Source organism: Aythya fuligula, chromosome 1, assembly GCF_009819795.1.
Source record: "Aythya fuligula isolate bAytFul2 chromosome 1, bAytFul2.pri, whole genome shotgun sequence".
NCBI classification, from domain to species: domain Eukaryota; kingdom Metazoa; phylum Chordata; class Aves; order Anseriformes; family Anatidae; genus Aythya; species Aythya fuligula.
In genome coordinates, this window is record NC_045559.1 from 196281997 (window position 1) to 196354085 (window position 72089).

General features: G+C 38.8%; 1 protein-coding gene across 1 annotated transcript; it reads right to left on the reverse strand.

The window, feature by feature from the left end:
• Window positions 1-25509: 25509 nt before the first annotated feature.
• MTNR1B (melatonin receptor 1B) lies at window positions 25510-48826 on the reverse strand. Its single transcript, XM_032207905.1, has 2 exons — window positions 48567-48826; window positions 25510-26961 (listed from the first exon to the last, which is right to left on the reverse strand). Exons 1-2 carry the CDS (start codon window positions 48781-48783, stop codon window positions 26093-26095), a joined length of 1086 nt encoding a protein of 361 aa, XP_032063796.1. The 5' UTR covers window positions 48784-48826; the 3' UTR covers window positions 25510-26092.
• Between the last annotated feature and the right edge of the window lie 23263 nt (window positions 48827-72089).

A 72089-nucleotide genomic window follows, 5' to 3' on the forward strand; every position in this document is an offset into this window, starting at 1 on the left:
GAGTAAGAAGCCAACAGATTCTGCCAGTTTGACCTTCTTCTTTTTGTGAGTACAGTGATGGCTGTATTTAGGGCTGGCAAAAGCTGAGTTGCAGGATGTCTGAACATCTCAGCTGCATTGTAGGAGGAAGGGCACAACTTTGTTGTCTGCTTTGAAAACACATCATGTGCAAGGTGATAGCTTCACTTATCTACACAGTCAAGCATGGTAAGAGAAAAATACATGAAGTGAAATTTGGGGTTTGAAGGAGCTATGCTACATCCCCAAAGTCAAATATCCTCCAGAGAAAGAATAATGGGATGACCCCAAATGTCTTTTCAGGTCTCCAACTCCCAGAGTTGAATTAGACCCAGAGATCCTGTGATTTGACAGCTGAAGCACAGGTCTTCCTTAATACTGTTACACAAAGTACTTTGAAGGTCCATGGGAGTTATAAAGCTTTATGTTGTTGTTGTTTGTACAATATCTGAGGGCTATTGAATGTTTCCCCTGCCCCATCCCAACTGGCAGAAGAGACATTTTTTGTTTCTGTGATAAACTTTAGTGTGTAAATCCTGAAGATTAGAAGGCAGAAGGCTCCTAGGAAAACCAAGCAGGACTTCCAATTGTTATCTTATAAATCTTATGATTTTAGTCTCCATTTTGCAGGGATCTGACCTGTGACTGTTTTCACATGAGATTTGGCCAGATAGTTCAGGCTGTTGACTGTTAGCTGGAACCTGGACTAGAAGCAAAGAGTTGGATTTTGAAGTGAGCAGAGGAAATCATATGTGTCAGCATATGTCTGATTAGAAAAGTATTTTGCTCATAAGCTCTACCTGCCAGGACAAAGGATACTTTGCATGTGCTGGCAGAGCAGCTAAATTACCCTTTTCTACACAGGCAGTATCTATCCTTCTCTCTTAGATATGCAAGCTTTTATTCATTTAAAGAAATTGTTGTTGTAAAATGATGAACTCTATCTTGGTCTGTGTCAAATTACACTGTCTTATCCCTGAGCATAGGAGAAGAAATACTCTGTAAAAGATGCTGCTGCTCTCTGAAGCTTTTCTCTTTTCTGAGCTGGACTCCTGACACGTGCGATTTCTCTCCTCAGTAGGTTCCCATTACAGGCTCCTTTTTGTCTTCCTAAACAAAATTAGCTACTTTTCTGGCTACTAAAAATGATAAAATATGCTTATGAATGTGAGTCATATCAGCCATGCCATATATTTTGACATTAAAGTAGGTGGTCAGAATTTAGCCATGCTTTGGATCTAATCTCAATGTGACATTTAAATGAAAGCTGAGGTCAGTGAGGCTATATTAGCTGAAATAACAGGAAGAAAAAATCATCAAGATCTCTGTGATGTGATGTTGACAAATTTTAATGGCCCTTCAGTGAGCTCAAGCATCTTTTAGAGGGACTTAACATCTCAAAATAAGTGCTTCCTTATGAAATAATAATTATAGTGGCTGGATTTGCAGGTACATGATGACAATTAATTTTCATCTCATGCTGTAGAAGAAAATGAACCTTTCCAAAGTTCATTCTGTCAGTCATCACAGTCAGACAGCTTAGACTAACATCCTATTTCATTAGCAATTGTTGTATTTTCAGGTTTTCATAGTGGGTTGCTTTTAATATGGATCAGGGAGGAAGGAAGGAAGGAGGGAAGGAGGGAAGGAGGGAAGGAGGGAAGGAAGGAAGGAAGGAAGGACGGACTTTTTGTGCATGATGTTAAACATTTCCAGGCTTGAAGCCTATAATCTTTTAATCCTGATACCCCTCCCTGCTTTTGACAAAGCCCACACAGGTGCAGAGCCTTATGGTGTTGGGTGCTCTACAAATGCAAAACCCAAACAGGTTCAATTCCAGACACTGAACTTGTGAGGTTTTACAGTCATGCTAGGGAAGAAGGCAGCTGACTTAGGAGTATCCTGTCTAGTTTTGGGGTCCCTAGCACAGAACAAATATTAACAAATAGGAGAGAGTCCAGTGTAGGCCTGCTGGCATGGAAATGAGTATGACTTATGAGGAAAGGCTATGAGAACTGGCTATGATTAGCCTGAAGTAAAGGAAGCTAAGGAGTGATTTGATTGCAGTTGTCCACTCACTTAAGTAGAGCTGCTGAGAAGATGCTGCCAGCATTTCCTCTGTGGTGTGCAATGAAAAGACAACAAAGGAAAATGATTCAGCATAAGGAAACAGAAATCCTCACCTGAGGATTGTGCAGCTCTGGCATAGGGAAGTGTAGAGACCTCCATCTCTGTGAATGTTTATAACTCAGCTTGACAAGGCTTTGACAACTTTAACTTTGAGGCTAGTCCTTCTCCGAGCTGGGAGTGAGTCCAGGTGACCTTCAAAGATCCTTCACCTTTCTGTGATTCCATGACAAGTTTCATCTTTTGAAGGAATTCCTGGAAGTATTGCTACTACTGGAATTGCTGGTAGTGTCACCACTGGAAGTAACACTGAAAGTGTCACTAACAGCATGGTACCTTAAAGTGTTGTCGGGGGTGCAATATAAGGATTGCACCGCAGTGAAAAGTGGGGAATACTCATTGCTGAAGGGGAACCAGAAGATGTTACTCCATTAATGAATTTGGAAAAATTACTGAAAGGAATTATTTGCTTGAGGGATATTGAAGGAAAACACTTTACTGACGGAAATAAATGGGAGATTGCTGTATATATTAAAGGCCTTCAAAATCTTAGTTTTCATGGATATCTGTGCATACTACCAAAATGCTACAAGGAATTGGCAGGTAAGCATCTGATGTGTCTGCTACACAAATTAATTGAATTTGTTCTGTTGTGTATAATAGGTTATGGCCTTCTGTTTTTCCCCTTGCTAATGGAAAGATCCTGGAAAAATCAACTACACCTAGTGTAGTTGTGAGTGGCCACTGTTAATTTGTCATTCTGTTGTCGGTACTTAAATTAACTCTTCTTGGGCAAGAACTTTGTGTAGCCAGGACTTGCCTGCTGGCTAGATTGCAGGTGGGCTTCTACCAACTCCTGTTGGGAACAAAGACTATTACCTAAAAATAAGAAATTTACTAACAGCAATAAAAAAATTACTTTTAAATTCAGCCTGTAGTTCTGATTAATTGCATAGAGATTAAAATTTCCCAATAACAGAAAACATATCATTTAGCCTTGTATTGAAGGCAGTCTGGTGCTCTCAGCATGTGTTTGTTACTTTAACTGTACAAAGATATTTTTTAGACTAACAGAAATGCAGACAGAAAAGAAGCAGACCTTGAAAAATCCCTTTCATTAAGACTCTGGCTTCTTGATATAACTGAATTCTGGGCACAATCCACTGAATTTGGCATGTTACCCACAGAAGTACAGCAGTTTCCTGTGGCAGAGACTTAACTGCAACAAAAAAAATAAACTGGAATTGTTAGTTGGAATTGCTTTTGGCTAAGTACAAAACAGAAGGCAAATGTAAGGTAGTAATAAAGTAATGGTCTTAACACAATATGGTGATAAGGGTTTGGCTGACAAAATATAAATTAATTATTTGGCTTTTCTGCTAGAATTTAGTACTAAAGCATCATTAAATGTATTGTTCAACAAATACATTCTGGAAAATGATTGGAATTCAAAATATGGACTATATAAAATAAGTTATAAAAAGCATTTCAAAAGGGATTTCATTTGGAAATTTCTTTGGGGTGAAGTACATCATTATCACCACATCAGCATGCCTGTAGCTTAGAAAGGTTATGCAAGGCTGTAAGCATGAATGTAAAGTGGAGCTTGTTTTGTTTTGTCCCCTTTGGTACTGGGATGAGACACAAGAGCTTTAGATTCTAGATTCAAGATTCTAGAAATACAAAAAATATTAACTTGTGTCTCATTTCCTATTTAGTAGACCTAAGATCCTGTTATAATTTAGAGGAACTATTGGCTAAATAACAAAACTTAAAAAACACTTTATTGTCCTTTAAAATCACATACAGGAAAAATAGAAGATACCTGAAATCAAAAAAGCACAGCTTTGTCCTTATTGCAGGTTCTCTGAAGCTATTCAATATTATTGTCTGGCAGGGACAATGGGTTATCTGGCTTTTGTTCAATCTCATTAGGAGAGAAGAGAAATTCACAACATTGAGAAGATATAACAAGTGCCTTCACTTGATTACTTGGGCTTTATAACCTACAAGCTACGTGCCTTTCAGATCTTGCCTGGTAATCCTATTTAACAGTGAACCAGTGTCCAGTTGTGACACTGAAACTCTTAATGTTATCATGCCCAGTTCCTGGTCTGAAACATCTTCAAATTCTGTGTAAAAAGATAGATATAAGATCTCTTTCAAAAAAAGTAAAGACTGAAGGCTGCGTTAAATGATATTGGAGTTGTATCAGATAAAAGCAGGAAGCCAATTCTACTATTTTTAGAGGAAGAAATGGTAGCAACTCATTGAGACCTTCAACTGATCACCTACAGAGAATGTTTTATTTATTTATTTATTTATTTATTTTTACTGAGGAGCTTTGGCTTTTTGGAAATACAAATTAGGGAAAATCAGGATTAGGAAAATTACTTTGTGTGAGGGAGTTGCATGGCAGATATGCCAATTTACAGTAGTAATCTTACAGCTTAGGGGATTTTCAGGGACCTTATCTGCAGGCTAATAACCAATTAATAATGTATATTTTTGTTAACATTTTTAAAATTCTTTACTAGACTCAGTTTTGGTTAGTAATGAAATGAAAATTAAGGGTTCTCATGGTATGATTTAGAAATATAGTAATAAATGCTGATAAAAATATTAATGTAGCTGGTAAAAAGTGAGGCCTAACCTTTAGATTAAGAAACACATAGAAAATGAAAATGCAATAAAAAGCATGCAAAAGCCGTGTTTAAAGGAAGTTTTCTCAAATCATTCTCCAAGTTCTGAAAGTTTTGTATACTACATAATCTGCCAGATCCTTATCTCTACCTCTTGATCAATAGCCGTTCCCTTTTTATAATAGTTTTGTTGTTCAGCTGGGTAACCTGTGCTGCCAAAGGGGCGCAGACCCAAGTGGGTGAGTTTACAGCTGGGGAATCTGGGATCAAAATTGTCTTCTAGGACAAGAGGGAATGGCCTCAAGTTGCGCCAGGGGAGGTTCAGGTTGGAAATGAGGAGACATTTCTTCTCAGAAGACCAGTCAGGCATTGGGACAAGTTGCCCAGGGAGGTGGTGGAGTCACTGTTCCTGAGGGTATTTAAGGAAAGGTTGGGCCTGGTGCTTAGAGACGTGGTTTAGTGGGTGACACTGGTTATAAGGTGATGGTTGGACCAGATGCTTTTGGAAGTCTTTTCCAACCTTAATGATTCTATGATTCTAAGAAAAACTGAGTGCCAGCAGCCAGGAAACAAAGAAGAGAGTCTGTCATTTAAAGATAGGAATTCAGGGGAAATCCACAATATTTTGAATAGACTGCATTAAAAAAAGTGAATTCAACATCCCCCTTGTGTGCAGCTGTGACCACGTCACACAACATAAATTCTGGATCTTCAAGGACAAAGAAGTGTACAGCTGCAAGGTCTGCAGCATGGCAAGCAGCAGAGGAAGAATTAACTGCTGAGGGAAAGGCCATTTGCTCCAGGTACCCACTGAGAGTGTGCAGGAGCACAGCTCTGAAGTGTGTATCCATCTCCACTAGAGTAGAAGCTGCACACCACAAAGGGTGAGAGATTCACAGCTGTCTCCATTTCCAGGCAAAAGCAACAGCTGTGATGTATGGAAAATCCCATGCAAAGACGGTAGGCACAGCCTGTGCTCAGAGGCCTGGAAACTCCTTGAGATATGCCAGAGAGTACCTGCGAGGTGAAATATTACAGCAAGCAGCTGGGGCCTGAACTTCCAGAGTGCAGGCCAAGACATGGTTCTGCTCAGTCATGTGAACCCTGCTAATGATCCTGCACAGATCCAAAGTGGCTGTGAGATGCTGGAAGGAGAAGGAATTGACTGGGGTCTCCCATCTGTCCCTTCAGTGAAGGGACAAAGCACATCCACACAAAGATGCATCCAGTAGTATAATCCAGAATGTATAGCTGAGCAGCTGGTGCTGTCAGGAGGGCTTTCTCTGCTTCATCCAAGAATATGTCGCGAGTCATTCATTAACTGATGACACAGTCCAAAATACTAAAGGGGAAGGAGAAACTCTGAAGATTGCTTTGCAAAACTGTTGAGGAAAAAATTATTCCAGGACCAAGACTAGTGTAGGACAATGGACTACAAATGAGTATAAACAGTGCTGACTTGCTGACTTGGACAAAAGCCTAGAAACTAGAGGAGATGATTAGTTACTATAGGGCTGTAGGAGCAACAAACAGGATCAACGATAGGCTGCCAAATTTTGTGAGTTTCTGTATATAACATAAGAAACATGAGGATTATATTTGTGAACCTGAAATTAACTAATGTAGGTAATCAAAATGGGATTTAATTTATAGAATAGACTTGGTAAGAAAATTCACATAATTGGTATGTAAATATAAAATGGTATAGCGTGTGGACAAAAGGAAGTAGTTGTTTCTTGCATATCAAAAACATGTTAGATCTGAGGTCTTGAACGTTGTAGGAGGGGTGTTATGCTGAAAATCTCTGGGCAGTGATGAAGAGGAAAACAGAGATGACACAAGACTGGACCAGCAAATGAACAATGTGGATGACACCTTGTGAGAAATAAGCATAATCATCCAAAGCACAAATCTTTTGAGATATGAGGAATCTCTGCCAGCTGTGAAAGGAACATGGGAACATGGAGGCAATATCTGCTCTGCTAAACGGTGGTAGACAAGGACTGATCTTCGTGTCTGAGGACAAGCAGACACACTAGTTTGCTTCTTTGCTGTTGAGGATAAACCTTGTTTAGAGCAGATGGGCCCTGCATGCACTCCACAGCGCTTGGCCTTGAGTCTGCTCTGCCCCCTCAAGGCCCAAGGCATAACCATGATTTTGTATGTCATCTTCCTTTGCAGCTGAATATGTCTGAAATCACGCAAGGTATATCTTGCCAGGCTGCTGTTTTCATAGTGTGCAACTGAGAGCACATGCTGCTTACCCTGTGGGTAACATATGAATGTAGAGGCCATTGAAAACAGATTAATTGTCATATGCATTCATTTGTCAGATGTGGTTTAGCTTACTTTTTTTCTCCTTTGGAAGAAGAGTAAAATTCAGCAGGCTTTTTAGGCACAGTTTTCCTGAAATTCCATGATTTATTGGCAAGAAATGAAGAGGGTGTGGAGAGATAAGGCAGAGAGGAAAATTTAGAAAATAAATAAAATAAAAACATCAATCTCGAAGAGAAAAAAAAATCTAAAAAGATATTTTAGTATTGCCCAGTGACATGTTTTAAAAGGAAAAAAAAAAAAAATTTCAGAAAATACATAAATATTTTGGTAAACAATTTTCTGAAATGTGTTGGTCAGAAAGCCTCAAGCAGTTTGAAAATATGAATGTCCCTAAAACACGAATGTCTCCTACTTTCCAACTTCAAAGTTTCCCTTTTGTGCTTTTTATATAGTTAATATTCTACATGTTCATTCTGGGTTTTGTACACTTGAATTTTCTGTAAGAGGTCTAAAAACTTACCAACCACTTCAACTCCTTATTTGAAATGGGACATATGAAAAACCTATATTGTTTGCTGTTTTTTTTTTTTTTTTTTTTTTTTTTTTTTTTGAGAGAGAGAGAAAAGAATGATTACCAGGATCTGGAAGCTCAGTCTATTTTTTGAGGTTATTGTATCTGCTTGTTGCATTCATTTATTCTATTTTTATTATTTGTTTATTATTTATTTATTTAATTAATGTATTTAATTAATTTATTATGGTGTCTATAACACCATCAAGGGATCTTTACTGTTTTTTCTGCAAATCTGGAAAAATAAACAAGCTGACTATATAAAGGAACCAAGAAAACCAGAGATGATTCAGGATTTAGCTAGTGAGGAACACGAATGTATGAGCAAATCCCTAGAGGCCTGGCTATATTTTCTTCTGTAATTATACTGAACAATACTGTTACAAACCTATGGATTTTCCTCCTAATTCCAAAGTAAACTATCAATCACCTTCATTTCAAATAAATGGAAATTGGCCTGGCTCCTATTGATCACCTTAATCCTCCTTTCAGAGGGAGAAACTCCCATCTCTTTCAGCACAGGAAATACTGATTTCTGTAAGAGCATGACTCTTACTGACCCTCCTATTTGAAGGCTCTGTTGTTACTCCAGGGCGATCCCTTGGCCTCTGTCATCTGTTGTGTGCTAGAAGAGGACTGGAACCACAGCATCAGTCATCATGCTCCTCTTATAGCCTTTGGGTTTTGCTCACCCCACAAAGTAGCCAACGGGCACCCCCAGACCCTGAAGTTTTCATCACTGGAGGGTCTGGAGTCTGCCTTCCCCAAAATACCTAAGGATGTTTTCTTGTAGTTCAGACAGCCCTGGGAGGTACCTTAAAAAACTGCAGTGTGTTTATCTGCCATCAGAAGAAGAGCTTCAAAGGTAGCTGTGTGGATGTGACCCCTTTGTGCCTGTTTAAACACATACTAAGTTTATGAGAGATTCGACATAGTCTTTGGGTGAAAGGGCAACTCTGTTTTACCTAATTGTTTTCCAGGTAAGAAATCTCCAGTATTTTCAAATTATCTCATATAAATTGCATAGCAGGAGTCTATTTCCTTAATAGTTTGGTCCTCTTCAAGAAAAACTGCACTATCTGCCACAGGGAACATCACTCTTAAGGCTCTGCAGGAAAGAGTTTCTCTTTTAGGATTATACAGCCTTGCACTTGTTCGATTCCAGAGAATTTTTGAAGCCTTTATTTTGGAAAATATATATAACTCAGACCATGGCACCACACACTTATCCTTGGTTTTGAAACTGGGTGAGTGAAACTAATACACGTCACAGTGAAGCTAATAGAAATTCACTCCCTTCCTCTCTTGGCAAGAGATTGATTTAAAATAGTTGCCCATATTATACTGCAAGCAAACTCCTATGTGGACAGAATCTTTGTGCTATAATCTGAACAGATTATAATAGTAGTCTGAATAAAAGATTATTTAACATTTTCTACAATTAAAATTAATTTATTGCTATTAAAATAATGTTATTTCACCACTTAGGAGAGTAAAGATCTCTATGTTTTGTCAGGAGGCTTCACATTTGACAAAAAACTTGCTGAAGGTTGCTAGCTGAACAATTTCTTTCCAGCATAAAGGCTGTGACACTCCTGTCTGCTATCAAGGAAAATGCCTCTTGCAGAGCAAAGCACATACCTGACTTGTGTGTGTTTGAAGCAATATAGTTAGAAAAAAGCATGCATCTTCCCCTTGGAGATTATATAACTCTTTATGCTTTGCTGATACATGCTGCCAAGTGTGGTGCCTCTGCTTCATGACACAGTTTTAGAATCAACACACACAAACTAGGCAGTCTAAATGAAAAGAGTGGGGTGGTATGAACAAGGTAATTTACCATTTCACGTCTCTTGAAACTGTGTGTTATTGCTGTTTATGTCTGGTCATTTGAAATAAAATTTCCAATTGTTAATCTCTTGCTTTAACAAAGATTTTATTTATGGGGCCATACTTACACAATACTTGAAAGTAAAGTAAAACAAACAAAAAAACAAGCCCACAACAGTTGTGTTTACATGAAGAAAAAGGATTCTTGATCTTAAGTTTAACCTATATGATATCCATATAACAATTATTGCTCCTACTTTTCTGCATAAAACACAAAGTCATTACTGTATGAAACTTGCCACCTACAAAGGCAAAAAAAATGTTTGGAAAGAAAAAAAGATGCAAGAAGGAAACATAGCAAAGTCTCCATATCACATTTCCACATTATTAAACAACTTTGTGTAGATATACGTTTAGGAAAGAAGGCTTGGGACAAATAGTCAATGGTAGGTTCCTTACTTTAGCTTTTTGCATTTGTAAAGTAATATATTGAATGGGAAATCAAAAGAATTACCAAACATCCAGCCAAATCTTTACACTGGTAAATGTACTGAAAAGCAAATATCAAGCACGGGTTACAAAATTATTTCAGAATGTGAATTTTTAGGTTTAAGACAAATAGCCAAGACAGTCCTAAATTTATCCCTGCATATCTGAGGGTCCTTCAGTTATCATACTGGATTTTCCTCTCTTACTTGGCTAGTATGTGGAACACTTTTTTCATGCCCTGATTAATCCTTCTTCTTTACACCATTTATAAGTATTAGTGGCTTATCTGTCCCAAATAATGAACCCAGAAAGAAAGGTTAAATGATTCTGGTGATACCTTTCCAGCTGCCAAGCAAAAGAATGCAATAATTGAGATTTGACCTAATTTTATAGATCTCACAAACTGAAATTAAATTATATTGAAAATATAGGATACAGGAAAGAAAATGGCAATTCACTAATTTTTTGAATTCTCAGTTTTCTGATGTTTAAAAATACCATGAAGGAATGACTTTTTATCACTTTTTTGGTTAAATGAAACACATATTCTTATTAGTTTATTAAGCAAAGTTATAGTGATGAAAGGTCAAGGTAATCAAGTACTATTTTTACTCATAGTGTAAGTTACCCATCCTTTCAAAAAGAGTTGGCTCTGCCAGCCCTCCTCCCACACTGTCAGTGATAAGGAATTGTTTTTGAACAGAAGAGCAAGTGACGTATTACAGCTAATCAAGATATTGATTTAACACTTGCCCACAGGGAGAACTGAGCAGAATGCATAACAAAAAAATCTTTTATTGTAAAACTTTAAGATCTATTCACAGTGAGTAGGCACTGGCCTTGCAAGTTGCCTCAGGCAGCCGGTGCTTCTCACTGAGCTGGGCTATCCTCTGTCCCTCAGGGACTGTCCCTCAAAGGGTCCATGCTGGGACAACTACTATTTAATATAGAATCATAGAATCACAGAATGATTTGGGCTGGAAGGGACCTTAAAGACCATTCAGTTCAAAACCCCCTGCCATGGGCAAGGACACCTCCCACCAGCCCAGGTTGCCCAAAGCCCCATCCAGCCTGGCCTTGAGCACCTCCAGGGATGGGGCATCCACAGCTTCTCTGGGCAGCCTGTGCGAGGGCATCACCACCCGCTGAGTGAAGAATTTATTCCTAACATTGAATCTAAACCTCCCCTCTTTTAGTTTAAAGCCATTCCTCCTTGTCCTATCCCTACACCCCCGACAAAGAGTCCCTCTCCAGCTTTCCTGTAGGCTCCTTTAGGTACTGGCAGGCTGCTGTAAGGTCTCCCCGGAGCCTTCTCTTCTCCAGGCTGAACAACCAGGATCCAGCTTTCAGGTAGTATCCTACAGCTTAGGAAATCCATGTACAATTCCTAGTATTACAACAATTTTGTACAACTTTAGGTAAAACCCTTGTACCTTCCCAAACCCTGGTTCCCATTTATGAAAGGGGGTTTATAATCTTGTTTACCTTCCACCTGCTGTCAGCCTTTAGATGCTTGTTTTGCAGGTCAGACAGAGCTGTGTGTGGATAGCATCTGAGCACAACAGGGCTCCAAACTCCCTTGCAGTCACTAGCCTCCAGTAACACAAGCTGTGAGTGAATTAAAAATGAAAAGCTCTGTATCTCTGTAAATGCACAACACTCACAATGTGGCCTTGGCTAATCTGAAAGCACTGGGGATGCTTTCCCCTGTACAGAAGAATAAAAATTCTCCTGTTTCAATCTTTTTTCCTGTCTGACTTTCATAAAGTACTTACCTCTCAATGCCTTGGTTTTCAGAAGTGGATGTAGTATTTTCTGGCAGAACTGTTCAAAAGGGTTAACGTCTCTCTCCTTCTCCACCTCCCCTTCCCCCCCAAGCACTTTATGATTTCATGAATTGAAATACTGGTTGCTGAAAGATCTTGGTTGCATTTTATTCTGAACCCAAGATTCTAGTGTTTAATTAATATCTGCAAGTTCTTTTCTTCTGCACTGGTTTAAGGGATAGGTTCATGGTTTATTCTTCACAGAGCCCCCACCCAGAAGGGTGCACACTTAGAATCATAGAGTCATTAAGATTGGAAAAAACCTCCAAGATCATCTGGTCCAACCATCCCCTTACCACCAGTATCACTCCCTAAACCATGTCCCTAAGCACCATGTCCAACCTCTCCTTGAACACCCCCAGGGACGGTGACGCCACCACCTCCTTGGTCAACCTGTCCCAGTGCCTGACTGCTCTTTCTGAGCAGAAATGTCTCCTCATTTCCAACCTGAACCTCCCCTGGCGCAACTTGAGACCATTCCCTCTTGTCCTATCACTGGTTACCTGTGAGAAGAGGCCAACCCCCAGCTCCCCACACCTTCCTTTCAGCTAATTGTAGAGAGCAATGAGGTCTCCCCTGATCCTCCTCTTCCCCAGACCAAACACCCCCAGTTCCCTCAGCCACTCCTCACAGGACTTGTGTTCCAGTACAGTTCCACTTACAACATGTGATGTGGTTGTGTGGCTGTCCCTGTCTCCTCAGGTAGGTCAAGACAACAGTGGTAGCTGATTTAAAAAGGCTTTAGCTTCTCCTTTCTATCTCAAACCTTGTTGGCATAACCAGTATATCTAAATACAATATTCACACCTTCTGAAATTTTGGTCTTTTAGTAACATTAATTTCTGGGGGAGGATAAACTACTACTTCACATTTTCCCTTTGAATCTGCATTTTGTCCCTCTAAAGCCTTTTCTACAACAACAGCAAATTCTTATCTTCTTCTGAACATCTCCTTCGTATAGTTAAGTCTCTCTTGTTCCCTTGGAGAGCAATTCCAACTCCATTTGGTTTGTGGGAAGGGGAGCTGGTGTCAATGGCTTGCAGGAGTTATTTCAAGAAATGTAGGTCCCAGACTGAGAAATATTTAGTGTATGTAAAATGGAGGATCAGAGACCCAGGCATAAGGTCCTCCTCCAAATTGGCTCGTAAATCTCTTACTCTGCATAAGTCAGAATTTCCCCCCTATGCTCAATTTGTACTGCTCAGTCTTTTGCCAATGTCAAGAGGACCCAAGAAAGCAGATGGTCCTTCTGTCATGACTAAAAAAATCAAGTCACAAATCTTTTCAAATTCAGGGAAAAAGAATGAAAGAGGAGTAGAGGGGAGAGAAAATGAGAAGAAGAATTAAATTCATATATAAAAAAAAGAAGTCTATTAAAAAGATACTGCTGTTTATTCCATTACATATTTTTTCTGTTTTGTTTTGAAAAAAAAAAAAAAAAAGAGAAAAAGAAAAAAACAAATAAACAAACAGAAAAAGAGAAGAAACAAAGTCCATATGGATTTTAACTTTTCAGTACAATACTATTACTGAGGAATAAATGTGCAAGGTAGAACAGAACAACTCCTGCTCCATAACTAATAGGCAAGGAACAATTACAGTGTGAAATTGAGCATAAACAGCCAGGAAACATCCGTAACAGATGTACCTAAGGAAATGAAGGTTATTAAGTTTTCCTAATAGTTTGCCAGATTATTTTACCACTTTGGTGTAGTCAGACTATCATAAACTTGCAGACAGATTTTTAAAGTTGGAGACTGGGATTTTCAAAAAGACTTCCTTAACCCACTGGCTTCAGCTGGAGTTAAGAGGAATTTTCCATTGGCTTCATCCAAATCAGAAATAGACTAAGACATCTGAGAATTTTCAAAAAACATAATGATCTGAAAACATTTTTTCTGGATCTGCTGCTGATGCCACCAAACAAAAATTTGGAAATCCTGAGTGTCATGAGGTCATGTATGGAAGGGCTTCCCACCACCAGTGAAGCCAAGTTCTACAAGAACCTTCAAATATGAGTCACAGGGAAAAAATTCCAAATTTTAAGACCACATATGTCTTTTTGAAATGTGTGTGAGGAAGCGTGTGGGATAATGAGACCAGGTTCAATGGTCCAGGTGTCTTTTAGACATATATTCCCTAAGTCCTTTGAAAGATTACTGAATTAAGCCCGCAAGAATCTGATGTACACATTAGACAGTTTAGTCTGGTTATTTAAATTGTACTTCCATATTTAGGCTCCTAAATAAATGTTTTGGTTATGAGACACAATGAACAACATTTACTCACTTTTTGATTAAATATCGAGATGCCTAAATTGCAGAGTCTGAAAAAAATATCCCTTTTTCTTGACACCTGGACAGTCATTCAGATTGGGACAGGAAATACTGTTTTTAGCAGTACAGGTGCAGGCAAAATACTTTAAGAGAGGAAGATGTTCTTATGCTAATTCACCCTGATTTCTGCAGCTGAAAATTTCATGAAAAGAATTATTCTCCAAATTTCAATCATTTATCTAATTTTTTTAATAGTTAAAAGTGAAAAGAGCATTCTTTGGATGTTCGAAAGTATTTTTATAGACATAAATGCAAGATAAAGGAACTGCTCTGAAATCAGATCTGTAAACAAGTACTGGAGTTGCAATATGAGAACAGTGAGCAATTTATAATACTACTTACCCTCAGTACATCATTTCTGTTGCTTACCAAGTGATAATAGAAGAGAAACTTATGTTTCTAAAATTGAACGGGCACTTTATTGGACAGTGAGATGTTTATCAAGATAATGTGACAGTTTCTTGTGTTCCCAGCTGTTCTTTTCATGTCTCTGGGTTCTATTCTAATTGTTACTTTCTTTTCCAGTATGGGTTCTGTTGCTTTGTGGAAGGGTTTTTTACCCAATATCATAGACTTTTAGGTTAATTTCAAATTAATGCATTTTTCTGATAAATAGCTAATAAGAATAAAGCCACTGCCCCATTTTAATGACTTAAAAGTTCAAAGAGTAAAAAATATAAACATAATAAGAGGTTATTTATTCCCTTTCTCAAAACTTATGTTGATAGGGAGCTCTGTAGGACAAGATTCTCTTTTACTCTGTATTTGTACTACAGCCTCTCACTCTCTTCTAGGTGTGACTAGACCTCTTGACTGCTGCAGCTGAAGAAGAAATCCTTGTGAAGGCCAAGCCGTCACAAAAATAAGACAAGCTTCAAAGCTTGTCAGGATGGTCATAACAGAAGGATGCAAATGCTGGACTAGAAATGCCATTTATTTTTTGCCTTTCTTTTTTTTTTTTTTTTTTTTTTTTTTTTCCCTCTGTAAAAACTCACAGATTCTTCAATGTTGCTTCTATTTGAGATTCACTTATGAAACAATGATTTAGCAAGACCTTCCCCAAGAATCCTGTGTGCATTTAATCATCATTTAATATACAGCCACCACTAATATCTTAAAAGAGGGACAGGCAAATAGCAAGACTCTCCCTCTGTTCTGGCATTTGAGCGGACAGGCTGAACTCTAAGAGTGCACATTTCAGTTGTCATATTTTGATGTAGTATCATCACCTTTTAAGTTATGAGATTGTGGCTGGGCTCTAGCAACTGTTACTATTAGATTTCTGAAGTTAAACTACTTAAAATGTTCAAAGATTTTGGTTTAATCTGTCAAAAAATATATGGCACTTACTGCGTACTAACAGCAGAGCTAGTTATTGATTAGACCTCTCAGAAGTGAAGAAGAACAGTACATGTTCTGGTTCCTCCTGATTTTTCTAAGTAAACAGCAAATTCTGAAGAAGAATAAGTTATATCAGAGCTGTGGGCTGCACCCTAAGCTGAGTTTTTCTAAACTTGCATTAACCATTTTATTCAGCAACACTTAGTGATATATTTTGTTCACTTGCCTCTGCACTGCCTACCCTTGGGCAGAGGTGCCTGTTTGGAAGACCTGTTGCCACCAAACCCAAGCACTGTAACCTGCCTGGAAGGCACCAGGAAGGATATCAGTTCTTTCAGCTGCAATTTCAAACTCCAGTTCTTTCTTTTCAGGTTCCTACTCTTGAAGTAGGAGACTGAAACAGACTGTCCCAAGTAATGTCACACCACATCAGTTACCTGCATACAAAGAAAGATGAGAAAGATTCTCCCACGTTGTCTGCCATCTGAGGTCAGATGTCTCCAGAGCTTAGAAGAGCTTCACTTGCATCATTTTTCAGTGAGCTACTAATGCTGACTTTGAACTTGAGTAAACACTCCTTAATAATTTCCAGTCTCAGTTTATGAATAAGGCATCCTCTGTATATGCTGGAAACAATATTTAGCTCATCCAGCCTTCATCAGTGCTGACTTTTAATACATTTCTGAAAATCTTCTGCATGAGCTCATCAGAGTAAAATACTTTCTTCACCTCTTATGGTTTCTTAGATTCACTCATCCATGTGTGGCCACTGCTGAGCTAAATAGAAGTTTTAACACCCTATAGCCTGCATTTATCTGCCCTTCACTATTCTCCGTCTAAAATGATCATGTCTCAGATATACCACCATAAAGTATTTGTGAAATTTCTGTCTAATCCAATTCATTAGACATGATTTAGCTTCTCTTGTACTGTTTAAAGTAGATCTCTTGTAATTCTAGTTGTAGTGACTAAATTCTCTTAGGAAGAGATTATACAGACAGTTATCCCAATGGATGGGAAGAGCTGTTGGACACAGGCCAGAGACAGAAAATCTTTCATCAAGGTCAGCCACAGCCAAAGACAGGATTTGTGACATCAATCTCAGGATATTTTGCATACAGGTAATATATGTGGGCCATCAAGGAACAGATCCTGCTATTGAATACACACCAAGGTGTCAAATTGACATTGAGATACAAATTACTGAGATTAGCGTTGAGTGGATTTGGGGATTAAATCTAGCCTAACAGGTAGTTTAAATGAAGAGCATAAACAATTGAAACCTCAGGCCCAACCTTAAGATAGTTCCCTTCCTAAAAAAGAGTGGAAGTATTTCACCTGGTTATTTTAGGAACCATTCTTTCTTCCTCCTCAGAGAGCTGACAGTTTGCAGAATGATGTGTCAAGTCCTCCACAGATCAGCTCTATCCCCCACTGACAGATGAGTTTAAATTTATTATGCTTTCAGCATATGTTGTGTTTCTTAACCCTGGGAATTGCTTTTGTTTTAGATGTGATTTTTCAGCCTGAGGTCTCTGCACCACTGGGGACTATAGATCTATGATCTGTAAAAGCAAGCCAGTTCTCAGTTAGCTTATTTAATTTTTAGGGGTTCATGGAAAACATCCTAGAGGTTTGGGGTTCTTTCATAAGAAAATGATTGAAAGAGGAATGCTTTGCTCTGCTTTTTTACATTAGACATAATTATTACTGTCAATTAGTTTTGATTGACTTTCATACATTTATTTAATTTGTTTAATCATTTTAAGTCAAACTCTTGTTAAAAGGAGTTTCTGTACTGCTAGGTGTTTGTATTAAAGATGTTTGCATGAAATGAAGCTGACAAATTACTCATTATCTGAGCTGTATTCTCCAGGAAAATTGGTGATTTAGGAATATGAAGAAATTTGAAAACATCATGTGTTACCTGAGTCAGACCTGGTTGTGGTGGATGTGTAGGCTGTGCTCAGAATTGGTGTGGTGTTCATGGTTATCCATCACTTTCCAAATCTCCCAAGCCCTACAAGACAGAAGTGTAAATCGAAGTGCTTTTTGGTATTAGTTGTTCATTATTGATGTTGTAAAGCTTTAAAATCTGAAACATTTCCTTTTGTTTGTTTCTTTGTTACATCAATTGCCTGCCTTATACCTTGCAAGATTCCCTGCTAAAACCTTCCTTTCTCTGGGGGTGAGAAGCCCCCTGAGGCAGCCAGGGAGAGGCAGCAGGGAGAACTGCCCACCTCCCTGCCTACACTGTGACTCAGACCCGTGTAGGAGAGTCTCTAAATGCTGTATGGAAGGCTCTTGCCTCCACCCTGCTGTCGTAACATGGGGTTTTAACTCACCTACTGTGGATGTGCTGTATTTGTTTCCAAATGAATAATGAACAAACTGCAGGTACTATAAATATTCTGTGTAGTTGTTTAATGAAACACAAATGGCTGTCAATAAAAAGGACCTTTCTGAATTAGTGAACTACTTGCCCCTCAATTACAACCACACAGGATGTCAAAAACCAGTTAATTACCTTCTTTAGGGCTCTGTAATTCTGTTTTTAATGACTACTCCTCCCTATTAGTCCAGTGCAAAAAAAATGCCCCTCTGATGAGTTTCTGTTTTTGATTAAAGGAAAGAAACAGCTCAAGGAGGAGTCTTGCTGCCTGTCCATCAGTCCCTCTTGCTCACCAGAAAATTTGCTGTTGCTTGTTGCTTGTTTTCAGGGCTCGGTATGGTGATGAGCTGTGGTGGGATCAGATCTGACAGCAACTGAAGTCACTACCAGTGAGACTCAATTCTAAACTAACACATCAAAATGAAAATTGTTATGTGTGAGACAAGTGTCTAAGCTCACATCTGAAGCCAGTGGAGACTCTCTCATAAAATGTGTGGAGCACTGAAAGCAAACAGCTAACCAACTCTTAGGGGCTCAATTCACCTACATATGAAGAGACATCTTAGGTGATTTGGAATGCCCTAGGGTTTCTCCAGAATGGTTCCTGAGTCCCATAGGTCTTTTACCATACATGCCTTAAGTGTAGCCTCATATATCACAGCTTACTGGAAACAACATTAAATAACTTTTTTTTGATTTAGGCAACCACAGAGTAATAACATATCCTGAGTTGGAAGCAACCATCAAGAATCAAGTTTAGTGGCAGCACGGGAGATTGCAATGGTCTTTTCCAAATGCTTTTTATAAATGCTAAATGCAATCTGAGAGCTACTGACCTCTGTTAAAGTGTAGCTTCTCAGTTAATAACTTGGCTGCAACCACAAGTACATTTTCTTCTGCTGAAGGGTATCTGAAAAATATCTATGGTTTAGTTTACTCATTCTTTCAGAATAAGCTAGTTTAATACATGGGTGACCAAAGGATCCTTAATCGAATCTGCAGCACTCATCTCTGAATGAGGAGTGAGAGAGCCATTATCCTTCTCACAGCTAATATCTCTGAAAAAAACCATAGGAAATGATTCAGCCCTTATTACTGTCACATCTCATACAGTAGAGAAGTAATATGAATTTTACAAACAAAAATTGATCCTGTTTTCCTAAAGATAACTTGGGGATCTGTTTCTTCTTTCCTGGTGCTTCGCACTGCAGATGAAGAAGTCTATCAGCAGATCTAGCACAGGCAAAAGGAACCACACAGTAGCTGTGAGGTAATAAAAAAACTTGCTTCCCAAGCATTTTCTTTTAAGAGGTTTTCAAAAATAATTTTCCTTCATTCTTAAGTGCTCTGTTACAATTTATCCAATTATCACTCTGAAGAAACAGCCTAAATGCAACAGCCATGTAAGCTGTCAACCACTAGGAAAAAAAGACCTCATTGACTATTTATGGCCTAATGAGTAAGGATTATTCTTACCTTCCAGGAACATACATCTCTTGTATAAAACAGAATTTCTAAAGAAATAACTGATTTCTTAATATGTAAAGCTTTGTAAAATTTAAGGTCTGCATTGTTAAAACCTATACTTTTTTTTTTTTTTTTTTTTTTTTTTTTTTTTTTTTTTAATTCTGGTATTCAGTGATGTATGAGGAGAAGAATGAAAGAAATTTTTACTGTTATAACTACAAAAGTACTTTGGTGTCTTGGTGTTTCCAGGGGGAAAAAATATTTCTGCATGCTTCTGTTGAAAAGTGTCATTTGCGTTGCAGAACTCTTTATCCCATTATTACCAGTTCAAGTGGTCACTTTACCATAAAATGGAGAAAACAGGGTAACAAGATGGAGCATGAAATTTTAAGTGAGATTTTCACACACTGTGGGATGAGTGGAAGACGTAAAATCAGACCTTTTAACAGCTAGCATGTCTTTATTTCCTAATTGCATCCCCCCTGTTACCTCCAAAGGCCTATGGTGGCTTTGTAGATGGAAAAATAAGAGTCTTTTATGGCATAACAGCTCTAGGGATCTTTTATATATTTTTTTTTATGGTATTATATGTTGACGTATATCTGTAGTTGATAATTGTAAACTATCAAGTGTTTGCTGCCAGCACACCAAACTCTCAGAGCAGCTCTGCACACCAAATCTTTCTTAAAGCACAGGCAGCACAGGGCTGGTAGGGAGCACATCTCCCAGAAAGATTTAAGTGCCTTTGAGGATTGAGGAACTGCACATTGTAGAGCCAAGGTCCTCTCTTCAGCCACATCAGTGCTGTCCAAAAGTGCCTGAGGTTGTGGAGTGCCCCTAGGGTTTGTGTGGGAACAGAGCCCAGGACCTCAATGGAGCAAATCTGGGAAGCCAGAACTGAAAGCTGGTGGAAGTGCCGGCTCTTTACCTTACCACAGTCACAAGGAGGCCTTGTCTAAGCTGGGAAAATAATACTTGTAAGACACTGAACCAATACCCCTGCTTCAAGTTTTCCATGGCATCAAGGAAAATACAGAATGATTTAGCCTTGCGTCATTAACCTTTAAAGCATTCCATTCAAACTAATAAGAAATATCATCTGGGAAAACAAAACAAAACAAAACAAAATAAAACACAAACACAAACACAAACAAACAAAACTCCCCAAATCACTTTTTTTTTTTTTTTTTTTTTTTTTAATTCTGTTTGTTTCTAACACTTCTGGTTGGTTTTATCTCTACAGTAATAACAGTTGTTTTCTTTACCATTTAGCCTCATGATACAAATGTTAGTGGCAGCACTGAGGCAGCAGGACAGTAAATTTTGCTTCCATAGTCATTGAGGTCCCATGGGCCTCTGTGACCATTTCCTGAGCAATCTGCCATGGTCTGTAAAATGTTTTTTTGCGAGCATTTACTTGTCTCCCATGGGAAAGTATGAGAAGTTCAGCAGAGTGAGAGGTGCTGTTATTTGTAAATATCATGAGAACAGAGGCATTTTCCAGAATGAGAGTCTCGTCACTCTGAGAACCAGAAATATGCTGTTTGCTTGATCATTTATCTTACAGCAGCTCACAATAAATTTGTCCTCATAAGCAGTACAATTTGACCTCTTACTCAGCATTTTGCTCTCTACAGCAGTATGATTTGTAGTGTCAGCAGATTTATAGAGAGCAGTGAAAAGAGAAAAAAAAAAAAAGGCAGAAAATCGGCTTACCTGGGTTTCATTTTCAGCCTGCCATGTAGGGATAGTTTCAGTAATAGAGATTCCTGCTGCTCTAGAGAGCATTCAATATGTACAAGTAATAGCCTGCGTGTGGTGTATAAGGTCTAGGAGGTTCCCATGCCATGGAGATGGCTTTATGATTTTTCAGGAAGCCATGAATAAAAATTTTGAGACATTTCTTTTCATTAAAGACTGCCTTCCCAGGAGTAGCAGAAATTTAACAGGAACAAAATGATAAATTCCCTGTCTTTTGTATATTGTCCTGTTTGCTGCGTACTGACTAAAGACAGACAGAATGGATTGGATCACAGGAGTGATTCCTGTACAACTATGAGAATTCTGATGGTATTATTGAGGTTGAGAGGGGAAATTTACAGCTACTCATATACTGATTACCACACAGATGTGAATGTTTAAGGCCAGAGGTAGTCTTTATTTTAAAGTTCCTTAAAATTATTTTTTTCCTTTTAGTAAATTGTCCAAAAACATAGAAAAAGTGCTAACACTAAAAGCAAGAGGCTGCGAGAGAGGTTGTCCTTCCTAGATAGCTGTTTGCATCAGGTGTAGGGACAGATTTTAAGGCCCCTCAGCCATGTAAGCAACGTGTCCCCCTCAAGGCTGAGGAAGCAAGGCTGGACCAAGCTATTCCTGACATGAAGAATGTAGCAGCATGAGGAAAAGGTATAAGTGCAGGGAAGAGCCACAGATAAAGTCCTGGAAAATTGCTGCCAGTAGAGGATTCTCATCCTCACCTTCTATATTCACAGTAATCAGGCAACATCTGTTTTGTGGAGAAAACAAAAAGCAGTGAAATTCTCCATGTCTGGAGACTGCTGTGCATCCTTGTGCAATCTTTCACATTTTGCTATCATGTTAATTCCATGTATGTCTTCAGTGTTTCATGGGGACTTCTGAAGGTTAGAAATTCTGAAGTGTGGGTGTCTATGGTAGAGTACCTTCTGTCTTGGACAAGGATTATATTATTTTATTGTCTGGACTTTTGGCAAAACCTTTTGGATTTCTTTTTTTTTTTCCATGATGAAATGGTTACATTTACACTAAACACATACAAGCAGGTGGTTTGCCACAGGGTTTCAGTGTAACGCAATTTAAAATTATGGTCACATGGCTTGTTTTCACAGGCTTGGCTTTTGTTTTGGTTTGTTCTGTATTTTTTTTTTTCTAGGGAAAAAACACCAATGTTTATTAGTTTTTAATTAAAAAGCACAGTTGACATCAATGAAACTCACTTGTCACTACCTATAATTTCAGTTGACATACATTTAGTGAATTTTATCACAACTGTAGGTAGAAGGGAACTTCAGCAAGTTTACAGAAGAGTAAAATTAGTTGGTATATATTGCAGACATAAAATACAATTTTAAAAATGTTGTTTCTGTAGCCAGACCTTTATTCTTGCAAAGAATAATTATTTATGCAACAATTTCAGGGTTTTATTCTGCAGCCAATGAACAATTTGGAGTTTTGCCTACACAAGAACATGAAATTGTTCTGTGAGTGGACACCAAAAATATCCCGTGGGATGGTCCCAAATGTCATCAAGGACTGAAGTCCTTGGGGCTGAACACAAATCTCTGCAGTTAGAGTGTGGCAGTCCCACCTCTGTGACCAGGGCCAGAGAGACACAGAGACAAAATTGGTTGTGTTCTTTGTAGTTTCAACCTCCAAATCTAGCTGTTACTTTCCAAGTATTTTTTTTTTTTTTGACAAAGCAGTTAATGTGGTTCTTACCCCAAAATAAATTATTTACAAAATTATGTACAAAAAGGTAGATTTAAAAAATATATGTTTAGCTATTTTTCTTACTATGACTGGAGGCATTACTAACGAGAGAATGAACAGGAATCAGTTATACCTCTTAAAACTGATATCCACAGCAGTCTCTATACATGCTCATTATAACTTGATGCAAAATTTTAATTTATTATTATAGACCATGTGCAAGATACACATAAAATAGTAACATATCAACAGATGACTGAAAATAAATTGTCTTCCATAATTTCCATTAAGTCTACAAATGTCCTTAAATGACAGAAATTGTTCAGATGAAGAAAGTTTTGTTATATACATATAAAGAAATACATACAATCTTCCATAGATATTCATTCATAGTGAGATTCCCAGACCTGTGCAGTTCTTTAAACGTATGAGCAGAAAATAAAAGTAAACATTTTAAATCCAAATATGTGCTTAAAAGAAGTAATGGAGAGACTGGAGTGCATTTCTACCCCTGAGAATGAGCCAGATAGATTTGTTCTATTTAGCCAATAGTTTGGTATGAAAACCTGATCTCACTGAAGTCAACATCAATATGATTGCATCCTTAGCCTTAGTTTTAATTCTTCCTTGAGCATGACATTTTCACTTGCACAGAGAGACAGCATAAGGCTATTGCATCTCTTCAATCTCATTTGGACTTTACCACATTTCCATTTCCCTCCTTACTGAAATAGGATTTAGGAGTGGTCTTCACCCACGTACGTAAGGATAAGTTTTCTTCTAATAGAGCTCTATTGTAAGAAAAAAATCTTGAATACAATATTTATTTTAATAAACACAAAACACAGTGCTTTTTAATAAAGATAAAATTCAATATTTGAAAACACAACACGTTTTCTACAAACAGACTTTGTCCCTAAGGCCCTGGTATTGCCTTCACTAGTTAGCTGTGCAGAACATTGGGTCTATGACTTTCTTCCTTCTTTTGCTTAATGTATCTATGTCTGCTGATAGAAATACTTCTGAGTCTTTATAACTGAAATAACAACTTCCTCAAAGATGCGTAGATCTGTTGATATATTCTTCCTGAGTATACTTTCAAACCATTCTTCCTGAGTATACTTTCAAACCATGTTATAAGCATATCACCTATATTGATGGTTAGTTATATTTTAAATTGCATTTCAATTTTTTCTTCATATAGGGAAAATGGATTTTAAATTGTAATAAGTGAAGGGAGAAAAATAATTTAAGGCATTTTATGGAGGTAAATTGATACATTACTATATGAAAAAACACTGTTACATAAAGAGGTTTCAGCATGGAAGAGCTGTATTTAGTCATCTAAATTAATTTAAATTTTATAAATTTATTTGATTTCCAGGTCAAATCAAATACAATTATTTGGAGTAATGTCTAGTATAAAAGCTTACTTTAAGAGACATGAGTTATTGTCCACATGTCAGGACTTAGTATCTGTCACATTACATCTACATTTATTTTGTGGCTACAAGGCAGAGCAGGATCCCATTCAGGAAATGTCGTGGTGTAGAATCCATATGTAATAATTTAGAATTGTTTCAACAATATCCTATCATTTGTGAAAAAGGATCAAATTTCAAGCATTTCTTTCTCTGAACAACTATTTGTTCATTGCATCCACAGCTTCTCTGAGCAACTTGTTCCAGGGCTTCACCACCCTCTGAGTGAAGAATTTCCTCCTAACCACAAATTTAAATCACCGTTCTTTTAGTTTAAAACCATTCCCCCATGTCCTACCATTATCTGCCTAAGAAAAAGTTGCTCTCCATATTTTATAAGTTCCCTTTAAGTATTGAAAAGCTGCTATGAGTTTGCCCTGGAGTCTTCTCTTCTTAAAGCTGAAGTTACCTGACAAATTTTCATAGGTCTTAATTAACTACTTCTTGTAGTGGATTCTAAATCTCTAGACCTTTAATCTAGAGAAAATAGTTAAATTTCTTTATATATCTATTCACAGAGTTTGCATTGCTCATCAGTCTACATTAGGTTACATTGGTTTAGACACCAAGGGTGGATTTTGTGCAAGATTACATCTACATATGAGGCAAGTATCTCAGCTGCAGTTATAATCAAAAGGGCTTCCTCATTTGGCCACACACTGGAGTCTAGTGTCATCTAGGGTATACTGCTTGGTGTCCTGTTGCCATTCCAGATTATAATTTCCATCATGTTGCAAATGTGTCATGTATGTCAAAGTGCATCAGATGATATTAGTTGTATATTTTTTGGGGAAAAAAAATGGGACAAAATGAAAATTAATTCTTCTCTAAGGGAAGAATTTTGCCTAAAGTACGTGTGCAAGAAATCAAACACTTGTATTATATTCTCTCCTATAAACTAAACTACAGAAGATAAACAATAAATACACTGAGATGGGGAATACAGTGTATGTAATTAAAACAAATAAACAAACAAACAAAAAACTGTCAGGAAAGATACTAATGTTAATATCTGTGATCATACCAACATTCTTCTCTCCAATTCACAAGGTTGATTCAAAGATACAACTACTGCCACCAGTACATGCACAGAAATCTGATGTTTGGCTTACGAATGGAAAATAGAGTATCTATTTCACCCTTTCACAGAATCACAGAATGGTTGGGGTTGGAAGGGACCTCTGGGTCCATCTGGTCCAACCCTGGCTCAAGCAGGGACAGCCAGAGCAGGCTGCCCAGCACCACATCCAGGCAGCTTTTGAAGTTCTTCACGAGGGAGATTCCACAACCTTTCTGGGGAACATGTGTCTGTGCTCTGTCACCTGCACAGTAGAGAAGTGCTTCCTGGTCAGAAGGAATCTCCTGTGTATCAGTTTGTGCCCATTGCCTCTTGTCCTGGCAATCAGCACCACTGAAAAGAGCCTGGCTCTGTTCAGTTCCAATAGTAAGGAGAATACTAATTTGCACAAGCTGGTGTCTTCATAGACAAGTACCTTCACTGTACCTTGTAAGACCTGAATCCCGACCTTTGGTAAAGCACACAAAGCTCCTCCTGGAGAGAAAAATGCCTCATGTCTTGGAGCAGAATTCAGCTCTCAGAACTAAAACAGCTTGCACTCACTTGTTACTTTAATTTTGAAATGTATTTTCAATTGATATCTTGTATAAATTACGAGCTGAGAGCAATGTGCTTTATCAAGAAGACAACATTACAGTCACAAAGTGCTATCCAAATGAAAAGCCCCCAAGCAAGCAAGAATGATGAGAACATTATAACTATATTATTGGAGCTCTCGATGACAGACTCTTGCATTGACTATCACACACTTACAAAGTATCAGTTTTCATTTGGTCATTGTTATTTAAAGCAGGAGAAGGCTTGCTCTTCTGGCCATCAGTTCCTCCTTTGGATGTCTCCTGGAAGAAAAGCCTTGGCATCCACAGTGACATTAAAATTCGTTTGTATTCATTTCTAAAATTCTGGTTAAGAAGTCCATATATTATTGCATTAAGGCAGCTGTTGAAATAGGCCATGAAGTAGCTTATAATGAATAACCATTCAGGAACTTTTGGTGCCATTTCCAAAGGATCGATGGCTACTGCCAGTCCTATGAAGTTCAGAGGTGCCCAGCAAAAGGCAAAAATCACGAAAACCACAAACATGGTAAGAAAGTTTCTGAAGTCACTTGGCTTCAGTCTCGGCTTTGTTTCTGACTTGACTCGTCTTCTAACTTGAAGCACTAAAACCCAAATTCGAAGGTAGCAGAAACTCACAACAGTGATAGGGACGATGAAATGAATTACCACAACAGCTATTGTATAGTAGGAGCTTGCAGTCTGAACAAATGTGCATGAATAGATGCGTGGATCGTACTTTAAAGAGCCAACAAAAAAATTTGGTACAGTTGCAATTACTGTTAATACCCAGACTAAGGAGACGTAGAGCATTGTGTTCCAGCAGCTATACACTTTATCATAGGCAAAGCTATGACATATATAGCAATATCGGTTTATTGCAATTGCAGTGATGTTGAAAATGGAGCCTATTACACTTAGTCCCATCACAAAGCCACTCACTTTACAGTGCATTTCACCCAAAGTCCATCCATTGTGGAAAATAGCTAAGAGCACCAGTGGGTATGGATACAAGGCCACGACCAGGTCAGCCAAAGCCAAGCTCACCACAAATGCGTTACCTAGGGAAAAAAGAAAAATACATAGACATAAGTCTGTAAGCAAGTGTAGTTGTGAACAAGAAAAAAATGTGTTACTTTATTTTGGATATCTGCAATATTAAATTATTGATGATGTCAGCAAACAGCAGCTGTATAGCACCAATAGGTCTGTAGGGGAAATAATTTTGTCATTCAACTTAGACCACCACAGAAATAGCTACGGCAACGGGATGTTTCAGATCTTTTGGTGACTGGACTATACTCTCCTTTCTATTTTGATCTTTAATAAACATAACCATCAATGAGCCATTACATAAGCACGTGCTGAGGTGTTTCGGTATTGCTACCTTTGCAGCTGGATAGAAAAGGAGAAAAAGAAAAAAGTCTAAATTGCTCCAGGTGGGCAGGTTACTATGTCATTCTAACCTATAACTGGAAAACTAACAGGCTTGACAGTTATCAAGGGGAAGAATACATAAAGGCTAAATCTACAGGGATTAGAAGAATGCATTGTTTTAAGTATATCCTGAACTGCTACACAATAAACTGTAATATAGAAATTTTCTGCATGAATGGCCTACCCTGCAGTTATTTTGCCAGTGGATTGACTAAGGAAAAGTGAATTGTCTTCATTATCTCATGTAGAAAGGCATGTTTAATTATATGCACATGGTAAAAATGTGCAATTACAAGAGAAAGAAAGTATTCGAATGCATAGAAGGAGCCTTCAGATCATTTTCTGCTGATTATATTCAAAGAGATTTTAGTGATATGGTTGAAATTTACTGTCTGTCTTTAAATGGTGAGCTGTTAATCAGTTTGAAACTTCTGGATGCTGTACTTAAAGTAACTTTAATAAAACAGTGAGATATTCAACAATGTTCCTGAAAAATCGGGTTCTTACCATGGCAAGTAGTGTCCCCCTTGCTTTCTTGGAAAAATAGGAAATAACTCTCTACGAATTTCCCAGGAGACAGAAAGGAGTGGTATGAACTTTAGATTCTTGGTAGCATTAAACATATTTCTGGCTCCCAAACTCAATTTTTGCTTCAAATCCTTCACAGCATGAACTGAAGTGCAAAAGACACAACACCTTTTGAAACTGTGTGGGCAACACTATTTTTTGAAAAGAGTAATTAGGTGATTAATCCTACAAATTCTGAGCTTTCTAGTCCTCATCAAACCAGATATTCTCCATACATTTAACTTGAAGCACAGAAATACTGCTGTGGATAAGGAGGCCATTAGCTGGGAGATGGAAAATGCAGAACCCTGTAGGATTACTGTTTTAAAAATGGCAGAATTTCACTTGTATACTGTTTTTTTCCACTCACTTCTGCATCTGTACGTTGTTTAATCAAAATGAAAGAATGGGGAACCCTCTTTCTATCATACAGTTTAGGAAAGGGGTGAGCATCAGAATTTCCACACAAGATAGGGAACTTAATGGAAAACAGGATTATTAATGCATAGCCACAGAAACTCAGCTCATCTCAAGACAGGTGTACAGTTTTAGAAGTTTCCTTGTTATACATTTGGCAGCCTGTCTCTCACTCTCTTTATACTTTCAAGGCCACATAAGTGTTTTCACAGCTACAATTCACTGACATGGTAAACCCTAGCTAGAGCTAATTTAGAGCAAAGCAAATATCTATTAGTTTTTTGATCTGTGAGGAAAGATTGAAAAAAATACAGAAAAAAAAAATGAGGGGTAGATGATAACAAACTTCAAGTAAGTGAAAAAGGAAGGATGTAATATATTCCCATGTCTGCAGTGAGCACAATCTTCATTTACAACAAAGATGCCTGTCTACACTTGGACAAAGATATTTTAATGGCATGAAGAAGGTGGTGCTGGAACATCTTGCTTTATGCCTGCTGTTGGAAGTTGTAAGAAAAAGTTAAATAAACAGTTCTCAGCACTGGCCTACTGGCCCAGCTGACCCCTGTTTTGAGCACAGGAAGGATGAAACATGACTTTGAAGGTCTTTTCTAGCCATATGGAAACTATGGTAAAATATAACGCTAACAAAGGAGCAGGGGCATCTTTACCAGCATATACTTACATCACAGCAACAAGGATTACTCTTGCCCTTTTTTCTTACTGTATCTGACAGTAGAAAATAAAGAAGTCAGGAGAAACAAACTTTTTTTTTTTCTTTTTTTTTTTTTTTTTCTGTTTTTTATAAGAATGCATGCTAAAATTAATCTATTAAATCCCTCAGGCCTCCTAGCATCACCTAATAGTTAAAATGTAAGTATTCAGTTAAAATCAACTGAGCAAGCCGCTCTTTCAACCATATTTGAAAGGCAAGTGAATTTCTAAATCATGTATGTAGTTTAGAACTTCTTGAAAATTCCATCTACCATGAATAGGGGCAGTTAGCAATGAACTTGTCAAAAATATACCACTTTGCAACATAGAAGAAAGATATTGTAATATGTATAAAGACCTCAAGCAATCTGTCATTTTTACAGCTGTTCACAAGTTTGTGTGTTTTCACTGTGCACCACAAAGTAAGATCAAAAGTGTTTTATTTTTTTATTATTTTTTATTTTTTTCTATCTTTCTACATGTTTTACTGCAGAATGAAGTTTAATATTATATTACTGAAATGAATAATCTGAAAAACTAAACAAAACAAACAAACAAACAAAAAAACTAATTCATCAGAAATGTCATCAACATTTTGGGAAACCAAAGGTCTTAGAGGCCTTTTAAGTGCTTGGAGAAAGTAAATGTTCCTTGGTATACCTAAGAAGCAGCATTTGGAATGACTTTAATGATATTGATAAGTTAATCAGAGGAAACTTTTGGCTATCTTTAACAAAATAGAAACCACAGAGTGCTCATCTAGTTGGAATGATTATTATTGTTTGTTAATTTACCCAACAGATTAAACTCCTAGATTTCATTTTCATCAGATAGAAGATTATATTTATTTATAAGAAACACATTTGCTCAATGGAATGGAAAGGCCACTTAATTGCAAGAAATAGCCAGTAAGATCTTGACTTTAATGATGCAAATAGGAGTTTCGTCATTTTAAAAAATCACTCCTTGATCATTCCTTGGAAAAGTTCACACTAATAGATATTCTCAAGAAAATGTTAGACTGACAGACTGTCCAGGCATATCTCTAGTGCTAGCTCACTCTTCAACCCCCTTTTTTTATTAATTTGCTGGACTCTCATAACCTGTCCTCAAAATAATCTGAAAAAGAGAGTTCTGGAAGTCTTCTGATAGCTTTCTAGTTGTGATTGGTGTATAAAGACAGCATCAGGGCACAGTTTGTAGACAGCCTTCTAGTCAAAGGCACAAGGTGTCACTTCATGGACGTGTTGTTTAATCCACCTGTAAGTTACTTATATATAAACACTAAGTGTATACAATATTTTTTTTTCTGCTGTTTTTTGAAATGGTCACAAAATACACAAGGTGTGTCTAATCCTTTATTTCATTCCTGTAATTCATTAAAGGGGAAAAATATCTTTTACAGTCTCAATCGGAATTCCAAAGTTTTGCAAGTTATATTCCACTTGCATAAAAAATCCCTCCTCAGTTGTGATATCACCTCTTTCTAATGAAGATCCTGACATGAGGTATGGTATGAAAGTTGCTGGTTGCTTACAATTTTTGTTTCTGACTACCAGAAATGGAAACAAAATGTTATTTCTATAATGTTGAACTCAATGTTATTTCCTTTACTGTTGGTATAAATTATCTGCCTTTTAAGTCTCCTTAATGACTGCTGAAGTTAATGGGAAAATTGCCATAGACTTGAAGGAGTCATTAATCAGACCATTAAAGATAAAATAAATAAAGACCTCTTATTAACAAGAACATGAATCGTTGAAAACATTTGGTCCATATAACAAGAGCAATAGCAATAAAAAAACAATTCCTAGATTTATGCTTGGATGTAAAAGAAAAAAAATATAAATCAAAGTCTAAGCCCCTTTCACAGCTCCCAGAAGTTTTAAAAGAGCAAATTTTATCATCAAACAAGGAGAAATGAGTGTGTTACCCCCGAGGCATGTTAGCCAGGATTCATTACAACAAGTGGCTGATTTGATCTATTGTTTGAGTCTAAACCAACATGGATGGAGATCAAGGAGGCATATGCAAAAATCTGAAGAAAGCAAGCAGTCCTTCAGCCAAAATGACTGTCCCTCCTTAATCTCCCCTTGTCTGTAATTAATAACAGAAACTATGTAGCTCTGTTACATGGAATTTCTCTTGTGCATGGTCATCTTTTTAGGTCCAAGCCTAAATACCTTTTCCAGACCCCAATGTGGAAAGCAAAACATGACTCTGGAGGGACTGAAGAACGGGCACCAGGTAGGTAGTCATTTTTGTTTCTGTTTCTAAGATGCTCCCAGTAAATTTGGATCAAACAGCATGCCAGGAGATGTTAGCTGCTCCTGGAGACAGGCTGATGCTGATGCTTCTTACGTCCCAGATGAAGGAAAAGGGAACAGGGACTGAGTGTTAAACCTACACCATGATTTCATTCTCTGTTGTTCATGGGATACTGCAGATACTAACAGCCTTGGATTGGCAAGTGCTGTTCTGGGACATAACCAACCACAGAAGAGAGAGCATTACATGGTTAATATCAAGCAAATTAAACTGGAACTTATAAACAGAACGTGGATGTCTCATCTTCCTCACTGTTTTTTTTTTTTTTTCTTTTTCTTTTTCTTTTTCTTTTTTCTCTCTACTTTTGGCTTATTTGATTGGTATTTTTAAATATATTTAAGATCTTGCAGTATATTTTTTAAAGTATTTAAGCACCAGCCTCTTAATCTGTTTAAAATCACCTGTTGTTTTTTTTTTTTTTTTTTTTTTTTTTTCTCACCATGTATTAGGAAGAATAAATCGTAGAATCATAGAAACATTTAGGTTGAAAAAGATCTTCAAGATCACCACGTCCAACCATCAACCCAACCTAACAAGTCCCACCACTAAACCGTGTCCCTTAGTGTCACATCTGCATATCTCTTAAACACCTACAGGGATGGAGATTCTACCACTTCCCTTGGCAGCCTGTTCCAATATCTAAACACTTTTTCCATGAAGAAATTCTTCCTAATATCCAGTACAACCCTCTTGTGATGCAACTTGAGGCCACTGTCTTGTGTCCTATCACTAGTCAGCTAAGAAAAGAGACCAACACCCTACTCACTGCAGCCTCCCTTCAGGTAGTTGTAGGGAGTGATAAGATCTTCCTTCAGCCTCCTTTTCTACAGGTTAAACAAACCCAATTCCATCAATCACTCCTCATAACTAAATTTTTAGTCCTTTATTTTTTTTTTTTTTTCCTCTGCACACACTCAAGCAACTTAACATCTTTCTTGCAGTGAGGGGTCCAAATCTGAACACAGTACTCAAGATGCAGTCTCAATAGTAACATATACAAGGGGACAATGACCTCTACAGTCCTGCTGGCCGCACTAGTTCTCATGCAGGCCAGAAAACTTGGTCTTCTTACCCACCTGGGTACACTGCTGGGTCATGTTCAGGTGGCTGTCAACCAGCACCAGGCAGCTTTCCAGCCTCTCTTCCCCATGCCCATTCCACTGCATGGGGTTGTGTTAGAGGAAGCACGGCCGAAAGCACGACAGACACCAGTAGAGTCAGATCATGCTTCATTTTATTGCCCGAATAGCCTAACTTTTATAGTGAACTTAACAGGGGCGGACAGTGTTTCACACAAGATTAGTGGTCAAAAGCACTCAGACAAACAACTAGAAGAAAACATCTCCACCTGCAAGAAAACAACCCCCCTTGTGATTAGCAGTCACGTAGACCTTGTCCTTGAAGCCAGCTGCTGGTAACAATATTTTTCTGAATTCCTCAATTGGGCAATGTGGCAATCATTGTCGTGGGAGCTTCTCATAATTACTCTGGTAGCTTGGTTTGCTCAGCTACAGCAGGCCATGAGATTTTCTAAGGCCTACTCCTGGTTGCTTAAGGCAAGCTCAGATTGAACAATTGTTCCACGGACTCATGTCCAGGCCCTGTATGCCAATTCCCAACAGGGTTGTTGTGCCTCAGAAGCAGCACCCAACACTTACCCTTGTTGGATGTCACACAGCTGGACTCGGACCATTGATTTAGCATATTCAGATCCTTCTGCAGAGCCTCCCTACACTCAAGCAAATCAACAGTGCTGGCTAACTAGGTATCATCCACAAACTTTTGGAGGGTGCACTCAATTCCCTCATCCAGATCACTAATAAAAATATTAAACAAAACTGTTCCCAATACTGAGCCCTTGGGAGCAACACCAGAGACCAGCTGCCAAGTGTACTGAACTGCATTCACAATGACACTTTGAACCTGGCCATTCTGCCAGATCTTAACCCAGTGAACTGTATAATCCTGACTGCCCAATGCAGATGAAACTCCACTCATATCAGTAGGAATGAAGCCAGCAGAAGTGGACACTAGCAGCAGGTGAAATAGTAGATTAAGTTTTTCACAGACTGACATTTGAATTCCCTGTGACAATACAAGTCAATATGGTAATCTTTGATTTACTGAGAAGTGTTAATGTAGTGTAACGTTCAACAATGTGTTACTAACAGAAGATTTACCATAATGTTTCGAGAAAGTGTCGGACAGGTTTTTATTTTCTTTGAATATGACTTTTTGAAAGCAGTGATGCACTCCTTTGTAGTTTTGTTTCGTGATATCACATTTGTGGGACATACTGCAGATCTAAATGTAATGGGAAGGGACAGGTGATAAGTTTTCACTAGAACTGCAGTATTTTGGAGATTCTGGCAAAACAAACAAATAAAAAAAAAAAACATAAACAGTGAATTGTGGCTGGACTTTTGACCAATGGAACATTCAGCTTATTTCTTTTTAGGAAATGTATGTTCTCTGAAATTGTTTAAAATATTTGGTGACTTTAGTGTATTTGAATTATTTTATGCTATGTGTAAGGGAATTTCTTTAATATTTCTAGGAGTATTATATGCAGAACAGAAGGAGAATATTTACTGTAGGAGTTATCTTTTTCATGTGAAGCTCCCTATGGGCTTTAAGAGAGCTTTCTGTTCAGAAGAAATTCAGGCTTAGATACCTTGAAAGTCAGAAGTTTGTGTTCCCCAGTAGTTTTCACACAAAAGTCTAGAATCTAGACCAAATCGGGTTTAAACCCTAGCCATCCACATTCTCGACAATGCTTTTTCCAATCTGATTTCATGCTGTCATGCAGAATATGAGAAAGGCACTCCTCATTTTCAGATAAAACAATATGAACACCTGACTTTATTTTATTTTAGTGGAGAATGCTCTGTACACTTCTTTTCAAGATGTGTTCCTATGTAAAGAATACAGGATTCACAGGATTAGAAGCTCAGAATGTAAAACGTAGCTTGAGATTGTAGTTTAGAGACCAGCAGACTGCTGGACTGGGACAGACTGGTCTTCTTGGCTCCACATTTGCAACTGTGAATTGAAGCTGGAAGCTACATTTGAAGGAGTTGAATTTTAGGCCAGTAAGCTATAGGTCTCAATTGCCAACATGGTCATGATGAAAAGAGGCACCTAACTTGAACTGCTGATTAGTATTTCTTGGAGATCATGACTTTGGCATGCTGGGCAGCTAGGTATTAATATAATTCAAGTGAGCAAAGCTTCAGTTTTTTCTGCATGCCCAGACTTCTCCCTGTGGTTAAACTAGTACCTGATCTGAGTAGTTTCTGAGTAGTTTACTAGTGACCTAGATCACTAGTACCTGTTCTGAGTTTGCCATCTGCAGGTTCAAAAAAATATTTATAATGCTGTGCTGTTAAAAATTTAGTAAATGCTTGAGTTTTGTAACCCATAGGTTTGTAATTTTACTAGTCTGTGGTTTCTCTGGTGCAATTATTCAGAACAGGTAGGGACGCTGGTGACTCTCTGTTGCCACCTACTGCACCAGAGCTAGCCAAACCAGAGACAAGAAATTGTACTGCATTAACACTAAAAAAAAAAAAAAAAAAAAAAAAAAAAAAGTTTGTTCTTCCAGAGCAAAAATCTGATCACTACTCAGATAGTACATTTATGGGGTGATAAATATTTTTCTGAGTTTCTGATACTTCCTAAGACTGAATAAACTTTCCTAGTACTGTGTGTTTTTTCTGAGAGAAAAGGGAAAGCCAAAGATGCAAGACAGTCTCTTCTAGAGAATCCGCTATTGCCTTAGTGGTTAGAACACTTCAATGGTAGAAGACCCTTTCTTTGTAAAAGGACTTGAGACTATGTCTCCCATAATCCCAAAACAGTGCGTTACTCACCAGCACTGCTGCTCTTCTGGGGTTAGCCTGCATGTCTCTCTCTAGATTATAATCAAGAATTCCACCCTGGAACCACAACACACAGGATATCATTTATACTGTAGAGTGCTCTTCATCACTCTGTGTGAAAGCAAAAAAAAAAATAAAAAAATCTTATGACTTAACAGGTGGGAAACTGAGATGACAGATGCAGGTACTCTCCCAAAACAGAACTTTGGAAGAACACTCATGGTTCATGAGCCTTTTTCTTCACTAATGGATAATTCCAACTCTATTAGGCACAGCCTGCAAAAAAATGTGTGCCTGTCCAGCATACTGCTCCAAAATGACACCACAGTGGGTTACTGGTACAGAGGAATGGGGCGACAGAAGAATCAGAGCTATTAAGTAAAGTTAGTAGGGTTCAAAGCAGACAGAAGAAGTGGTTGCTGCAATAGGTAGTAAGCTTGTGGAACTCCTTAACAGAGGAACTTGCAAATGCAGAAAGTTTACTTATATTCAAGGGAAGGTTGGAAAAGTACTTGAAAGAGATATAAATCGAAGGTCACTGAACAGATAGAACATACTAGGTTCAGTAAATCCTTTGAGCTGCAAGGAAGCACAAACTGAGAGCATAGAGGGGAAATATTATTATGGTTGTTCTGTTCTTATTTTTTCCCTGAGTATTTGATTACATCTACAATTAAAGAAAATGTATAAGGCTAGGTATGACCCTGGTCTGTATCAATATCCCTACTTTTATGAAGAGGACACTAGGTTTCAGTGACACTCTTTGCTGCTGACAAAGAGTCCAATATGGAAAGCTGTAAAACACTATGGGTGCAATCTAGTCAGACCCTATAAATTGCTAGATAACCTATTTTTGTTAATAATGTACATTTTTTTTTAGTCTTCCAACGCTATGTTGTATTTCATATACAAAAAGTGAAATGCATAGCACTTTTAGTGTGTTCTTTTGTTAAAAATAATAATAATAATAAAACAAACCAAAACCCTGAAGCCTAAAACTTGATTCAGATCAAGACTTTTAGTGGTAATTTCCACGAAGATTTAGTCAACTACTCTGCGGGACTCCTAATAAAGGTCAGGTTTTATGGGACTTTGAGAAACCTGCTCTAGTGGAAAGTGTACATGCCCATGGCAGGGGGGTGAAATTAGATGATCTTTAAGGTCCCTTCCAAACCAAACCATTCTATGATTCTATAACTTGCAGTGTGTGACAGATGCACAACCAGTAACAAGCACATGCAAGCTAGTTACAGCTGCAAAAAAAGAAATCAAATCTAAAGTAGTTATTGCTGCTACATATTTTTAGGGGTTCCTGAGTTCAGACATGGTGGGGGATTCTAAGGCAGTCTTGGAATTATTAAAAATGGTATCTGATACACTTCAGTAAACATGATGTCTAGAAACATCTAATATTGGGATCATGCAGGTTGAAAAGTTGCCAATGCTTCTAACATTCTCTGGAGTCCCTTCAGTATGACCTTGTCTTCCTTCCTTCCTTCCTTCCTTCCTTCCTTCCTTCCTTCCTTCCTTCCTTCCTTCCTTCCTTCCTTCCTTCCTTCCTTCCTTCCTTCCTTCCTTCCTTCCTTCCTTTGTCTCTTTCTTTCTTTTTAAATCCCTATTTTTTTCTCTCCTGTTTCCTATTTTGACAAAGAAGAAAATCACAGAATCACAGAATCATTCAGGTTGGAAAAGACCTCTGAGATCATCTAGTACTACCTTGAATAGATGACACTTGATTAAAAGAGCCATTATAAACCTTTCAGTAAGGAAAACTCTTACCCTTCTTGTTCTTGTATTTTAGAAGGCCCCATCACTGCACATGCATATGGAGTTGAATATCTTCAGAAGATGTTGTCAGTCTGTGCCATCTGCTTCTTTGGAAACAAGGTCTTAAAGTAAAGTACGCTGACATGATTCATCTTATAATGATACTCATAGGTTTGTAAACAACATTTAAACTGATGAGTAAATAAAATGCTTTTATAAAAAGTGATCATATATTCTCTTCTAAAGCATTGGCTGGTTTGTGCTTCAACTCAATTTAAACAAAGTGTATAATGATCACTTCCTGAATTAAGGTCTTTCCTCTGAGATGCTAAAAGTGTTGCAAAAAGACTGGAAATACACTCAGTTTGTTCTGAGCCCATGAGTCATGATATTGGTGAGCTAGTTAAGTGAAGGTAGTAGACATAAGCTTATAACCAGAGAATCATTGAAGTTGGAAGAGATCTCTGGAGATCATCTAGTCCAAGCCACCTTCTCAAAGAAAGGTTCCTACAGCAGGTTGTTCAGGGCTCTGTCCAGCCAGGTTTTCACTGTCCCCAGTCATAGATACTCAACAGGCTCTCTGGGTAACCTGCTCCAGTAAGGTACCTGATCCAGGTAGGAGCAGGTATACAGCACATTTACTGTTCTTACTAGGGAATGGGGGGAAGACAAAAAGTATTGATCTACTAAATAGCAGAGGTCACCTAAGAATCTACCATTTATTATATAGGTAGGAAAAAAGATATACTAACAAAGAGATGGAGTTCCTTGGTCAGAATAACAGGTCCTAGTGCAGATTAGAGCAGGTTTTTGAGCATTGTTTTGACTGTGCTTCTTTCCTCGCATTCCTTATGACAGTAAAATCTGAACAGTCTCTGTTTGGATATAAAGGTCTGAGACCAACAGAGAATCTGTACCAGCAAAAATTTACAGACCTGGGAGGCTGGGGGTGGAGTGTGGTGAGGGCTGCACAGAAAACGGGAAGAAGCACCAGATCTGAGCAAAAAGACTTTTGAAAACCAATTCCCACTGGCTTGGGCAGGGCCAGAATTTCTCACCTCATCTAGATATTCAAATGCTAGGTTCAGCATACCCAGTTTGCAGAACCCCTTCACATATGCTACTTTGATCATCTTTGTGCACCATGAATTTGCTGAGGGTACACTCTGCCTCATTTTCTAGGTCATTAATAAAGATATTAGGGTATTTATCTCAGTGAACCACTGGGCACACCAGTAGTGACTTGTCTCCAACTGGATTTTTTGCCACTGATCACAACCCTCTGGGTTCAGTCATTCATTTCAATCCACCTCACTGCCCACTTATCTAACCCCAGCTAGTCTTAAGAATATGTTATCAAAGAATGTCCAAATCCTTACTAAAGTCAAGATAGACAAAGTCTAGTGCTCTCTTTTCATTCACCAAGCTAAACATGTATTTGTAGAAGGCTATGAGGATTGGATAAGCATAATTAGGCACTTGTAAATCCAAGCTGGTTACTACCAATCATCTTCTTGTCCATCATATGTATGGAAATGTTTTCCACGATCAGTTAATTTACTATTCATTACCTTAATGCTGAATCAAAAGTGTTACCTTCTTATAGCATCCTGTATTTTTATTGACTGCTTGTCTTCCAAGCATTAATTAAGTCAAACTTTGCTTAGGATACGATATAATTAACCTAAAAAATAACACCCAAGAACAGGAAAATAATTAGAAATGTCACGTGTTCTCATAGGCTGATGCTACCCACAGATCTGTCTTGTACATTATTATTACAAATAAAATTTCTGGAAGTGACGCAGAAACAATTTCAACTCTTCGAATAAGTTCTGTTGGCCTCAGTGGTACTGGCAGTGTTTGAGGGTAAAAGAGAATACACAGTCACATTTCTTAGAGTTTCTGAAGTATTTCTCTCTCAGTCTTTGGCAGACTATTTTTATTTACATTTCATGTATGAAGCACAGAGAATTCAAGAGCATTTACTGAAAATAGAAAATATGAAAAACTTTGGTGGAGCTACTACATATTGGATAGTGTAATTATCTGGTGTCTGTAGGAAGGCTTTGGAAAAAGTAATCTGTTTGCTTCAGAATGTATAGAAGTATTAATTGTGTAAGGAGATTGACATCTGGGTTTTGTAAATTTGAAGTCTGTACATAATGGAATTAAGCAATCTTGCACATAGCTGTGATGTGGGGCTACAGATTTTGAACAGCTTGACATCCAACACTGGGAAATCTATTACCTTCATTTCATACTTATCCAGAAGTTGTTGGGTACTGCTGACTCCTTGTGCAAATCTCTACATCCAATATGGTGGGTGACACCTGCCTTTCTTAGCTCTTGGCTATGTGAGATGGGGTCCTCAAGCCAGAACCCAGAACTGATACCAATCTCAATGAATTAGGCTAAAAATGCCTGCAGTGATGAGTGGCTTTATCTCAGAGCAGTGTAGTAGCAATTACTGTACATTTTACTACATCAGAATGGATTTGCTGAGATTCTTTTGAGAAAATATAGGAATTAACTATACCTGAGAATCTAAAAAAGATGGCTGTTTATTTTTAAAGGACAACATGGAAGAATGTACAAAGGTGTGTTAAAGTTCCAGGCTGCACTGCATTTGCAGATTCAGTCACAGATGGTTTGTCTAAGTGGAGATAGAAATTCCAGTTAAGGTGCTGTGTGAAACTTTTCCTCTCTAACAATCTACAGTTTGCACTCTGTGCATTCCAGTGGGTAACACCCGACTTCAAATGAGTTTGCTGGAACACTCGATCTTCAACTTAGGTGCACAAGAGTGTTTCAGAACCACAAGTTGTAGTTCACATAAATAACTCCCAGTCGGCACGTAGTGACTACACCACCTACGTATCTTGCCTGATCTTGAAGTGAAGCATCATGTCCTAATAGAACATTCTCTTATTTGTCAGTAGAAAAGCTGAATAGAGTTGACTACTTGTAAGAACATCCTAAAAAAGAGCCCTAAAGACTACATTGCTGATGAACCTCACCACAGGCAGGATCACAGTGTGACTAGATTAAATAACTACATTCTTTCTAAACTATGCAGATAACATTCAGTAGATTATTTTTACTTTAATGAAAAGGACTGTCCAAGCTATGAGACAGAAGGAAATAAAAATGCCTAGATTGATCAGATAACAATATTCGTATGTGATGACCATAAGGTCCTTTTCACTATTTGAACTCAAATTAAATATTGTGTATACTGATATAATTGGAAAAAAAAAATAATTGTTTTTAGTATGAGAGGACACTGAGAATTTCAGGCAGGCTTTAAGCAACCTTGGAGATATGAGGATGTCCTTTATAGGTCCCTGTCTTTTATACAGGAATATATTTTACTCTTCAATGTTAGCTCTGAATTTATACTTTGTTAACATAATGATATTTACAAGGCCAATGTATTAAGCAGATATTATTTCTTATTAGCCAGACTGCTAACTCCAGTGGCTGCATGTGATTTCCTGACAGCAGGTGTTGCGCTCACTGTGCAAATACAGCAGTCTAACAGAACAGATGAACAGATGTTGTTCTATAGCAGAAAGAATATGATGCTTGTGGAAGTGATGCAATATTGGTATAGTCTTCATATGGGCATTTAAACACTGAAAATTAGCCCAGTTCAAGTCCATAAATAGTGGCTGAAGAAAATTAGTATCTTTGTGAGAATTGGTATGTTTTTTCTCTAGACATAGTGTAAGCAGAATTTATTAGACAGTATAATCAAACATCTCTATAAATAATAAATAATTAAGAAAGAATCCCAGCAGTCCAGATACCAGCAATCAATAATGCCGTTCAATGAATGTGTTTAGGCTAACGTCATCACTTGTCATACCGAGACATGACTGTTCCATACTCAGCTGCAATGTCAGGAAAACATTGACCGATACAGCTCATTCGCTACCAGTATCGAGGCCAGCAGGACTCCAGAGCTGCCAAAGTAGCTACTCTCGTTAAAGAGCACAATGAAGCTGCACCCACAGTGATTTAGACATATTTTTGTTAGCTTTTGCTGGAAATCTGTTTCATGCCCATATGAAGGTGGAAGTTTAAGACCAGAGCAACTGCTCAGACTGATTTTTAGAAAGATGTATGCTACCGTAGCCTTTCTTCCTCTCCACAAAGGAGAAAAAGGTTTCATTTTATCAGCTCCGGATAATATGGCTGTTCTCATAGGTATTCTTGGGAATAAATTAATTTATTTGACACTCTAAAGCTAGGTACCAGTACTTCCTTCTAAATGATAATTTAGAAGAAGCTAAAATCTGGAGCATATCTAAAGATAATGTTACTCAGAATAAGTCTGAGTTGGAGTAGGAGTAGGATTTACTCCTAGAGGCAGAGCATGGTTTGTCACTGATTTAATGAATTGACTATAGTCTCCCATAGCAACCTCCATATAATAGTTCAAGCCACCTGGTAAATATATGTCTCCTAAGAATACTTGAAAAATTACGGCCTTTTAACTTCAGCTGTGCTGGCTCTCTGTGAGTAGATTTGGTCTCTTAGCTCACTGGTTGGTTGTGTCAAAGAGCACCATAAATCCTTGAAGATCTTCTGCTGGTCCAACGAAGAACAGAGCTTTACTGCAGAGAGGTCACGCCTCATGCAGTCAGTGAGTCTTGAGAAGGAAAAGCCTGTCCAGAGTCCAGGAGAGAGCTGGCTGCACAGGGAGTGCTGCTAAGAGACATAGGAATTTGCATTCTCAGCTGCCAAGAGGTCTTTCTAATTTCTTATCCCTGAGAATATGTTTGCACTGTATGTTTCAGGGAGATTAAAGCAAGCTTACTCATACTGAATTGATACTAAAAAAAAAAAAAAAGGCTGTGTGACTGTGTTACAGCTGGATCTATGGAGAGCCTGGTTATGGTACTGCATGCAAAGCATCACGCTTACATCATCATTTGGCTTTCCTTTAGCTCAAAGCATGAGCAGCATAAGCTTGTGCCAACTGAAACACACAGTGTAAATATATCCTTAGATTCTTCTCCTACAGGTTCAAGTAAACCATTACATTTCCCCAGTCCAACTAGATGCTTATCATTCTCTTTCCTCTAACGATAAGAACACCAATAGCTCTATTTACCCAGTAGAATAAAACTTGACATTTTTTTCTAAAATAGAAGTATCTTGGAGTTGATCTTGGTGATATGTTTCCTATTCGCTTATCAAGAAATAGACTACTTTCTGTACAGGATTAAAAAAAATAATAAAATATTTGGAGCTCTCATCTAATATGGTATTGCCAGGTGCTTTGAAGGAAGACACAAAATACACTACAGTTGTACAATAACCTACTTCAGATTAGAATTTTATTCTAATCCTTAGGTGTTAGGATTTGGTTTAAATCTATCAGTAACACATTTTGTACTTTCTTCATTTTTTTTTTTTTGTAGCATTAGCTGCTTTGACTTTGTTGGATATTTGAAAATATCCAACAAAACTCCTTCTGTTAAAAAATAAACCAACAAACAAACAACAACACACATTTGGATAAATAAAACAAGATATTTAAGAAAGAGAAGTCAACTGTTTTGAGGACCTGAGGGACTTGAATGTGGAGGAAGCTTGGCATTTCTTCATATTGGAGATACAAATAAATAAATACATGGAACTTGCATCCAAAACAAGGAAAAATATAAGGAAAAGTTCCATATCTAGATGCAGGAAAAGTTTTCTCAGCAAAGACACCATGGACAAGAAAAGAGGCTAGATGGAACTGAAAGATATTTCCACCAAAGAAAACTTCTAGAGAGAATAATATGGATAAAGTGGGAACTGGCAAAAACCTAAACTCAATTGGCTTTGCAGAGACTTGTAATGAAGTGCCCACTCACCACACATAAAAGGAAGGAGGAGAAAGGAGTTACCAGGGGAGAAAGAATCTGAACAGAGACTTAAAATCAACTCAAACCAGCGGCTGGTCTGAAGAGAGATTTTGCTACAGTTTATAAAAAGGACAGTAATGGTGAGCTTAGGGACAAGGCAGTCTGTCAGGTGAGGAATTATCATACATGCAATAAAGCAAAAGTGTCTGCAGGTCAGAAAGATTGATTATACTTGATAGCAATAATTTTTTAATGTCCTTTATTTTAGAGGTGGTGTCATGGGCTCTGACAGGACAGAGCTACTTGTGGGATGTTTGAAAATGGGATGAAAGTGCTCTCTTGTTCTCCTTTCTGGTCGGGAAGTCCTGATTTCTGCCAGCCTGTGGCAGAGAGCTTTGTTCTGCATGCACCCTCACAGCAGCTTTGCCATGGTTCCCCTGCAGCTGTGATGCTCCCACACTTTAGTACCCATCTCCCCCTTCCTTCCCTGGTGCTGGTTCAGTTGCTGTTCCATTTTGCATGAATGGTCCTTGCAATAAGTTGGGTAAACAATTATCAGGGAGTAATGAAAAACTTATTAATACTTGTAAAACTTTATTAATAAAATACTACTAATCCCCCTGGAAGATCCATTTGCTGATCATATCCTATGTGGTACCATGGCACCTGAATTAGGTGGGGAATTAGCTGGAGAGGATGAATGGATTGAGAAATCTTTGGGCTTTTTAATCTCTGGACTTTAACTGCAGACAAGGCTATAAAAACAACATTTGGAAGGGAAGAAGAAACAAAGATGCAGGTAAAGGCTAATGGTATAAATTTCAATGTGAATTTATAAAAAGAGGCAGTACAAAGTAATCTGATCATCTTTACTTAATAAAAGCTGGACTTTCTGTACCTGGAAAACTGCTCTAAACTGATCTAGCTTTGGAAGCATATTTGCCATGGTACCACACATTCTGCTGCTACCACTGCCTGGACAGTGATGAAAGAAAATTGCTGGACCAGAGGGAGATAACCTACACTAGACTAACTTTACTTCAGAAAAGTTAGGTCACTGAACAGAGAGAGAATGGATGAATTTCTATTGTAACACAAAGTTTGGACCCCACATTGCTATAGAGAATTGTCAATATATATTTTTTTCCTTGAGGATTAAAAGAGTAGAAAGTGGATAGAGTATAATAGTATGAGGTCAGGTAAGAAATTGTGGGGACTGAAAATACATAAGAAAAAGAAAACCTGTATTAGCAAGTTACTGCACCAAGAAGACTTATCTATATGATGCTATCACATAAAACAGGTATCAAGACATACCATGTCTATTCTGTCCACCCAGGGAAGGACAGAACAGAATAAGATGTCAATATTATTTCAGTGAAAGTATTGGTGGTACTTCGTCTTTGTTATTTTTATCGGTTCTGTCCTCTCTTGTTCAATAAAGATGAATTCAGCTTGTATAGGTGAATTGAAATGTATGAGACAATCAGGGAAATGAAGAGTGTATAAAGGAAAGTAAAAGCATTTGGCTAGTTTACTGTAGAAAAACAAAGGCTGAGAGAGAAATAGTTGTTTGTTTTCTATTAATATGGCATAAAAGTTCTCAATAGGGAGAGAAATAATATATCCAAGTTAAACGACAATTTTAGTTCCACAAATAAAGCCCACTATAAATTAGCAACTAATAAGCAAAAACTTAAAACTATATTAAAAAAAAAAAAAGCTTGAACCACAGAATTATTATAATGTGATAAGATGATAAAAGAGCTTTATTTTAAGTGTTGGGTTCAATGAACTTTTGAGAACATTGAAGTCATGTTCCCATGAATTCCTCAGTATTGAGTAGCTTCAAGGCTAGAGATCCTGAATGTGAGAAAGAATGTGAAGGCTGGCTGGCCATACACACAGTCCTAGGAAAAATAAATCTACAGATCCAGGATCCAAGAAGTCAGGAATACAAAAGTTCTGCTTAGTGTGGTCCTACCTGAAACCATCATAAGTTGATTTCATCAGTTGAAGTGGATATCTACACCGAGATATTCTGTCTTCATTCTCATTCTATTTAGTGGAGATTAATGAACAATGTTGTGGGCTGAATCATGTTGTCCAAACAGATGTCAAAAAATAACATGCCTGAACTGTGCACTAAAAATTATGTTTCCGCTCCCATGATTATAAGGGGATGCTAAAGGAAGAAGCTCAGAAACAGGTATCTCCACTGTAGTCTTCTAAAGTTAGGTAAGATAAATTCCTTCCCAGCAGACAGCTGTCCTCTATCCCATTGCACAGGAATAATAATAGGAAAGGCATACAGTAGGGAAAGAGAACTGGTGTAGTCAAATATATGAAGAATAACTGGAAACAGGGTATAACAGTGGAAAAAACTATATTACAGACAGAAACATGGAGTGAAGAATACAGAGAGGGAAACAGACAGGAAGAAGAGTACAACATTTGGTTATATTACAAAACATTTTTATTTGGTATAAAGACAAGTACAAAATTATAATTACATATGTAAAAATGTTTCATTTCATGCAGATGTCTATGCATATGAGTAACATGTCCAACTCTAACAGCCACACACACATACACAGTCATTATTTAATCAAACGTGCAAATGTAGCTGTGTTCATATGGGTGGGAACAAAACCCCATGAATTTTAATTTATTTTCCATGGTAAGATCATCTTGCCATTGAAAAGAAATCAGTCCTATTGCACTGTGTTAGTTATATATAGAAAGGAAAATAGTGGAGGAAGAGAGTAAAGAGGGCTGACACAATGCACTAGAAATATCACTTTCTGCTAATGCATTCTTTGGCAGTGCACCAAGATTAATAAATATTTGTTCCCAGGTCTGCATAATTATTTGAAATTATATTGGTGTTAATGTGCCTAATTCTCACCTCACTGTTTTCTGCTGGCTTTAAGGCCACTAAAATACAAATGGTTTGCTTTATCTCCCTCCCATAGGAGATGCCTGGTCAGTTCCTACTTCCTGAATTGCATCCAGTTAGGCTGTTTCCCAAGCCCATAATGTTCTATAGCTATGCCTATACAAGCGTGTCCTGAAACTCTTAAAATCATCTCATGATTTTGAACTTGAAACACCTTCAGAACACTTGACCATCCAGCTTGATTGTTCAGCACAGGTGAACTTTAGCACTTGAAAAGTTTAGCACTTTAAAAGCTGCTTCCAATTAGGCATACTTAAATGAAGACACCCAAAATCAATAGTCTCTTTTGAAAATTCAGTACACAATGTCAAATAGAAAGACAGGCTAATTTATTTAATCTCTCTGATATACAAGGTTTTATTTAATTTTCTAGGGTTTTTACCAAGTTATTTTCCCTCTAAAATTAGAAATGATAAAAGCAATAATTTCTATAAAATTGGTCACTTTTAGAGATCAGAAATTGCTCAGCCTCTCACAAGCAGGCTGGGTGCAGTTATGTAAGACAAGCATGTTGATTCATACCAATTATGCTGTGTGTTACTTAGAAGAGCCTGCACAAGTTCTCCCCTCCCCCTCCGAAAACATTGAGATGTGGGAAAGAGGCTTCTGCATGATATGAAATGATCTTCCTGTTGTAAGGCTGGCAAAATTCCCGCTGCTTAAGGAGTGAATGAGCAATCTCTACAAACTTCAGTTCTACCCATTCTCCATTTCTCGCCTACTGAGCATAATACTTACCAACAGAAAGGGTAGTGGGTCATTTTATTTCACTCCATCCTCATGTCTCATGTCATATAACAGCATTAAAATAGATTTGCTTTTGACCATGCTTTGATTTTAAGGGGAGTGATGTATAATTAAATTGTCTGCAATTATCAGGTTTCTTTGGAAATTCTAGAAGAGAATAGTGTTGATAAGTCCTGGAAGTATGATAAAGCCCTGATTTGCTTTCTGAAGGGAAGATTATTATCTGTACTACAGAAGCAGGCAGAGCTGCCTGATTTATTTCTTATAGAACATTGGCTTAATTGAAGTTCCATACTCTCATACCTATCTAAAAATCTCTCTCATTAACTTCTTCAAAGAATCAGGTGTTCATGGTGCTTCTCCTTGTTTCTGCAGTCATCCAGACCCTCTCTCCCCTATCACAATCATTACACTAGCTTCACCTGTTTGCTCACTGATACTGCTTCCTACAAGTCTAACCCCCTGCACATCATTTTCCCCTCACCATTTCATTTTCTCCCACATACTCTTGCTAGTGCTAACACATTGTTTCTGGTCTGCTCAGAAAGGAGCAACTCTAAGTCCACCTGTGGGCCATTCTTCTTTCCTTGTCTGAGACCAAGGGCTCCCAAGCACTGCCTTAGATCTCCACCATCTCCCCATTCCCCCATCACTCCACCTGCAGCCCCTTATAACTCTCTACCACTCTGCTCCCTCCTTATGAATTTCTCTCTGGAAAGACCTCTGAACATTTACCAAACTTCTTTCAGCTTTATCCCCAAGACCCATCTCCCCATCTCTCCCTGATGGCAAATTAAAAGCTGGCCGTTTATTTAAGGTATTTAACTTCATGAAGATTACACAGAAGGGATTCCCTGATGTTTTTCATGGTACTTATCAAAGATGAAGAGATGGTTGTGATAGGGTCAAGTGACATCACATGAGGGATGATCCCAGAAGTAGTTCAATTAGTGTATATTTGAATTAGATAATAAGGCCACGTCTTATTTCAAGAGTCTTAGGATGCCATGGAGCACACTGATCATTCTTGAACCTTATTCTCCCAGGCAAACTCTCCCAGTTCAACCCTCCCTCTGCTGAGCTTTGAGCAAATGAAGCTGTTCCAAAAGTCCCTCTTCTGCTCCCCCTCCCTGCCAGGATTTGATGCCAGGGACCAGCCTCCCTCTCCAGCAAGAGCATGAGCACACAATCCTGCTTAGCAGGTGCTCTAGTCACACTGTACTCTGGAGGAATTGGAACCCACTAAAAAAAGAACCGGGAAATTCAAGCCCCCAGTGCCTCCTCCCTTCCGTAAGGAAGCACCCGGTTGTTTAATTAGGTGTGAAGTTGAACAGATACAATGCAGAGCCCCCGTGCACCTGACTTTGCTCAGGCAAGGTTTTGTCACCCAGACCTGCACCCCCATCATGAAACAAGGTCTTTAGGACCTGAAACAGCAGACAGCAGCTGCTTGGTGCTATGAGACCTTGGGCAGGGACAGGGGACAGAATCCCTACCCCACTAGCACCGGGCAGGTGGGTGAACCTGACAAAATAAGGCGGTGGAGGGAAGCAGAAAGTTCAGCACTTAAAACACACGGAACCACATTTCAGAGTATACACACACACAAAAACTATAGACACGAGTGAGAAGAAAGCCACTTTATTTCTGGTTGCAGGGCACTGGGTGAGCAGCCGAGAGGACGGTGTCCCAAGGATGCTGTGAGCTCCCACAGCTCACAGCCACGCTTTAACCAACTTCTTTCTTCCTCCCAGACTTTCGGGCACTCTTAGCTTCTGGTATTTTAATATTTTAGCTCCACGAAGACTACATAACGCCTCATTAAAAGCCGCTTAATGACCTGCAACGCCTCCTTAAGTACCAGGGCACGGCACAGCTGGGCAGGGCTGAGCTCCCTGCGCACGCTGTTTGCCCCGATAGAGGGGAGGCTTTGGGGACCCCTGGGCTCCCGCTGCCCTCTGCCGGGGGCTCGACCCCTTCCTTACCTGAGTTCCTGAGCTTGCGGTTCTTGAAGACGGAGACGATGACCAGCAGGTTGCCCAAGATGTCCACCACCGTGGTGAAGATCAGCACGCTGGAGAGAGCCGACACTACCCAGGCGGGCCGCGGGGAGCCCGCCGCCTCCTCCTCCCGTTCGGCCGAGCCGAAGCGACCCCTCCCGCCCGGGTCGCAGCAGTTCCTCAGGGAGCCATTCTCCAGCATCGCCGCCGCCCGGCGCGCAGAACCCCCACCCGCCCCGTGCCGCCCTCCCTCCGCTGACTGGGCAGGCGGCGGGGCGGCAAGGCTTTTAACGGCCGCGCCGCGCGCACGGCCCCGCCCCGCCCCTCCCCTCACGGGGCTCGGGACAGGCGGGGGGCGGGCACTTCGCTAGGCCACGCCCCCGCCTCCTGAGGGAGGGGAATGGAGGAGAGGGAAGGGAGGGGAGACAGGTATTGGGATGGGAGGTGGTGGAGTCACCACTCCTGGGGGTGTTTGAGGAAAGGTTGGACCAGATTATTTTAGAATCACAGAATCATTAGGGTTGGAAATGATCTCCAAGATCATCTGGTCCAATCATCCCCCTCCACCAATGTCACCCACCGAACCGTGTCCCCAAGCACCACGTCCAACCTCTCCTTGAACACCCCCAGGGACGGTGACTCCACCACCTCCCTGGGAAACCCGTCCCAGTGCCTGACTGCTCTTTCTGAGAAGAAATGTCTCCTCATTTCCAATCTAAACCTCCCCTGGCTCAACTTGAGGCCATTCCCTCTAATCCTATCACTAGTTATCTGCAAGAAGAGGCCGACCCCCAGCTCCCCACACTTTCCTTTCAGGTAGCTGCAGAGAGCAATGAGGTCTCCTCTGAGCCTCGTCTTCTCCATACCAAACAACCCCACTTTCCTTAGCCGCTCCTCACAGGACTTGTGCTCTGGAGGTCTTCTGCAACCTTCATGATTCTATGAGACAACTGCAAAAGTCAGAGACAGGACATGCAACGTAACAGCTCCAAATGTATCAGCTTTGAAAAATACATGCATTTCAGTTTTTCCTTTCAAGCTGCGGGGGTAGACAGTGGAGTGTGAATGAACTTTTTTTTTTTTCAGAAATTAATTTTGAGATGTATAGCTTGGTCTGAGGTCCCACAGTGGCAGGTGACTCTGTGTGATTCTGTAATACAAGGAAAATGCATGGGACAGAGGAGGACAGGCCCTGCATGTCCCTGTGCCTGGCTTCCAGCATGGCAAGCACAGTTACCAGGTGCCACTGATGGTGTATCAGTGGGTTCACATTGAACATGCTGACAATTAGGGCTGCTCACAGTGGACATAACTCCAAAGGGTCTTGTGCTTTGTATTTTTTTTCAGGGACAGACCAACTGGGCTACATTGGGTCCTTCTGCTTCAAAGTTTTGCCCCACTTTCCAAAATGATGTTGAAGCTACATCTTCAGAAGAGGTTACCGTGTAGCTATATTCTTCCTCTCTGTGTTTCCTTAACTCAGAGGGAGAGGTATACCCCATCGTTTTTCAGGAATTAGGTCTTGAGTTAACCCGCCTATGTTAAATTAATCTGCAAAAATTGTGGAGCAAGTTTCTGTCTATTCTAGCAGCACATATATGGCATATTGCTTCTTTGAGACTTACCTCTACACAAATGTGCACTGGTTTATTTAAAACACTATAAATTATTCTAGGTACTTATTTTTCCAGTTTAAAATAGTTTATGGATGTCAAATTATAATCACTTAGATACACTAAAATAATTTTGGTTGGAATCTTCATAAAAGTGCACGTGTAGATTTTTTGCACCAGTCTTATCTGCACCAATTAAAAAAAAAAAAAAAAAGCCATACCTCAGATACATTTTTTTTAATGTAGAAAGGTATGTAAGATATGTGGGGTGTTCTGTTTCTTTTCAAACTATAGATGATTCATGGCTTGAACCAAAGAAGGACTGTCTTCTGAGAAGTATCACTTCTGAATAGTTATTTTGCAGTTCTGTCATTGCCATAGGAAAGTATTTCACATTTGCAGAGCAGACTATTTCTTGATGTAAACAGAAGTTTACTTGATTTTTCTTTTCCCTCCTCCAGAAATTTAAAAGGAAGTTTATCCAAGGAAATGCCCATTTTCTATATTGATCAGTGCAAAAACATTTTTTTTCCCAGTGAATAATAATCCACCTGTAAGAAGAGTTTTTGCCCTATAGTGTCTTCCTTTATCTGCCTGTGTTCCAATTTCCCTTTTCAGAAAGTTGTTATCCTCAGTGACCATTATCTATGTACTACTCTAGTCTTATTAATGAGACAGTACAGGCACTGTCTTATTTTGAAGAACATATAAATATTATCATTGGTTTACATGCCTTGGGCTCTTTCTGGGCATCTTTCCAGGGTCTACATAAGTGCTTTTAGGAAAAATGTACCATTTTGTTGTCCTCGTGTTATTACTGCAGGATTTATCTTTAAATGTTTGTTAAAGGCTTAAACTGTCCCTGAGCATAAATGTGACTTTTGAAGATAGGCTGTACTCCTGGCAATCTCCAGGTTTTATGTTTATCCACCCAAGAGGAGTGCTGTACATCTTTGCCTGCCACACACAATTGTTATATGTCATCACTCATTTTGTTTTATAGCTCCCCAAAGTGTGCCAAGTGATTTAGAGAAAAATTAGAAAGCTACAACCTGGACTTGGCCTGAAGTACAAGCCTGTTGCAAAATATGAGATGAAGTAAGTGTTGCTGGCTTTGTAACAGCAGCCTGTCTTCCATGGTTGCCCTGCAATTTGACAGTGACAAAACAAGTAGATCGGAATCAAAATGGTAGCCCTTCTGCCTCAGCAATCTGTAAAGAGCAGGTTCTTCATCTCATATGAATTCTCACTCTGTTCATTTGTATCAGTAGCATAAGTCAGAATGCTTATTTAGGGTTATCTATACAAGGATATGTTATAAAAGTTAATTGGATTTGCTTTTTTAAATGAGTGATTAAACTGCATTAAAACCCTGTGGAAGTTCTTAGTCAGCATTTTAGTGACCTTATTTCAAATTAATTCAGTTCTTTTCAAAAGTGAAATGTGTGTTTAAACATATTGATTATTACAGTTAATATTATCATAGAATCATAGAATGGCCTGGGTTGAAAAGGACCTTAAAGTTCATCTAGTTTCACCCCCCCTGCCCTGGGCGGGGTTGCCAACCACTAGAGCAGGCTGCCCAGAGCTGCATCCAGACTGGCCTTGAATGCCTTCAGGGATGGGACATCCACAGCCTGTCTGGGCATCCTGTGCCAGTGCCTCACAACCCAATATGATTTATTTCATTGCAGAAAGCATTCCATGTCAAAGAAAGGGGTAGAATTTTAAGACCCTTCTAAGTTTGGGGAGATTTTTGTATAATTCTTTTTCTAGGAAAAGTAACTGTTTTTTGTGTTTATTTCTGACAGCAATCCCAAAAGTTTCCTAAAGCAAACTGTACTTGTGCTGTAGGCTGAGACTGGGAATTGCCTAGATGGTGGAACAATCAACTATTCCATACATCACTCTGTGGCCAGAGGCTGTGCTCTTATTTACCTTTTTTTTTCCCCCATTCTAAACACAAGTGGTTGCTTCCTAGAGATATATTCGTGCTCTTTGTTTTCTGGGTTTTGTTGATTTGATTTTTTGAAGAGACTTATCTTTAATTGGTTACAGAAGTCAAAACTCTTCATGAACATGAATGAAATTTCAGAAGACAGAAATTCCTATTGGCATCATCTCTTGAATTTTGAGCAGCAGAAGAAATTACGTCTCTGCTATGCTTATGTTATCACACATTTCAAGAAGACCAAAGGACACTCAGAGCTAAAAAAACACATTCTAGAAAGTGATCCTACTCTTAATTTTATCAGCTTGAGTTAACTAATTTTATAGTGTACACCATGGCTGAAGCCGGAGTTTGGGTTCCTGTAACACTTCCATTTCTATCTTTTTTTTTAATTATTTTTTTATTTTTTTTTATTTAATAGTTCTATGTAGAAGTTTGAGTGAATTCAAGCCAAAGTACCATTGTTAAAACAAAACCTGTTTCCCATCCATTGCTGGTTTACTGATTGTGAGCCTGAACAGAAAATTTGTATTTCCTTTAAGAAAGGAGTGGCTGTCTTTGTAGAAACAGAAGATTCACTTGACAACATTTTCCACTCTGAGTTCAATTTCTTTCACTGTGCAATGTTAATATTTTTAGGTAGAAATCTAAGTCTTAGTGGGGCTTATTTTGTTGTCCATAAATTTCCATCCCTTTTTTTCCTGCTAGAAATTTCCTCCTGTAAAATGAGATCTGCCATCTAATTCTCAACAATTTGTTGGTATTTTAGTCAGATTGATTTTCCATTGCCCATAACAGGATCCTTTTGCTATGAAATGTAATAGAAAGAGTCTCCTAGTTTTGAAACTTTCATCTAAATATTTTGGGCAAAAGAAAGATGGGGAGAGTGAAGGGGTTCAGGATGGGTATATCTCATCGCTTCACTTCAGCCACTTAGTAGTAAATTTGCCATCTGTCTTGTCTGTAAGTCAGCTTGGGAGAGTTGTGGGGGTGAGGAGAAAGTAGGAGAGAGAGAGGTGAGGGGGCTAGACAGAGGGACGGGTAGAGAGTGGGGAAGAGAGAGAGACATCCAAAAGGAAGTGCATGTCTGTCACTGTTGGATAGGTGTTGAATGCAGTTGGAATGGAGTGTTGGAGGCACAACCTAGGGCCTGCCTTTCTGCAGAAACTGAAGAGGAGCTCTGATGACCAACTTTAACTAGATACTTCACTGTTAGGTGATTAAAAGTGAGTCTTTCTTTCTGAAGATTACTCTAAGGAGTCTCAGCAAGGCCAAAACAAAAACTTGGTCTCCTGATTCTGATCCAGTGTCATCATTTCAAATATGCTCATCTATTCTGCCTTGCCTATTCTTTAGTGTAAGCATATATATACATAGTGTAAGTATATATATCTATGTATGTATATACACTTCCTCTGTATACCTGTATACAAGCTACTGTTGCTATTTCACTCCCAGGACTCTTCTGCCAGATTGTGTGGTGCTTTTCCAATGTGCAAGCATTAGGCTTGGAATGAAAGAAATTGATTTTCATTTCTGACCCAACCTCATATTCCAATTTATATTTTGTGGGGGTGAAAGGCTTATTCCATAATCCCGCAGAACCCTTTGGCTAATCCCATTTAAGATGGAAAATGGAGGCAGAAGAAATTAATTGGTTTATATTATTAAAGTGAGCTACCACAATCCCTTGTTTGTATAGCATTCAGGAGTTGTTATCTCTATCCTTCAGCTTATTTTGCAAGCAGCTGCTAGTTTTTCACAGCCAGCAGGCCAAGATGGGCTGGAGAGAGCTTTGCACCAGCAGCCAGGAGCTTCTGAAGTCGTAGCAGTGAGTGTACCATGGATTTGCCACAGCCATGGCAAATCTGTTTTCATTTCTTTGTCTCTTTTGTTGCATTAAAATGAGGCTAAGAAAACACTCTAATGTATGTCTCAGAAGGGAATTGAGAGTTAATTAGTTAATTACTTAAAATGTACTTAATTTTGGTGTGCAGCGTATTGTATTTTGCTTAAATTAATGCAGAGAAGCCATGGATGACCTCTGCTGCATTAAAAATAGGCTGTCTTTCTCTGCCAGTACAAGCAGGAACAGATGATTTGCTTCACAAATTTGACCATGAGTTCAACAACAGCTGAAATTTCCAACCAGGGAAGAACTGGGTTTGGTGATTCAAACTAGGTCACAACTAATATAATTTTTTTTTATGAGGAGGTGGGTCAAGTTTCATCCTTCACAACCTGTTTCCATCAGTGTTGTCCCAAAGACAGTATGAACTGTACTGTCTTCAGCTCTGCAATGGTGGCAAGGTATCAGCTGAGAGAATGGAATGAAGCACTCATCCTTCTGGGTGTCTGTGAGGCTCCTTTTTATTGGGCAGTGAGTTTACCCCTTCAATTCATGCTGTTGAATATGGGAGAAATAACCATTAGCTAAGGATTAAATGTAGATATGACCTCTGGAGTTATAATAATAATCAAGCTGGACAATGCTTCGGTCGGGTATTTGATGCCAGATCTCCCTAACAGGAACAAAGAAGAGTAAGAGAAATTTCATGCAAAGTCTTTATCAAATACAGGCTTGGGGAAAACAGTAGCAAGTAACTGTATTCAAGATTTTATTGAACACTAAAGATGTGTTGTTTAGAACATAGAGTGGGCATTTGAATTGTATGCTGATGACACCAAGAAGGACTGAGGTGTAGGAAATTTCCTGGGGCTTAAGGGTCCCTAGGGCTGAATGGGCTCAGTTGCAGCCTGGGACCATTGATTCCTTTTTAATCTCCAAGAAATACTCTGTCCATAATTGCTTATTGCTTTTGTTAACATGTAGGCTGAAAGTTTCATCTTCATTCTTAAAGATAAAATGTTTTAAAAAAAGAAAAACAAAACACAAAAACGTGACATATTGAGTTTTATCTTTGTGTCAGAAAGCCAGGGTGCAGATTTCTTTCATTTGAAGAATATGGGTAGTATCTATGGAACTACTATCCTGTATATTTCCTCGTCAGGACCCTTAATATCATCTTCCAGTATTTTTAAATGCAACTGTTATGCATTGTGCATCAGTTAAGAAAATCAGCAAACGATTAGCTGCTGTATCCGTAGAAAAAGTCATCCACATCACACTTTCTATTGTTAAAACTCAGGATAAAAGGAAATGGGGAGAGGCAAGAATAGAATTACAGATCCCTTTCCTTCTAACCAAGTTTTAATGCAAAACTCCAAGGCTGTTCCACAATCTACTTTCTTACTGTGTCTTTCCCATGTGTTTCTTTATCCCATGGTTTTCTGTTCCATATCCCTAATCTTCTAAGGATAACTCCTTATGTCCACAGATACTTTTCCTGTTCCCTCTCCACTTGGCATGGCAAACATGACAAGTTCCTATAGGCTTTGTATGTTCAAGTTGGTCTGGCTGTGTGCAATGTAGACTGACCAGGTGGCTGATGCAACAAAAACAAGGCATAGAGTTATAACTGCCTTTTTCTCAAAGGAGTGGAATTTTGGCTCTTTCACTTCTAGCCAGCTCCTGATCTTCACAAAACCACTTAGAATATAATAACCTGGAGTCAAAGCCATGACTCAAATCTGGTGTGCTTTAGCTAATGTTTAAAAGTGATTGGGAAAGACTAACAAAAGAACAGATGTGTTAATAGAAGGCTTGATTATCATAAATCCCATTTCCCTGGGAAATTCAGGTTACATGTGGTTGGTTACTTAGGGTTCTTCTATGCAGATTACCAGGTGCTGTATCCACTTGGTTCTTGTATGCCAGGGAAATAAGGACTGAAATTGGAGTGGGAACATGATGGACTAGTGGGAATAAAAATGAAGCCAGACTTGGCAATTGCTTGATTAGAACAGATCATTTTCTGACAACCAGCTTCACACTGACCAAATAACATGCTTAGCTGGGTTTGTTTTTTCACTGTTACCGTATGAGTCAGAGGCAAGAGTCTGCGCTTTCACTTTGATAAATAACTAGAGTACCAGTGAGTCAGCAATGGATGATCGTACGGTGGTATTCAGTTGAAGTAAAAGATGACAACTCTCAGGGTTGGGAGACAGAACAACAGATTATGTAAATTGAAAATTATTGTCTGGATTAATTACTTTGCTTGAATAACAAAAGCTGACCCACTAAATTATCTGCCACCCTAGTTACGGTTACTGTTTTGGGGAAATGCATTCATGTGACACTTTCCAATGAAAGTTAACATGAAGTCTAAACACTGCTTCAGTTACTATGATAGTGTTTGAGACAGAAACTGAGACTACTAAGGTTTCTCTCTCAAACACTATTATACTGACTGAAGTGGTGTAGTGCTCTTGTGAGCACTTCATTCCAGGTGAATTTCATCTGTTGAAGTGGTTGAGGTGGGGTGTGGTTTTATGGGTATGGGGTCATTCACTGCACTAGACTCTTTCTACTTACTGTTGAAACTATACATCTAGTTTAGGATTTCAGTATGTCAGTTTCAGAAAGGACTGAACAGAATCTCAAACTATTTTTTCATCTAGGGTGCAGAAATAATTATGCATTTCTTCTGGCACTCTCATAGCACAGAGGACAAAATCAAATTAGAGGACAAAGTTATATTTATGGTAGATGTTAACTATTCATGCATTGACTGGAATTCATTAACTGGACAAAAGGCCTGGAGGTATGTTTGCGGAAGTGGTTCAGAATTGTTTTTTAACTCAGTATGATTATTAATTCAATAAGAAATGAAGTACTTCCAGACTTCGTATTCCTGACATGGAGGATATGATTGAAAGCAAAATATCAAATGAAGACAGAATCATAGAATGCAGAATCCATTTGGAACATGGTATAATGGCACTATGTTTAAAACTAACAAAAGGAAAAAGTCAGAACAGCTAGCTTTATAAAGTGAAGCTTGGCTGGCAGAAGGTGAGGGTTGCATGGGTTACAGAGAAATGGTACAGGATATGGATGAAAGATAGGAAAGGAACAGATGACAAAACTACTTTTCCAGTTTTAAAATTTAAGTAGTACATTATTGAAAACAGGATACTTGAAAAATTACAGAATTCTAAAGTGGTTTGGGTTGGAAGAGACCTTTAAAGATCACCCAGTTCCAACTGGGAGTGGGATTGTATCAAAGGTTTTGTACAAATCAAGGTATCTGACATAAGTTGCTCTCCCCTTATCCACCAATTCTGTCACTCCGTCATAGCAGGCCACCAGGTCAGTCAGGCACAATGTGCTCTTAGTGAAGTTATGTTGGCTCTCCCCAGCCACCTTTCAGTCTTCCATATGCCTTAACACAATTTCCAGGAGAGTCTGCTCTATGATCTTACCAGGCACAAGAGGTAAAGCTGGAAGGTCTGTAGTTCCCCAGGTTCCCTTCTTAACCTTTTTAAAAAGTGGGTGTTAAGTCTCCTCTTTTGCAGGCACTGGGGAGTAAGATAAGCTCTTATTCATCAAAATAGGATCTTCTTGTCTTCAGTGAGACTGGAAAGGCTTCAAACGGAAAGGAAAAGTAGCCCTGCAGTACTGTGTCATAGGACTTTCCCATTTTTGTAACTTGAGAAGAAATACTGAATGTTCAGTAAACTTTACTGATGTTGTGATGAGTTTTCAGTTCTTAGAGTGCCCATGACCCATAACTTGTGTTTTGCTGTGTGCTGCCTGCTTCTACTTCTGGTATTTAAAACTGGATTGTTACAAGCTTTATTTGTTTGGAAAAATAAAATAAAATCAAATGTAGTACCGAAATAAAGTATGTCTTTCTAAAATTTGTGTTGTGTCAGCAAAGCCTTTCTGAAATTCATGTTTATATAAAATAAAGGTTTTGTTAAGAAGATTCCACTAATAGTTTAAAATGCTATCTGTAGCTTGAACTATTTTTTTTCCATGTTAGTTTTACTGCACTTGTCCAGCTTGTTCTTCAGTTTTAAATGCTCTACCTCTTAGTTTAGGTATTCTCTTTTTCTTCCCAAACCTGCTGGAATGCATTAGGAGGGGCCTCAAAACTGATGCTGCGCTTTTTTTCCTTTTTTTTTTTTTTTTCTTTCTACTTCTGGGGTTCATATCGTGTGTGGCTCTCCTATGTAAACCCTGCTTTACTCTTATCCCTCTTTTTCAGGTCTGATTGCTGCTGATAGTTATCGCTGTAAGTAACTCATGGACTCATTCCTGTGTCTATTATCCTTTTGAGTCTTGTTCATCTCTCAGAATTATCCTTGCTTGTTGGAACCTCTGTGCTAATTCAACCAAAGAAATGGTTACCAATCTGATTCAGTGGCTGCTGCTCAAGCTAGGTTCCCATACTGTTGCTATTGGTTTTCTTTGCGCGGCTGCCTTTATTGCAGAACTGTTTTTTCAATACTGCACTTTGTGGTTCAAAACTCTTCTGTTCCAGATTTCCCAGCATGATCATCATTATCAGTACCCAGTGTGGATGAGTCTGGATCATTCTAAGATGTTGATAAGCTTCAGGCAGCTCTATGCAGTCCTGCCTGCACTTAGTCTCACAGTCAGAACAAGTAAATGCTACTTTCTTGCACTTGCACCCTCTCAAACATTTAGATTTCAGTTTTGCCTCTTAAAAACACATTCCAACAGAAATGGCTATGTGGAAGGTGTGCAAAGAGGAGCTAGCATTTGATCTAAAAGAAATGATGTAAATGTGAGCAAAGGGCTGTTTTTGTCTCCATCAGCCTTCTGACTTGCTTCTTTCCAGTCAGTGAGGTCAGCAGTGGACTCTAAGGATGCGAGTAGGGGGAGAGATTGCCAAGTTTTGGAAACTGATTATAAATGGAATGCTTTCACATATTAATATTAATGCACCCTGCCTACAAATAGCAAAAGAAGGTTAATTTTAGATGACTAAGTCCTATTCAGTGGAATACAGATCTGAAGAGGTGTTGTATAACTTAAGCATCAGAACAGATATGAAAAAATGAGTTTTGTGTCTGACCATTAGGCCAGGAAGTTTTATCATATTAAACCTGTAGGTTTTCATGAATGGCTGAAGGTACATGAATTCCTTCATCAGTTTCACAGCAGTTTCATATCCCTTCCTAATGAATTCCCTCATCAGTTTCACAGCAGTTTCAAATCTGTTGCAACCAGATTTTAGTGAAGTTGGTTACTTTGCTATTAATTATTAAATGAGACTATATTATCCCTAATGGGCTACTGAGCCACAGTTCCGTCACCAAAAAATGTTTTGGCTTCCATTTCAACCATGCTAATAATAGCCTCACCTGTCTTGTTGCGTGCTACAATTACTGTAGTGTTTTACTTGCTGATTACTCTAGAGGCAACAAAACCTATTTTCGTAGCATTGTGGTAGAATAGATACAGTAGCAGTACATTTTTGTTTTTTTACTGCCTTTTCAATGCCATCACATGAAATCTATTAAGTGCTTACAGTGGAAAAAGAATGACATATTCATATGTCTCAGTGACTCAGCGGCAGGTGTATTGATTTCACAGAAAAAATCTAATTTTTAATCCTGCAAACTCAGTTTTGATTGTGATCATTAACTGTGTTCTTGACTTCCCTATTATCTCCATAATTAATAAAGAAAACATTTTGAAGTGAATACACTGCGCTTTGTTCTTTTTGTCACCTATGAAATTGTTCTGATAGCTTCCTATCTTCTCCACAAAGGTAATTCTGAATTGATTGTGAGACTACAATTAGAAGAGGCAAATCTTACATTGATTTCAAGAACCCCTGCTGAATAAACAGGATTTACAATTAACCAACCAACCAACAACAACAACAAAACAACTATGCTTTTTAAAATTTGAGACTCAACAAATTTGATACTGAAATCAGTGAAAGAGTAAATAAAGAACTCCAATTCACCTTGTAGATTTTTAGAATACTTTAGTTGTTTTAGCACCAATTCTGATCCAAAAAAAGAAATATTTAAGTTTGAATGTGTTTTAGTTCAACTGTGTGACTGACTATCTTGACCAAAGGCAAGTGGTAATCTTGGTAGTGATCTCAATTTGTCAAAGCAGAAACAAGAACTCCAAGAGCTCTTCATTCATGAAGTTGTTTCATGCTAAACTTCAAATCACATATTGTGAATTGGTCTCATATATTTCAATAAATTAAAAGGATTTTTTTTTTCTTTAATAAGCTAATTACCTTTAAACAAGGGATCAATCAATATTGTTAATAGTAGAATCCTTGCAATACATCTACTTAATCATACCCATTTTCACATAATGATGCATCTACATGCAGTTTGTTTAGTAAGACCTTTTCCCTGTCTGCTAGATTAAACAGTAGCTGAGTAACAGCTTTGTCAGAGGAAAAGCACTTTTCAATTGCTATTTCTTCAGAAGCTTCCCTTCCACTAAGGATTAGGAGGCTGAACTCTGAACAGCAATGAATTAGATAAAAATTTGGAAAGGGCACTGCATGGTGGTAGAGTTTGCAACAGTGTGACCAGCAGGGCTAGGGAGGTGATCGTCCCCCTGTACTCAGCTCTGGTGAGGCCGCACCTCGAGTACTGTGTTCAGTTTTGGGCCCCTCGCTACAAGAAGGACATCGAGGTGCTTGAGCGGGTGCAGAGAAGGGCAACGAAGCTGGTGAGGGGCCTGGAGAACAAGTCCTACGAGGAGCGGCTGAGGGAGCTGGGCTTGTTCAGCCTGGAGAAGAGGAGGCTCAGGGGCGACCTTATCGCTCTCTATAGGTACCTCAAGGGAGGCTGTAGCGAGGTGGGGGTTGGCCTGTTCTCCCACGTGCCTGGTGACAGGACGAGGGGGAATGGGCTTAAGTTGAGCAAGGGGAGTTTTAGGTTAGATGTTAGGAAGAACTTCTTCACTGAAAGGGTTGTTAGGCATTGGAACAGGCTGCCCAGGGAAGTGGTGGAGTCACCATCCCTGGAAGTCTTCAAAAGACGTTTAGATGTAGAGCTTAGGGATATGGTTTAGTGGGGACTGTTAGCGTTAGGTCAGAGGTTGGACTCGATGATCTTGAGGTCTCTTCCAACCTAGAAAATTCTGTGATTCTGTGATATTACTTCTCCCAAACTAGGAATGCTTTTTTGAGGTTATCTATCAACCTACAGTCTCTTCTCATTCAAATACATCACTAAAAGTTATTTCCATTCTTAAAGAAAGTCAACCAACTAACAGTGAGTGGGAAACACTGAACAGTCACTCCATATAACAAAAAGATTTGTATAAGCAAAAAAGTATTTTGGTCATTCCCCCCTCCCTCTCCATTCCCTTTCCTTACTGTTTTGTTTTTAGAGTAGTAATCACTATGAATTCTTTACAGAGGTTACAGCGAGCAGCTGGACTGACTTCCTTGTGGAGCACCCATCCACAAGGAAGCCTCAGTAAGAGTGGCTCCTTACAAAGGGAGTGGCATCTTACAAAGGGAGAAGTCACTCGAGGAGAAACATGAGGGCAAGGTCACCTTGAAGAAAGACTTTCAACACTCTCTTCCATCCTCATGGAGATGATGGTGAAGTATGGGCTGGATGAGCAGAGAGTGTGGTGGATTGAAAACTGGCTGAATGTCTGAACTCTGAGGGAAGTGATGATGGCAGGAAGTCTAGCTGGAGACCAATAACTACTGGTAATCCCCAGGGCTCAGTACTGGATCCAGTCCTGCTCAACATCTTCATTACTGATCTGGATCTGGGCAGAGTGTAATCTCATTGAGTTTGCTCATGACACAAAACTGGGAGAAGTGGTTGATATGCCATGCTGCCATCCAGAAGGACCTCCAGAGGCTGGGAAAATAGACGGACAGGAACCTCATGAAGTTTAACTAAGAGAAGTAAAAAGTCCAGCACTTGAGGAAGAACAACCCTAGGAACTAGGACATGCTGTGAGCCACCTGGATGGAAAGCAGCACAGCAGAAAAGGACCTGGGTGTCCTGATGGACAGCAAGTTGAACATGAGTCTGTAAAGTGCCTTTGATTCTAAGAAGATTAACAGTATTCTTGGCTGCTTTAGGCAAAGTATTGACAGCAGGTCAAGGCAAGTGATCCTCCCCTCTGTTCAGCACTGGTGGAGGCCACACCTGGTGTGGTGTGTCCAGGTTTGGGCTCCTCAGTATAAGAGAGACCTGGGCATGCTGAAGAGAGTCCAGCTCAGGGCCACCAAGATGATGAAAGGACTAGAGCACCTCTTTTATGATGGAAGGCTTAGACAGCTGGGACTCTTAAACAGGACAAGAGGATGCTTGTGGGGAGCTCATCAATGTGTATAAATATCTGAATGAAGGGTGCGAAGAGGATGGATCAGGTCCTTTATAGAAGTGCCTGATGCCAGGATAATAGGCAATGGGCACAGACTGGAACACAGGAGGCTCTTTCTGAACATAAGGAAATACTGCACTGGAACAGGTCACCCTGAGAAATTGTGGAAACCAAGGATGGGGTTTGTTGTAAGTTTTCAGGATTCAGTGGGATAAAGGCCTAAATAACCTAGTCTAATCTTGTAGGTGATGCTGCTTTGAGCAGGAGGTTGGACTAGAAACCTACTGGAGTCCCTTCCAGCCAACCAACCAACCAACCAAAATAAAACCAAACCACCAAAACAAACAAACAAATCCACCAAGATAGTTTCATTAGAATATTGGAATATTGCTTACAATCCAGGAGAGCTCAGTGTGGTTCCCTGCTCCTTAGCGCACCAGAGCCAATATAACTTGATTAGAAGAGGAACTTGTTTTGCTTAGTTAAGTACTCCGCCATCTCAGAAACATGGGGGGAACAGCACTGAAAAAGAGAAAGTGACATAATAATATATCTGCTTGCCTGATGTTGGTTGCATTTTAAGCATGCTAGAGATGAGATATATGTTTTAGCTGGTTACTGTTTCATTGTGATAACAGAGCTAAATTTCACTTTAAAAGCCTGGGAATGATGCTCTGAGTGTGTCCATGTTATCTGTATTGGTATTTTCCACAGAGTAACAGTGAATTAAAGGACCAATGAAGAGGCACATATAATTGATACTACAAAATAACTGAGGTACACAGTGCTTTGAGTCAATAAAAAAAAAAAAAAAGGAATGTTAACTGTGACCAGATACTTAAAAGAATTTCAATGAAGAGATAGAGGTGCAGAACAAGATAGAGCAGGGAGGCATTTAAGACCATTTAGATAAATTAAATGGATTAAATTTCTTGAGATCTGCTGAATTTCATTCTGAAGTCAATAAGAATTCAACTATTAAAAACTACCTCCAAGGATTTCCATAAGGGAAGAGATCTGAGCAGGCTGCAGAAAGCAAAATTTAAAATCAACAAGACAAAATTAAATAGAGACTGTTAGGAAGAGGAAATTTAAAAATGTGAATAACTCAGCTGAAGAGCTGCAGCAAGTGATACAATAATTCAGAGACAAACCCAACAAGTTAACATGTCAGAGAAACTGAGGTACGCTGCAATGTTGTTTCCAGAAATATAAGTTCTGTGATACATTAGCACAGCCAGATTGTATTGGTCATTGAGCAACTGAAGAGGAGATGCCCCTGCCTACAGCATCTCCTCTGGTGTTGGAACTAGTTGATCTTTAACAGTTCCTTCCAATACAAACCATTCTATGAGTCTATAAACAGAAGACTGTTTCAGACTGTTTTCTCAGAGCTCCCTTCAAGAAAAACAAAAGGATTGGATAACATGATGTGAGATGAAAGGTCTAAAGGAACTGAGTATATTTAGTCAAGTAAAGAAAGCAGGAAAACAAGTATAAAAATAGCATTTTGGAATTTAACAAGTTGTTATAAACAATGAGCAATTGTTCCCCACATTCACCATGATTCTGGAAGACAAGAAGAAGAATTCTTATTAATTGCAATAAAGAAAAATGAGTTTCTATTTTAAGAAAAGTTTTTAACTGGAGGTTGGAAGTAGCTTTTTGTGGGGAGATAATGAGACTTCTAGTTTAAGAGAGGAAAACCAAGCTCAGAGAAGAGGCTTAAGGTTTGTTGCTAGAGAGCTAGGTCCTAGGAACAAGGTGAACATGGACTCTAATACAGAATTTGTGGAAATTCTTGAATACAAGTCAAAGAAAGTCATAACTCATTCATGTCCTCCCATAGACAGACCTATGAAATAGGTAATTAATTACTGAAGTGCCATGCAATGCTATTATTAAAGAGTGTCTGTACAAGACATGGCATACTGTGTGAAATGTGCAGTCTTGATATGGAGCAGAGTACATATTAACGAATGAATGAAAATACAGAATGCAAGACAGTACATCACTTCTGAAAGACAATGAAAATATTTTAACATCACTGCTTCTCATTTATGTATTGTAATTGTGTTCCCATTTGTTCTATTTCCAGTTTACACCAGGAGTCAGCCCTAGAGTAGGAGGGGGAAAAAGGTGGAGGAGCAGGAAGAGAAACTATTGGAGAAGTTGACATTGTAAGGCTACATTCAATGGCAGTGTGTATGCCTGTGAAGGGGTGAAAGACTACAAAGCCATTACAGTGTTCTTTAATTGGAAGTGATAATAATACAGCTGCTGTCAAACTGAACACCCAACCCACCTCTTGTGCCTGTGTATGAATGCCAGTAGGGATGAAATATTACTCCTGAGGAGGTTTGTGTGACAAATGATGTCTGCTTTTATCAAGAAATGCAGGGATGTAGGAGCAAAGAAGAAAGGAATAGGCTCTATGTCTTACCAGCTGTCCACACTTCTATTCTTTAAAGATGGATTATGTAGGTGAAAATGCTAAGGGAAGTGGTGGGTGGGGTGGGGTTATTATCATCTGAAGATGAGGCCTTGTGATCTATGTGGAGGTTTACAATAAGCCACTGTGTTTGTATGTCCAAAAATCTGTATTCCAATGTCAAGCTGCTTGATTGCCCACGCATCTAGAATGGATGACCAGTACATCTGAGGTCATTATAAGTAATATCTTTCCCTTAATGAACTTTGAGGTTATGAACTCAGAGTTAAGCTGAGGAGCAGAATAATTCTTCAATTATATCAGAGGTGGATGAACTTTCTCCTTTTTTTTTTTTTTTTCCTCATCTGCTTTTACCTTTTACCGATAGAGGCAACAGGTTTTACATGGCATGCTGTACATAAACACAGAGAACAGGCCAGGAGGCATTTTTGTTAATATTTTTGTTAATTCATCACTTCAGCTCAAGATAATTCCTTGATGCCTTTAGGGGCTGTTCTTTCAGAATATCTGCAAGGTGATGTAGAGTGTTTATGAATATTTGCAGAAGGTATCTTGCTCACTGTAATTATTCTTACACTAAACAGCTGAGAGAAGCAGATTAGTCTTCAGTATCATCACTGTGCTGATGAGTCACTCAACTATTATTCCAAAGGAGACTGGGCAATTTATTTTGCTGCCCCATTGTCTTCCAAAGGCTATCAATATTACCTGGTGTCTGTTGAGCATTGATAGTATTTAATGTTTTTTAAGATATAAAGCACAGTTCTTCCTGTTAGAAGTTAAAATCCTACAGGAATCTGGTATTTGGTATGCAATCTCACTGTGAAACTGCAAAATAAAATTGATCGCAATTTTTAATCATTAATTGTTACAGATTTAATTGACCATTTTATTGAGGACAGTATGGAAAAATATAATGAAGCTAGGATAAAGCTTAAGTGAAATGTATAATTCCATACATATATATATATTTATAAGGTCATTCTTAAGCACAACAGGTAAAATCTTCCACAATGAAAAAAAACATATCAGAGAAACAGGGCTGTTTCTTTTGAATGAGTGTGTCGTGGTTCCGCTCGAGTGGGCAGCTGAGCTCCACCACAGCCGCTCTCTCACTCCCCCTCCTCAAACAGGAACGGGGAGAAAATACAATGAAAAGGGCTCAAAGGTTGAGATAAGGACAAGAAGATCACGCAGTAATTATTGTAATGGGCAAAACAGACTCTGCATAGGGAGATAGTAAGATTTATTGCTTATTACTAACAAGCTAGAGAAGTGAGAAACAAAAAGCACCTTCCCCCCCCATCCACCCTCTTCCACCTCCTACCCCCCAGTGGCGCAGGGGAACAGGGGAATGGGAGTTATGGTCAGTCTACAGCACTTTTTCTCTGCCGCTCCTTCTCGGTCACTCTCGTCCCCTGTGCTGTGGGGTCCCACCCACGGGATGCAGTCCTTGATGAACTGATCCAGCGTGGGCTTCCCACAGGCAGCAGCTCTTCCAGAACTGCTCCAGATATGGGTCCATACCACGGGGTCCATCCCTCAGGAGAAAACTGCTCCAACCTGGCTCCCCCACGGGCAGCAGCTCCTGCCAGGTCACCTGCTCCTGCGTGGGCTCCTCTCCACGGGCTACAGGTCTGGCCAGGAATCTGCTCCGGCAGGGGTATTCCACAGGCGGCAGCCTCCGTCGGTGCAGGGCCACCTGCTCCACCGTGGTCTCCTCCATGGGCTGCAGCGTGGAACCCTGCTCCACCGTGGTACTCCATGGGCTGCAGGGGGACATCCTGCTTCACCATGGTCCTCACCACAGGCCGCAGGGGACTTCTGCTCCAGCGCCTGGAGCACCTCTCCCCCTCCTTCTAAACTGACCTTGGCGCCTGCAAGGCCATTCCTCACTCCTCTCACTCTCCCAGCTGCTGTGTGGCACAGCGTTTTTTTTTTCCTGTCTTAAATATGCTCTTACAGAGGCGCAAAACAACATTGCTTATTGACTCAGATCTGGAAAACAGTGGGGACCTTACCAAACATGGGGCAGCTTCTAGATCCTTCTCACAGAAACCACCCTTATGGCCCCCTGCTACCAAAACCTTGCCACGTAAACCCACTACAGTGTGGGATATTTTCAACTACTTGTTCATAATCCTATTAAATTTAAATTAATGAAGTGGGCATTTCTATGGTAAAACTTCTTTCTTGCTGAAATAGATATTTAAAATAGCTCAAGAGAGCCACAGTTCTTTCACCATAAATACCTATAGTTGAGTTGAATTAGATCCTTGATGAGTTTCTCATTACGACTTCTTGCTTGCTCGGCCTGGGCCAAGAAGAGGTTTTCTGGACAGACCTTCGAAGAAGCAGATAAATGTGAAAATTGAGAAATAGGTTGGCTTTTTAATAAGAGTTACATATGGGATGTTGCTAAAATCAATTATATGCATTTAACTACTTTCAAACTGTTATGGAGATACTATATAAGAATCCAAGAATAGTTGGTCTCTGATAGGGCAGCAATATAGTTTGAAGAACATTTTGCCCAGATTAGCATCTACCATTGAAAATTCACTTTCTCTCTTAAAAGGAAACCTAACCTCACAAGCTCAGAGGTGGATATGTAAAGTTAGACAAGATGAGTGGCTCAGAGTGCACTAAGAGATTACTGCAAATTTGTAAGCTTTGCATGACTGCAATGATTAAATTCAAGTTAGGTAAGGCAGGGCTGAAGTGGAAGTGGTGAGAAAGGCAGCATCTGGAGAAGTCGAGGGGAGAAGCACACCTCCACTGAGTAGAAAAAAATGCATGTACCTTTGCTAGCTTTGCTAGCTTAGTTCAGTATTCTAATTGCAGCACTTCTTGTGTGATCTGAGGACACAGGAAAAACCACTAAGGAGTTTTTTTTCTTTCTTTTTCCTAATGCTTCTTCTTCTGGAAGCATATTACCCCAGACATTTCTTGCTCCAGCACTCCAGCATAAGAAGCACTTTTTTTTTTTTCTTTTTTTTTTTTTTCCACATAGCACACACAGCATGCAAGAATTTATCAGTCTCCACATATTTTTGTTTTCTGAAGTGTGAAAGGAAACAGTGACACAATTCTGTGCAGTTCCCCTCTTCCTGTAAGGCCTACAGCCATGGTCTGGAGGTGGATAATTCTCAACCTTAGACCATCTTAGTCAGATTGATGGCATGGACTCTTGCCTTCAGGCATGCTCACACAGCACCTGTTTTTACTTCTCAACTCTCTCCAGTGGGGTTGAGAATTTTTGGTGCTCTACCTCATAGACATAGAGAAGAAATTAAAAAAAATATTATGGTCAGAGCCCAAACATTCATCAGTAGATATGCTCAGGCATTGTGTAGGAACACAGAACTGGGGTAATGAAACCCTATCCACGTGTCACTGAGGACAATCATGTATAGAAGTTAAACTGAGAAGTTGCCACAACATGGGTTTGTCCCACAGCATTCCTCTCTCACACTGCAAAGATCTGATAGTAGATCAAATGCTCAGTGTGTCCAGGATAATTCACCAGAACAGGAACAGTTTGCCAATATACACGTGACACAAATCAGTGTTTTCACCATGGTCCATGTGATTTGGCAGTTAGAGCTCCAGTAACATTTACTCCTTGAAACAATGATGAGAAAAACCTCTCACACAACACAACTTGCTTTATCATAAATATGCATGAGCTGAAGTCCATTCTGTCAAATTATAATTATAATTCAAGCTATGTGGAAGACAAAAAGTTATTTTCTTTCAAGACTTACTAATTAACTAAGCAGACAGATATGTACCACAGTGAAGAGGGTATCTGACTTGCAATTTATTCTTGTCAAATAGAAATGTTTCTCACTCTCTTTTTTATTTTTCTTTTCATATCTTTTAGTAGAAATGAATTTTCTAGTCAGAACAACAGCTAAATAATGCAGTTTGCAGTAGATAGTGAAAAAAAGCTCATGTACTGTCTTCACCAAGGTCTAATGACTCATACAGGTGTTAACGATGAGTGAGACATGACTCTTAATGCAAGATCACTAGGTCGTTGGGTTCATCTATTTCACATTGTCTTCCTCAGGTTGTCAGGAAGAGTTTGGCCATGAAGTGCAGTCACCATTGCTCATTCCACTGAGTGTCATTGCTCTTCGTTATACCATGTAATGGGTATGAGTGTAACTCATTTTCTCCCTTTTACTTTAAGCATCATTGACTGTTTTGGGTCGCTCCACAGTTTTCTGAAGTTGGCTGATCTCATTTGTGGCATTTGAATACACCAAGCTTGGTAAAATACACACCAGAATTACCACAAAACTGTGACGGATTCAGTTTGAAATTAAGATCTTTAAATCAGGGTGTCTTCTGTAACATATGTACTATGTTTATTCCTCTCCATTTCTTAGGAAAAATTGGTTCAGTGATGATGTGCTCCTTATAATTTCTGGTGTGAACTCCACCAGGTCTCACTGACTCAAATTCATTATTTGATATGTCCTTTTTGTGTTCCAGCCTGCATTTGTACCTCCCTGTTGAAGTTCATGTGAATCATTAAGTCTTTTTTTCCAAATAAAAATCTAAGAAGCTACTGAAAACTTGACTATTATCTATATTATCTCTCATTTGCTCTGCAAATAATATCAGGTGTTACTAGACCTGTCCTATCCTTTGTTCTTCTAATTTTCAAACATTATTTGAAGGAATATTTTCTTATTGCTTTTATGTTACCCACTAAGCAAAACTCACTTTTTACCCTTTTATTATTATTATTATTCACATAAGCTTATGGCTTTCTTTATATCTTTCCAAGTCATGCTCACTATTTCCCAGTTGTATGATTCTCTATTGATTTTCAAGTCTTTAAAGATCTCTGATGCAGTCACAACAGCCTCTAGCTATATTTTTCTTCTTCAGTAGGATGGTTTGCTATGTTTCATCTATTTCAATAACTTTCAAATCTTCTGCTCTCATATTTCTCTTAGATTATCCCAGGAAGTTTTCCTAGTTCCCAGCTAGTGGTACAAACTTTAAGCTCTTTGAGTTTGACAAACTGTGATTCTCTGAAGTTGACTGTTGATTGCAAGAAAACATGGCAGAATCATTCTGGTTTGGAGGGATGTAAGGAAATATCTTATCCAACCTCTTGGTAAGGCAGGGTCAGCTGTGAGATCAGACCAAGTTATTCTGTTTTGTCCAGCTGGGTCTTGAAAACCTTCAAGGACAGAGATTCTAAACCTTTATGGACCATTAAATTATGATAAGCCCCTTCTTGAAAGAGCATATCTGAGAGCTTCACCACCTGGCAGGAAAACAGTAATGTAAAACCAGAGGATTAGGGGGTCATGTTGTCTGATGGAGTCATGTCCACATCACAGATATCACCTTGAGAGAACTTTTTAAAAAAATAGCTATAAGAACTATATTATTGCAATTCAAATGCATCCAGAATGGGAGGGAAGGGAACTGGAAATTCATCGAGTGATCTCTGATCTTTCTTTTTTTCACGGCTGCTTTAAATGCAAGAGTTGGACACACCCAAGGATGGATCCATGACTTCCAGAAAGGTCTAATTGGTGGAAAGTGACATTAAGGACTGAAGAAGCATGAATTAAAAATGAGAGAAGCTTTAATGCTAGCTACTGGGACCTACTATAGCAGATAGAGAGATCGTAATTTTAGATGCAAAATTAACCCAGTTTTCCTATGTCAAACAACACTGTGCTTCTCTTTAAAACAGCTCTATAGATTCTTGCAAAATATGTTTTCTTGTTTACAAAAAGAAATAAGAAATGATGTATCACAGGGGGCATAAAAAGGATAAACTCTTTTTCTCCCAGATGAGACTCTATAAAAAATGCAACAATCATGATTGAATTTAAACTTTCCACTCACATAGTCCTTAGTGTAGTTGATGCTAAAAAACAGAGTTGGGAAAATGGTAGTAAGGGCACTGAGAAAAGGCAGAGGCATAATACTTGCAAGTGACATTGGCAAGGAAGCAGCTTAGTGGATAGGGAATGTGAAGGTGAAGTGGGATATATACATTTGCCTATATGTCACTCTAAGTGAGAATACAAGTTTTGTGGAAAGAGTATGGGAGACAGACTTTATCTGAACAATGAATAAGGCAATCTGGTGGAGACAGGGTGAGTTTCAAAACCAAGGGAGAAATTTTCATTTTAAAGTTCCTCTCCAAGTGAATAAACTTGCAAGTATGCATCTTGCAAGATACATACTTCACATACTTTGCAGCAAACAGCTCCACAGTAGCAATCATTCTTAAATCTGTGTGTCTCTGTATTTGATAGGTGTTTCATCAAGCCATAATGATTTTGAATAGAATGTAAAAATACATTTTGATAAAACTTGTTCTCGTGTAGTTGCTGGAAAATATAGACAATGGGAATGGTGTTAAATCTGAGTTAAGAAAAAGACATGTAACTTCAGACATGTAGGGGTCCACAGAACCACAGAGATGCTCCCATACAGGGTAAGACCCAAATTTGCTTGAGATGCAAAAGTGTTCAGTGAGTTTGTCCATTAATATGGACACTACAACAAGCAAATTGTTCTGAATTATTTTGTGATATTTTGATCAAAGCAGAGGCTATGGCTTTAGCTGAGCTTTGATGTACATTATTATTAGCAAAAAGAAAATTTGTCTGTTACTCTTATATGCAGTAACTTTGGTACACCATCATTTTTTGCATGTAATTTACCGATTTGGGATTAGGATTACAAGGCTTTATTGGGTCAAGTCTGTTGGAATGAATCAAAGTCTTAGACACATGTTCTTTCTTAGTGAAAGAAAGAGGAAATTGACTTTACAAAGCTCTGAAAATCCCAGATAAAAAAACCGAATGACTAAGAAGTTATGAAATATCATTTCTTACAGAATCTTAAAATTTCTTACAGGATTCCTGAGACATGAAAAACCTGTTCCTGACCTTGCTGAACATGCTAAAGAACATGAATGACAGATTTTTCATTGTACAGCCAGGAGGAACAAGAAGCATCGACAAGCTGTTTTTGTCTACTGAGAACTAAAGGAACAGAGCAATGTTCTGTGCAAGCAGGGAGACAGACAAGACGTTAGCATCCTTACTCTTACCTGATGGTCATAGAATTCACTTCAACAGTAGCCACAAATAGAGTTGCACTCTGATGAATGAAAATACTAAAGCAAACTTTCAAACGAGGGATAGATTTAACTTTATGTGGTTGTTATGTGGGAACACAGTTTGAATACTCAAGACAAATGTTTGACCTGTTAGAAAAACCTTCTAGAAAT

Coding starts and splice junctions, on each gene's coding strand:
- MTNR1B (XM_032207905.1), bottom strand. CDS start 48,783: ATGCTGGAGAATGGCTCCCTGAGGAACTGCTGCGACCCGGGCGGGAGG. Junction 26,962..48,566: donor CCGCAAGCTCAGGAACTCAG/GTAAGGAAGGGG, acceptor TTTTTTCCCTAG/GTAACGCATTTGTGGTGAGC.